We start from the raw sequence: 71,516 nt of genomic DNA, 5'->3' as shown, positions 1-71,516 counted from the left end.
AATTCTGACAACAGCAAGTCAAGAGAGCCAACATATTACAACGCGGCACCACCTGAATCCCGTTCCACCCGCTGAAAGGGTAGGCGGAGGTACAGATGGCAGAATTTTCCCTGGCATTAATTCCAGGTATTGTATTCTTGGGAGAAAAGCAATGACAAACCTAGACAGCATCTTAAAAAGCAGAGACATCACCTTGCCAACAAAGGTCCGTATAGTTAAAGCTATGGTTTTCCCAGTAGGGATGTATGGAAGTGAAAGCTGGACCATAAAGAAGGCTGATCGCCAAAAAATTGACCTGCTGAAAGGGCAGGCGGAAGTACAGATGGCAGGATTTTCCCTGGCATTAATTCCGGGTATTGTATTCTTGGGAGAAAAGCAATGACAAACTTCAACACAGCATTATAATAGGCCAAGAAAACGAACTGTCGTAAGAGGTATTCATCATACCACTTAAGGACTAAAAGCAGTACTTATCTTGGGTTTACTTATAAAATCAACACTCTGCTTGCAGAGGCCTCTTGACCCTGTTGCGGGCCACAACACTCTTTCTCTCACACATTTATTTCTATTGAATGAATGAATGAATGAATGAATGAATGAATCTTTATTTGCATCGGCCATGGCAACAAAACAAAAAGGCGATAAACAAAGAACAGAAATAAAAAGTCGATTATATAAAATACACTTTACGGTCCTGAATCATTTATTTCTGTTTCTTTTGAGTGTGTTCCAGCAATATATAGCCATACTTTTTTAGCCTGCAGTAGGGCAGGCACAAATTTTAATTTTTGTATATTGAATTGTGTTCCTATGAAAACAGCGTACGGAGTGAATCAGTGTTGCTCAAATCTGCCTGGATTTTGTTATAGTGGGACCTCAGTTGTTGAATGTAATCTGTTCCGGAAGACCGTTCGACTTCTGAAACGTTCGACAACCGAGGCGCAATGGGTGGCCGGCAAATTCCATTGAGAAAATGGAGAAAAGCGCCTCAGAAGCCCTTCAACCTCTGAGGCGTGTTCGAAAATGGAAGCATTGACTTCCAGGTTTTGGGGGTTCGGGTTCCAAATCATTCAGCTTCCAAGACGCTCAAAAACCAAGGTTCCACTGTACCAAGAAGCTCAGTGCAGCTTCTCTAAACTATGTGTGTGATTTGGCTGTGCTCTGAGCCATGGTACATTGGTTTAAGCAGATATGCAGTCTCTCATTTAATGTGTCTTTTAAAATATGGAGAAAGGGGGCATTTGGCTTTCCTTAGCATCCCCCTGTTAGACACAGACATTCCTTGTGTGGCTTGAGGTGCAAACAGTTTAATTCCCCCCATCACTTTCTGTTTGGAGCAGTAAGGATGCAATTTTGTTTACTGCCCTCTCCCGTCTTCTTGAGAGGTTCCAGCTATAACCAGTAGAGGGCAGCAGCACAAGGATCCAGCAGCACTATTTGTTGTTGTTTTTATTTATTTTCAAACAAAGTAATAATAATACATATAAAATTGTGTATCCTGCCCCCGAGACCATTATTTATAATAATCATCAAACTTTCCAAAAATTTGACACTTAAAAAAAAAATATTAAAGATTTTCTTGTTTTACAGAAGTAAGTGTAATGTCTCTCATATTTTTTCCATGTAACGTTTTTACAAATCCGTTTCATTTGTTTAGACATTAGGGGGAGAAGAAAAAAAAAAGAAGGGGTGGAGGGAAGGAAGATGAGTGGGGGTGGGGTCCAGTGGCGATGTTTCTGTTATGCTTAATGTATGTAGGGAGATGTGTTACCAGAAAAATCCTAGGGCTCCCTTGGACAAAAAGTAAAGACACCAACCAGAGTAAATTGGAGCAAATCAGCAGCCTGTAGGCTTGGCCTTTATTGAACTGTTGCAACAGGGTGTTCCCCTCACTTGCAAGAGAGAGGAAAGACCCAGAAAGATGGTGTGCCAGACCTTATAAAAACTTTTGAAATTCCCCTCCTCTAGGTCAAGCCCACCCCCAGAAACATCATGCATACATTACAGAAAGGAGGGGTTGAGGGAGGAGTTGTGGTGGTAACCTGAGTGTCCTGTCACCTGGCTGGTTCCTCCTTTCCCCCTCCCCATGAGTCATTTTCTGATGACAAAAGGTAGTCGCAGTTTCCTGCCCCCTGAGGGAAGATCTGATCATTGTCCTTTGTTCCAGTCCATGCTGAATCCACTCCCATATGCAAGTTCTTTGTGATCTTGATTGTCTTCTGTCTGGGATCATCAGGGTTGGCATAGCAACTGGGCAAGGCTCCTGTGGATGTGCTGGTATGGTGAAGGGATTATGGCTGACCAGAACCAAGCCACCCCCCTTTGATAGTCCTTGTCATATGGAGTAAAATAAAAATGGAACAGTGCAAATCCGATGTATGGTTGATTTTTCTATGAATTTATAACAGAAGTGTGGCATATGCAGTGTGTGAGTGTGTGTGAAGTTTGTACAAACTGAATGATGGGGGAGGTGTTTCCTGCTACAGTTGGTTTGACCCCTTTTTGTTTTTACAATACAAAATTCACAAATATCTTCCATATTTTCTCAGTAATTTCCCTTTCATATTCCCTGTCTTGCTTTGATAGCACACATTAATTTGTCGTTAATCGCTATATCCCACACTTCTTTATTCCACTTTTCTATTTGAAATCCACCTTGCTTTTCCCATTTCCTAGCTAGTTTGTGATTAAGTCCTTCACAGCTTGCATACATTTAACCTTATCATACAATCAATGCTATTTCTGGACTTTCATTCAGCATTAACCCTATTATTTCTCTTAGCTCATTAGACACTCTTTGCCAAAAGTTTTACAACCCCACCACATATGAGCGTAAGTCCTGGTTTCCTGACGTGCCCTCCAACATAACACTGAATGTTTTTTGTCTATTTGATTTAGTCTTAGTCATTTTCTTTTATCCTTATAGACATCATTTTCACAGTGTGTTTCTCCCATATTTCCCCCCAGCTTTGACTATTTATTGGAACTGTTAACTCCTTTCCCCACAATTCTTTTAGTTGATCTTGTTGATCCTGAGATTCTACTAATATTTTGTAAACTTCCCTGGTATTCCCTTTCATAACTATATTTTCTTATTTATCTTCCCAGCACTATTTGTTTTAAGAAGGGTTGCCTTATTATTGCCTTAGCAATGGTTTTTGGAGATGGTGTTAACCTGTACCCAGTGGCTGAGGTGTGAAAGAAAAGGGATGCTGCGGATTAAAGACTCAAGATCAGCACTGAGTGTTGCTGAGCTAAGCTCCAATTGTCTGTTAACGTTGTAAGTTTAATGTACATCGTAGAATCAAAGAAGTGCATCGCAGAATCATAGCTTTGGAAAGGACCGATGGATGATCTAGTCGGCATATGTAGCTGGGATCAAACCTGCAACCTTGGCATTATCAGCACCCCACTCTAACCAGCTGAGCTATCCAGGCTGTGTTTTAATGCAATGTGTTGTTGGGAGTTTGGTGATGTCTGAGTCCCTTCTAATTCCTGGAACCTGCACGGGTTAATATCTAATGGAGGATCCCACGCTGAATTATCCATACATCGATCATAACGGTCCCTAAATCTGGGTCCTTAGTATAAATTTTAAATACTGTTGCACACCACCCCCAATCTCTAAGCAGCGTGCGATTCCAAGGGTTCCGGGCGTTTACCCAGGGTTTGATCTCCTTGGAATGATGGTGATTTTAAACATACATCCAACTCGTGCCTACGATGGAGGGGCTCACAGCATCAACACCCCAGGAGGTATTGCTTCTCTCATACCCGATGCCTTGGATTCTAGCAGTAATCAAGTATGATACTGGCTATTGCAATTCTCACTACCAGCCAGGTGTGCGTGAGAGACAGAGAGAGAAAGTCAGTCTTCCAAAGCGCACCGGCGCTGCTTCCTCCTTGCAAAACACAGCCTGATCCCGTGCGTTTTTACGCAGCAGCAGCTGATCCCTGCGCCTAAAAGCGATGCTCGTTCCTAAAGAGTTACGCATGGAGATTTTCGCTCTGGGTGGCCGTTCCCCGTTCCTTTCAGGGCACGATCCGCATCCCGCTTGCCCTTAGTACAGTATACGGAATGAAACAGCAGCAGGCGCGTGACAGCCTTGGCGTGTCCACTCCCCCCGCCTCTCCACCAAGCACTCAAATATCTTAGGCAGGTGCTTCTCCGGCGTCACCTTCAGGCCCGGCTGGCTGGCGCTGCAAGCAAAGGCTCCAGACGTCCTCTTTGCACCCGCCCCGGGCGCGCAACGCTGCAGCCGGGAGTAGCGCCACGGTGCAAAGAGCCATGCCGTGCAAACGAAGCTCTACAGTCTAATGTTGCATAAGGGAAAAATGAATAAATATGCCATTTCCTGCTGAGCTCATGCTCACGCTTGCTTTCTCACCCACCTCGCCGGATATATTTTTATGCTTTGTTTTCCTCCTCTCCCCCCGTCCAGCTAGCCTAATCCGCTCGTACCATTTGCAAGGCAGAAGTGGGGGGAGCAGCAGCGACGGCGGCAGCAGCTGTAACTGAGGAAGCCTCCTGCTCCACTAAGGAGCCAGCAGGTCCCATGGTGTAATGGTTAGCACTCTGGACTTTGAATCCAGCGATCCGAGTTCAAATCTCGGTGGGACCTCGTGGGGGACATTTTTGCCCTAAGTGAAATTTGGGGACCTCTTACCTAGGGCGACCAGGAGTTGCTCCGTCAAACCAGGAGGAGGGGGGAAAGAAAGGGGGCTGTATTTTGTGCTTGCAACAGGCATTGGTTAGCAGTGCGCATGCGCGCGGCTCTCGGGAGAAAGTGGAGGCTGGAAGGAGGAGAGGAGGCGAAGTGGATCCGGCGCTGCCCTTCATTGGGGGCGCTTTAACGGAGCGCTCGGCTCCGAGGGTGTCTTGGCAGCCAAGAAAGGCAAACGAGGTTTGCAGCAGCTCGGCTGGAGATGGGCAATGCTATGCACGTCGAGCAAGCGCGCTCTTACTTCGTGCATGCGCCTGCTTATGTTTTTGCGCTGCCTTTTTGCAGGCGGGCAATGCTTTTGCAATTCGATCACTGGATAGAGACCTGCGCCCCCGCCCGCTCTCTTTATTATGCAACTGCCCGGGAGCATCATTCCATAATTTAGCGTGCGTTCATGGTGTTGCAAAAGGGAGATTTCAATAGCTTGGGGGCAAGGCAGAATCCGTGCATATAAGGCTCTGCCAATGGCTACTGGCCACGAGGGAGGTCCGAATGCCAGTAGCGTTGCGGGCGGGGAGAGGGTACGAATTGTTGGGAGTTCGATCTTCGTAGCATCAGAAGTGCAGAACTAGTCTGATTAGACTTGCCGGTTGAAAGAATGGAGAAACATAAGGGTTATTCATTTCGTCCATGGTATGATTATCTTCCATCTAGTCATTTTGACACTTTGGCGCCCTGTTTGCAAAATATAATAATTCCCAAATACAGACGTGCTTTCACTTTCGGAAGACTGAATATATACGGAAAAACGTAAAAGGCGGATCTACACGGATCCTCGTGAATTCATATGATTTTTTCATTCAAATTAAATAAAACCACCATGATACTGTAGACCATGTCTTACTCTGTAGAAAGCATCAAAAAAATCACGCATCCACTGTTTCGGGGCGGCGCAGGGGCGCAAAAACATGGTTAAAAAACACGGATCCTCATGGATCCTCATGATTTTTCCACTAGATCAGCCCAAACTCACCATCAGATCAAAGATCATGGCCATGGGCACAGCATCCACCACAAAAATCACGGATCCACGGCTTCCTGGCGAAACCGTGGCCCAAAAATGTGGTTTTGAAGCACGGATCTTCATGGATCCACACGCTTTTTGCATCGGGCCAACCCAAACTCACCATCAAATCACACATCATTCCCAGTGGCACAACCTGCACCACAAAAATTATGGATCCTCGGCTTCCTGGCCACTCCATGGCTCAAAAACGTGGTTTTCAAGCACGGATCCTCATGGATCCTCACACTTTTTGCATTGGGCCAACCCAAACTCACCGTCAAATCACACATGATGTCCGGAGGCACAGCCTGCACCACAAAAAACACGGATCCACGGCTTCCTGGCCACTCCATGGCCCAAAAACGTGGTTTTCAAGCACGGATCCTCATGGATCCTCACACTTTTTGCATTGGGCCAACCCAAACTCACTGGCAAATCACACATCATGGCCAGGGGCACAGCTTACACCACAAAAAACTCAGATCCACGGCTTCCTGGACACTCCATGGCCCAAAAACGTGGTTTTCAAGCACGGATCCTCATGGATCCTCACGCTTTTTGCATTGGGCCAACCCAAACTCACTGTCAAATCACACATCATGGCCAGGGGCACAGCTTACACCACAAAAAACTCGGATCCACGGCTTCCTGGCCACTCCATGGCCCAAAAACGTGGTTTTCAAGCACGGATCCTCATGGATCCTCACGCTTTTTGCATTGGGACAACCCAAACTCACTGTCAAATCACACATCATGTCCAGGGGCACAGCCTGCACCACAAAAAACTCGGATCCACGGCTTCCTGGCCACTCCATGGCCAAAAACGTGGTTTTCAAGCACGGTTCTTCCTGGATCATCACGCTTTTTGCACTATATCAGCCCAAAGTCACCGTCAAATCACACATGATTTGCAGGGGCACAGCTTGCACCACAAAAATCACGGATCCACGGCTTCCTGGCCACTCCATGGCTCAAAAATGTGGTTTTCAAGCACGGATCCTCATGGATCCTCACGCTTTTTGCATTGGGCCAACCCAAACTCACCGTCAAATCACACATCATGTCCAGGGGCACAGCATCCACCACAAAAAACTGAGATCCACAGTTATCTGGCAGTGGCATGGCCCAAAAACGTGGTTTTCAAGCACGGATCCTCATGGATCCTCACGCTTTTTGCATTGGGCCAACCCAAACCCACTGTCAAATCACATATCATAGCCAGGGGCACAGCCTACACCACAAAAAAACTCGGATCCACGCCTGCCGGGCCATACCGTGGCTCAAAAACGTGGTACCGAAGCATGGATCCTCATGGATCCTCATGATTTTTGCACAAGACCAGCCCAAAGTCACCATCAGATCAAACATCATGGCCATGGGCACAGCATCCACCACAAAAATAACGGATCCACGGCTTCCTGGCGATACCGTGGCTCAAAAACGTGGTTTTGAAGCACGGATCCTCATGGATCCTCATGATTTTTGCATTGGGCCAACCCAAACCCACTGTCAAATCACATATCATAGCCAGGGGCACAGCCTACACCACAAAAAACTCGGATCCACGCCTGCCGGGCCATACCGTGGCTCAAAAACGTGGTACCGAAGCATGGATCCTCATGGATCCTCATGATTTTTGCACAAGACCAGCCCAAAGTCACCATCAGATCAAACATCATGGCCATGGGCACAGCATCCACCACAAAAATAACGGATCCACGGCTTCCTGGCGATACCGTGGCTCAAAAACGTGGTTTTGAAGCACGGATCCTCATGGATCCTCATGATTTTTGCACTAGATCAGCCCAAAGTCACCATCAGATCAAACATCATGGCCAGGGGCACCACATCCACCACAAAAATCACGGATCCACGGCTTCCTGGCCACACCGTGGCCCAAAAACGTGGTTTTGAAGCACGGATCCTCATGGATCCTCACGCTTTTTGCTTTGGGCCAACCCAAACTCACTGTCAAATCACACATCATGTCCAGGGGCACAGCCTGCACAACAAAAAACTCAGATCCACGGCTTCCTGGCCATATCGTGGACCAAAAAAGGTGGTTTTGAAGCACGGATCCTCATGGATCCTCACGCTTTTTGCACTAGATCAGCCCAAACTCACCATCAAATCACACATCATGGCCAGGGGCACAGCCTGCACCACAAAAATCACGGATCCATGGCTTCCTGGCCACTCCATGGCTCAAAAACATGGTTTTGAAGCACGGATCCTCACGGATCATCACACTTTTTGCATTGGGGAACCCCAAATTCACCCTTTATTCACATATCTTGTACATAACCACAGATCTGACCACAAACATCATGGATCTACTGCTTCATGGCCCTGGCCAGATGCTACCCTGGATATATTGGCCAATTTTTAGGTGGGTGTGCTGGGATGGAGGAAACGTAGTCGGCTGAATCTCTATCCTTTAAAGATGGGCGTCCAATGGCTGGGCCAGAATAATTTCAGTTTGGTTTGCCAGCTCCCAGCTCTTCATGGGGCACAATAGTCACCTGTAGCTGCCATCAGGAGTCCCTGTGTGATCCTGGATGCTTCTGTCTCTATGGAGGCATTGGTCACAAATGTAGCCAAACTGGAATTTTTGAATCTATGTCAGGTTAGGCAATCGGTACCGTACCTGTCCCTTTCAAACCTAGCCATGGTGATCCATGCAGTAGTCACCTGCATACAGTGGTACCTCGCAAGACGAATGCCTCGCAAGACGGAAAACTCGGAAGACAAAAGGGTTTTTGGTTTTTTGAGCTGCTTCGCAAGACAATTTTCCCTATGGGCTTGCTTCGCAAGACGGAAACGTCTTGCAAGTTTGTTTCCTTTTTCTTAACACCGTTAATACAGTTGCGACTTGACTTCGAGGAGCAACTCGTAGCACGCGGTGTGGTAGCCTTTTTTGAGGTTTTTGAAGACTTTGGTGATTTTTGAAGCTTTTCCAAACCTTTCCGACACCGTGCTTCGCAGGACGAAAAAAATCGCAAGACGACAAAACTCGCGGAACAAATTAATTTCATCTTGTGAGGCACCACTCTACTAGACTACTTTAACTTGCTGTACACCTGAGCCGGGGAGTGCAGGGTATAAATGTGATAGAGAGAGAGAGAGTGAGTGTGTGTGAGAGAGAGATGCAGGGCTACCCTTGAGACTGCTCCAGAAACTCCAAATGGTCTAAAATGCAGATGCATGAGTTCTTACTTGGACTTTGTGGAGAGCCCACATTCAGTTGGTTGTTCATCAGCTGGATTGGCTCCAGGTGGAGTATCAAATCAGGTTCAATGTTTTGGTGCTAATCTTTAAAGCCCTAAACAGTCTGTGACCTTTCTTATCTGTGGGAATTATCTTCCAATACACCCCCATGAGTGTGACGCTCATCTAACAACAACCTACTGGTGGTCCCTGGCCCAAAACATATCCAGCTGTCCTCAACCAGAGCCAGAGCCTTTTTGGTGGAACACTTTGTCTAATGAGACCAGGGCTCAGTGCAATCTATCTCAGTTCTCTCACTTGTCATGGTGAGTGGGCTTGCACATTCCTATGACCCTTGTGAGCGAAGCCGTTCGGAATCTCGTACTCCCAGCAGGGTCACCCAAGGTGGTAAGGTCAAAGAAAATTAAATATGCTCAGAGTCCTGTAGTGATTTCATGCTCTTTATTGCAGCTTGTAAAACAGTGACTGAATTTTCCCCAAAACCTCAGGCTTTTATATACATTATTTACACAATGAGTCCCGTCTGACTGGCTGATTCTGCTTCCCTCCTGGAGCCTGATTGGTCTTTTCCTGCAAGCCAATCAGTTCTTGCATTCTAGGATCCTACTTGCCTATTGTTCTAGGATCCAAGCTTAGTACATAACAGGGAAGGAGCTAGACAAAGAATGATCCAAGAAGTCCTCAACAGCAGAACAGAAGGGTGATAACAAGCAGTGTGTTACAACGGCTGTGAAGGCAGATGAAGGCTGCAGCAGATAGGATCCACCAGTTTGTCGTGACTACTCATGCCATCAGAACAGAGCCCTACTGCGAAGACTGTGCGTAGGTCAGTGTGCACTGATCTACATACATAAAACAAATTCACGCACAGGCATCTTCCAAAAACCCAACCCAACCCCCCCAAACCCTCCCCCCATGGCGATCACTAAATGGCTACGGGGGCAGGAATGTGAAGCCCCTAGTCATGAACCGACACATGGGCGTTCAGTCGTTCTGACTCAAGGAATGAGGCAGTTGAGCAGCTCAGCAGCTGTATCCATGACTGAGCAGCCCCTTTTAGGATCCACTATGCTCACCCCGAAAAGGGGAAGGGGCTGGAAACAGTGCCCTAAACATAGTATGCCTCCCTTTTTCCCTGACTGGATTACCGCGCCCAGGTGGAATCTCTTTTCCCATAGTTTGAATCCATTATTCTGCATCCTAGTCTCTAGAACAGCAGAAAACAAGCTTGCTCCCTCTTCAACATGACATCCCTTCAAATATTTAAACATGGCTATCATGTCACTCCTTAATCTTCTCTTCTCTAGATTAAACAAATCCAGCTCCCTAATTCTCTCCTCATAGGGCTTGGATTCCAGACCTTTTACATTTTGGTCACCCTCCTCTGGACATGTTCCAGCTTGACAATATCCTTCTTCAACTGGACACAGTATTTCAGGTGTGGTCTGACCAACCAGAATAGTGTGGTAGCATTCCTTCACTTGATCTAGACACTATACTCCTATTGATGCAGCCCAGAATTGCATTGGCGTTCTTAGCTGCCACATCACACTGTTGACTCATATTCAGCTTGTGGTCGACTAAGACTCCCAGATCCCTTTCAGTCTGGACACACGAAAACCTCTGGAAGATCTTTTGAATCAATGCCTATGCGAAAGCAGTGGTACCAGTCCTTGCAGTTTCCTTCACAGTAAACCATAGTTAGGTCACCACTGGGCCTCCTGCACCCTTCCTTCAAGAAACATGGTGACCAGCAGCCTTCAAACAAGGAAGGTAAAATATCTGAGCAATAGGTTAGTGTATCCTTCCATCCCTCTGGGCATGATCGAGACACAGTAATGTAACTCTCGTTCAAGATTTGTCTCTTTGGGAGGAACAGCATCAATTTCCACTTGAAAATATTTGTCTTGTCTTTCGAAATAGGTTTTCCCACAGGAACGGGGTGTCAGAGACAGAAATAATCGGAGAGGTTCATTGACTGTGAATGGAATATTTTGACAGATAACTAAAGAAGAGAAATAAACTGATTCCAATGTTGCCTTTTGCATTCTAATGAAACAAAATATCTGAAAAATGAAAGTAATTTTCCTTTGCTGGACTTGCCTTAAAGAAATGGATACAAATAGAAATTGCTTCCTCTAGAGGGAGCCTGTTAAATTGTTGCTACAGTCTACTTGAGGACTCAACAACTGTCAGATTAAGATCGTGGGACCAGACTTGTTTGACCTTGATTAAGTATGAGCAGGAAGGAAGTTTGGGTGCTTGCTTTATGCAAGACAAATGCCTTGCTGGAACAGATGCATGAAAAGATGGATTTGATGAATGAGAAAATGGACTTGGTGACTGTTGTGGTTAATAACTGTGGACAATCAGGGAATATTGAGACAGAAACCATTCAAGGACCAACCTATGAACCTCTATTGACTGGGCAAGTGCAGAAGATAATGGAAGAGGATGTGGCCGCATCTCAAACATTACAAATGGAGAGACCCGAGGCCCTACAGGAGCATAAACCGCTGTCATTGAAGATTGAAGTTGGAGTGGGCCAGGGGGAGTCTGGAGCTGAGGAGGTTCTTAACTTTGGAGAGACTTTGAAATATGCTTTTAAATATCTTTTGGAGTACACTGATGACTGTGGAGAGTGGAACTGTGGGGAATGGGTGGCTTTGATGAAGGGAGATGGAGACAATTTTGGATTTGAATCCCCCAGAGATCTGCTCCCCAATGAGAAAGGGAAGAAATTAAGAAAGAGACCAACAATCGACAAGGAAAAGGGCAAGTATAAACAAAAAGAAGAAGATTTGCAGAAGGGGCATGGAAGAGACTTAAGAGCCTCGGACATAAGACTTCCAGGTTGATGGACTAGATGGAATGGACAGTAAGGACTGACACGACCCGGGACCAGGAAGAAGAGACGCTGGATGAAGATTGGAAGAAAATTTATAAAGAAAACTTTTTATTGGGGGAATTAGCCTAAAATGAATGAATATTAGGGAAAATGTTGGAAGGAAACTATATGACTCTAGCAGAATATATCAGGAGTTATGGATAACTGAGCATTAAGTTTTAAGCCTTAAGGCGTTTTATGGTAAGACAAGGTTAAATAAATTAAGGTAATTTGAATAACAGAATATGGGGAAAGATGGAAAGGATCTGTTGAGTTAAATAATAGGTTAAATTGATAAGATAAATTATTTAACAAAAATTGAGAAAGATGGAAAGAATTTGCTGAAATAATTAACTAAACTAGAATACAAAAAGGGAGGTGTGAGGAGGTCAATGAAACAAGCAAATGGAAGTTGGAGATATGTAACCCGGGATTTGTGTTTTTTGTTTTATTTCCTTTTTTGCCGTATTGTTGTATTGGTTTTTATGTTTTTGCGTTTTTCTCTCTTTTTTTCTCTTTTCATGTACTGTAGTTGTTCTCTATTTTCTTTTTTTTTGTAATTTTGAAATTATTAATAAATATTACTTTTTTTAAAAAAAAGGTTTCCCCACAGTACTGTATTATTTCTTTTGCAATCCAGGGTCTAATGGCAGCCATATCCTTTTGTATGAACTGTAATTGGATGTTATTGCATCAATCACAGAGTGGTTCAATCCATGTTTGGAATCTAGATAGAACACGGTCTTCCTTTTAAAAATGATTACTATCAGTATCCAGTGGACTTCTCTGTCATTTACTGGAATAATCAAAACATCTTTCTTTAGCACTCCAAATCTCAAACAGTTCTTCAGAGCTTACACTGGCAATCTTTGACATATCTGCATGAAGTGGCAAGTATGGTAAGTGGGAAAATTGTTCCATCATGACCTAGCTCTTTGGCCATGATCACCCTGGAGGCAAGAAAGGCATCTATTATGCAATCATTTATCCAGTTTGATCCTTTCAGTGTGGTTATGTCATAGTCATACACACGGATGTTGCCAACTGAACCCACAAGTCCCATGGTTTGTAGACTGAGTGTGGGGAAGGTACAGTTGTGCCATGGGGAAACTGATGTACAAATCAGTGATTTGTCCAAACACTTCTCACTTTGTGTTGAGAATATGGGGCTGCTATCAAAAGAATCAATATTGGTCACTGTTAAATCCTCTTTCCCACTTTTTGGAGTGGAGGTCATCTGAGGCTGAGTGCTTTCCAGGTGTCTCATAGTCAGTTGGTGATCTTAAGGAGTCAAACCCCTCAGCAGCCTGCACTGAGTCAGCTGCTGGAGCTACTGTTATCTTTTCCTGCAGCCTGGGGAACTTTCTTCCCGATCTACTCTTCTGTCTTTTATTTCACTTCAACTGTGTGAGCTGCAACTGGCAAGGCTTCCCTGGTTCTGGTGGCATGCTGATAGATTTTGTGGCAGCTATAATATGGTAACAAGTCCTGGCTGATGGGTGCGCACACAATGTCCTGTACGGACTGTGCATGCATGGCAGCCCGTATGGCTGCTGTGCGTGTGGCAGCCCGTATGGTCGCCAGGAGAGCGGCTGCCCATACAGCCTGTACGACCGCCGTGAGAGGGGCTGCCTGTATGGACGCTACGCGAGCAGCAGCCTGTACAGTCACCGCGAGAGCAGCTGCCCATATGGCCCATACGGTCGCTGCGAGAGGGGCTGCCTGTACAGTTGCTGCAAGAGCGGCAGCCCACATGGACGCCGCACAAGCGGCAGCCGGTACAGCGACCGTACTGTCACTCTCCCCCCAGCATGGCACCCCGGGGCACCATCACCCCGCTGCCCCTTCATATGTCCCTGCAGTCAATCAAATGTACTATGAACAATCTGAAGTCATGCTGGGCACAATTCACCACTAATCCTGTTCTTTTTCTAAAAACACGTGGTGGACTCCAGGAAAGCTGTCAGCAGGCACCATGATGCCCATGGGCACCATGTTGGAAACCCCCTATTTCAAAGTTTGCACTGACAAAATCTGTTGGCAAGAAAACTTGCAGTTAAACCTCCATTTATAATTACCACCCCCGCAAAGCAACCAACTTTTGTCCCAGAACCATTTGTAGCTGAATTGACGCAAGACAGGTGATTGTTTTTCATGGTTACTTTGGTGGTCTCCATCTAGTTGGTTTGATAATTTACATTCACAGGTAAGATCATCACAATCTCTGCCTTGGATATTCTTGAGGTTTAGCAGCGTCAAAAATTTCCAGGTGCTGTTCTTCACAGTGGAAGCTATGAATATGAATGTCATTTTAATTCAATGTTCTTGCTAATGCAGAACCATTTCAGATAGTGTTTGTATTTCGGTCATTCCATGGACATTGGTGTGATCTTACAATATAATTTGGTGGAGTCCATTTAACAATCATGCCAATCCATGAGGATTAAAGTATTTAATATAGTGTTTGTTCCTTGGCTGTGCTCTGTGGTTTTTGTGGTTCATTCTGTGGTCATATACATCATGTGTGATTTGATAGTGATTTCAGGGTGACCAAACATAAAAAACCTAAGGATCCATGGGGATCTGTGCTTCATGAGAATCTTTTTACAGCATGGCAGTGCCCCAAAGTGATCTGGCCATGAGCAGCATAGGTGGTCGGGTAATGAATATGGGGCGACCAAGAAAACTGTGGAGCCGTAAATTTTAAAAATATATATATATATTCAATTTTATAAGGATAGGGAAGTACAGAAAGGGAAAAGGGGGAGGGGATAGATATATAGATAGATTAGAAATTTAAAAGACCTATAAAGATTATCAAATCCTACAAAGTACTACTACTACTACTACTACTAATATATTTGTACCCTGCCCATCTGGCTGGGTTTCCCCAGCCACTCTGGGTGGCTTCCCCCAAAAAAAATGAAATAAAAATACATTAAAAAGTCACACATTAAAAACGTCCCTAAACAGGGCTGCTATCAGATGTCTTCTAAATGTCAGGTAGTTGTTTATCTCTTTGACATCTAATGGGAGGACATTCCACAGGGCAGGCGGCACTACCAAGAAGGCCCTCTGCCTGGTTCCTTGTCGCTTTGCTTCTCACAGTGAGGGAACCACCAAAAGGCCCTTGGTGCTGGACATCAGTGTCTGGGCAGAACAATGGGCGTGGAGATGCTCCAAAAGCATGAGGATCCATGAGGATGCGTGCTTCAAAACCATGTTTTTGGGCTATGGAGTTGCCAGGAAGCCGTGGATCCGAGTTTTTTGTGGTGCAGGCTGTGCCCCTGGACATAATGTGTGATTTGACAGTGAGTTTGGCCTGGCCCAATGCGAAAAGCGTAAGGATCCATGAGGATCCGTGCTTCAAAACAACGTTTTTGGGCCACGGTATGGCCAGGAAGCCGTGGATGTCAGTTGTTGTGGTCCGGGCTGTGCCCCTGGGAATGATGTGTGATTTGACGGTGAATTTGGGCTGATCTAGTGCAAAAAGCGTGAGGGTCCATGAGGATCCGTGCTTGAAAACCACGTTTTTGGGCCACGGTATGACCAGGAAGCCGTGGATCCGTGATTTTTGTGGTGCAGGCTGTGCCCCTGGACATGATGTGTGATTTGACGCTGAGTTTGGGTTGGCCCAATGCAAAAAATGTGAGGATCCATGAGGATCCATGCTTGAAAACCACGTTTTTGGGCCACGGAGTGGCCAGGAAGCCGTGGATGTCAGTTGTTGTGGTCCGGGCTGTGCCCCTGGCCATGATGTGTGATTTGACGGTGAATTTGGGCTGATCTAGTGCAAAAAGCGTGAGGATCCGTGAGGATCCGTGCTTCAAAACCACGTTTTTGGTCCATGCCGTTGCCAGATAACCGTGGATCCGAGTTTTTTGTTGTGTAGGCTGTGCCCCTGGATATGATGTGTGATATGACAGTGAATTTGGGGTGGCCCAATGCAAAAAGCGTTAGGATCCGTGCGGATCCAACCTTCAAAACGAGGTTTTTGGGCCATGCCGTTGCCAGATGACCGTGGATCTCAGTTTTTTGTGGTGGATGCTGTGGCCCTGGACATGATGTGTGATCTGATGGTGACTTTGGGCTGGTCTTGTGCAAAAATCATGAGGATCCATGAGGATCCGTGGTTCGGAACCACGTTTTTGGGCCACGGTATGGCCAGGAAGCCGTGGATCTGTTATTTTTGTGGTGGATGCTGTGCCTATAGCCATGATGTTTGATCTGATGATGACTTTGGGCTGATCTTGTGCAAAAATCATGAGGATCCATGAGGATCCATGCTTCAAAACCATGTTTTTGGGCCACGGTATGGTCAGGAAGCCATGGATCCATGATTTTTGTGGTGGATGCTGTGTCCCTGGCCATGATGTTTGATCTGATGGTGACTTTGGGCTGGTCTTGTGCAAAAATCATGAGGATCCATGAGGATCCGTTCTTCAAAACCACGTTTTTGGGCCACGGAGTGGCCAGGAAGCCATGGATCCGTGATTTTCATGGTGCAGGCTGTGCCCCTGGACATGATGTGTGATTTGACAGTGATTTTGGGTTGGCCCAATGCAAAAAGCGTTAGGATCCATGAGGATCCGTGGTTTGGAACCACATTTTTGGGCCACGGTATGGCCAGGAAGCCGTGGATCTGTGATTTTTGTGGTGGATGCTGTGCCCCTGGCCATGCTGTTTGATCTGATGATGACTTTGGGCTGATCTTGTGCAAAAATCATGAGGATCCATGCTTCAAAACCACGTTTTTGGGCCACGGTATGGCCAGGCAGGCGTGGATCCGAGTTTTTTGTGGTGCAGGCTGTGCCCGTGGCTATGATATGTGATTTGATATTGAGTTTGTGTTGGCCCAATGCAAAAGCGTGAGGATCCATGAGGATCCGTTCTTCAAAACCACGTTTTTGGGCCACGGAGTGGTCAGGAAGCCATGGATCCGTGATTTTTGTGGTGCAGGCTGTGCCCCTGGACATGATGTGTGATTTGACAGTGAGTTTGGGTTGGCCCAATGCAAAAAGCGTGAGGATCCATGAGGATCTGTGCTTGAAAACCACGTTTTTGGGCCATGGAGTGGCCAGGAAGCCGTGGATCCTTGATTTTTGTGGTGCAGGGTGTGCCCCTGGAAATCATGTGTGATTTGACGGTGAGTTTGGGTTGGCCCAATGCAAAAATCATGAGGATCCATGCTTCGAAACCACGTTTTTGGGCCATGCCGTTGCCAGATAACCGTGGATCTCAGTTTTTTGTGGTGGATGCTGTGGCCCTGGACATGATGTGTGATTTGACAGTGAGTTTGGGTTGTCCCAATGCAAAAAGTGTGAGGATCCATGAGGATCCGTGCTTGAAAACCACGTTTTTGGGCCATGGAGTGGCCAGGAAGCCGTGGATCCGAGTTTTTTGTGGTGTAAGCTGTGCCCCTGGAAATCATGTGTGATTTGACAGTGACTTTGCACTGATCTAGTGCAAAAAGCGTGAGGATCCATGAGGATCCATCCTTGAAAACCACGTTTTTGGGGCATGGAGTGGCCAGATAACCGTGAATCCGTGATTTTTGTGGTGGATGCTGTGCCCCTGGACATGATGTGTGATTTGACGGTGAGTTTGGGTTGGCCCAATGCAAAAATCATGAGGATCCATGAGGATCCGTGCTTGAAAACCACGTTTTTGGGCCACGGAGTGGCCAGATAACCATGGATCCGTGATTTTTGTGGTGGATGCTGTGCTCCTGGCCATGATGTTTGATCTGATGGTGAGTTTGGGCTGATCTAGTGGAAAAATCATGAGGATCCATTAGGATCTGTGCTTCGGAACCACGTTTTTGGGCCACAGTATGGCCAGGCAGGAGTGGATCCGAGTTTTCTGTGGTGTAGGCTGTGCCCCTGGCTATGATGTGTGATTTGACAGTGACTTTGGGTTGGCCCAATGCAAAAAGTTTGAGGATCCATGAGGATCCGTGCTTGAAAACCACGTTTTTGGGCCACGGTATGGCCAGGAAGCCATGGACCTGTGATTTCTGTGGTGGATGCTGTGCCCCTGGCCATGATGTGTAATTTGACAGTGAGTTTGGGCTGATCTAGTGCAAAAATCATTAGGATTCATGAGGATCCGTGTTTTTTAACCATGTTTTTGCGCCATTGCGGCACCACGAAACAGTGGATGCGTGATTTCTTTGGTTCCTTCTACAGATTAAGATGTGGTCTACAGTAGCATGGTGTTTTCATTTTGTTTCAATATAAAAATCATATGAATTCATGAGGATCCGTGCCTCGGATCCATGTTTTTGTGGTGCTGCAGCGCGGCAAAGTGTTGGATCCACGTTTTTTATAGTCCAGTTTGTAGGCGTGCCTTCTAGGTGTGATTTGACACTGCATTTATTGGAATTATTTTTTAAAAAGTGGAGGATCCATGAGGATCCGTGTAGATCCGCCTTTTATGGAGACCCAATATATACTGTACTCGAGGGTCGATTTCAAAAAATTCCACTGGAAAAACGGTTAGGTCCCTGTGGAGATGGCAGTATTGAGTCAGTGGCTCATGTGCTTCTGGCTTGCACTCTATAAAGATTTGAGGAGTGAGGTTATTACCCCATACAGTGGTACCTCGGGTTAAGAACTTAATTCATTCTGGAGGTCTGTTTATAACCTGAAGCACCACTTTAGCTAATGGGGCCTCCTGCTGCTGCCGCACCGCCGGAGCACGATTTCTGTTCTCATCCTGAAGCAAAGTTCTTAACCCGAGTTACTATTTCTGGGTTAGCGGAGTCTGTAACCTGAAGTGTCTGCAACCTGAAGCATATGTAACCTGAGGTACCACTGTATTATTGTCCATGCCAGGTCGCTCAACCATTGCTACTGTGTTCTTTCTTTTAGCAGATCAAGGTGACAGCAAAAACTGCAAGGTGTTTAGTGGGGGCAATTGGAATAAGATCTATTATTTAACTATTGAAGTCAACCCCCAAAATGTATTTTCTATAGTTAAGTTTTTACCTCTATCTTCAGTACATTTTATTTTATTTCTATGGCTGGTGGCTAATGCAACTAAGGATTCTCTCTCTCTCTAAACTATGGTTTATTACTCCTGAGTAAGCAAAGCCATCCTCAGGTGGAGCTTACATGTGTCCATCACGGTGCCATGAAGTTAACAGAAGGGAAGGGCGAATCCATACCAGACACTTAAAAACACATCCAGCACACATTTGAAGCGAATCTTGGGATCTGTAGTTTGTGAAAGGGTGCTGGGAATTGTAGCTGCGTGGAGAGTTCGCCACAGCTTGCATGCTTCTGAATATCATGAGACCACAGGTCCGGATCCTGCTTGATGTTTTCCCACAGGCATCCTGTTCGCCACTGTGAGAACAGGATGCTTGACCACACGAGCCACTGGCCTGATCCAGCACTGTTCTTCTGTTGTCTTGTTTTATATTAAACTATGTAATTCATTAGGGACGCGGGTGGCGCTGTGGGTTAAACCACAGAGCCTAGGACTTGCTGATCAGAAGGCCTGCGGTTCGAATTCCCGCGACGGGGTGAGCTCCCGTTGCTCAGTCCCATCTCCTGCCAACCTAGCAGTTCGAAAGCATGTCAAAGTGCAAGTAGATAAATAGGTACCGCTCTGGCAGGAAGGTAAACGGTGTTTCCGTGTGCAGCTCTGGTTTGCCAGAAGCGGCATAATTATGCTGGCCACATGACCTGGAAGCTGTCTGTGGACAAACGCCGGCTCCCTCGGCCTATAGAGCGATATGAGTGCTGCAACCCCAGAGTTGGTCATGACTGGACCTAATGGTCAGGGGTCCCTTTACCTTTACCTTTTATGTAATTCATTAAGGAAGGTGACGTGGGGCAAAATAGTGTTGAAAATGGGTTGTTTTTCTACATTGCTGGATGATAGGTTTTACTCCTTAAATAAAGAGCAAGTTGCTCAAAAACAGCTGTTTGTGAGTGTGTGAACACTTCATGGGGGGTTGCAAACGAAGGGCCTTTAATTATGGACTCTGGCCACATGGGGGCACACCTCTCTGTTCTAAAAGGTTCACCGAAGGAGAATAAGATAGACTTGCAGAGGTGGCCAGACTTGGCCCTCCAGCTGTTTTTGGACTACAACTTCCATCATCCCTATCTAACAGGACCAGTGGTCAGGGATGATGGGAATTGTAGTCCCTAAACAGCTGAAGGGCCAAGTTTGGCCACCACTGTAGAGTGACATAACGGTAAAAAAAGAAAAATATGGAAATAAACTGGGCTACTAAAAAAAAAAAAATTGCCAAAGGCAAAATACAGTAAGCTGATATTAAAAGACTACGAGGAAATAAGGCATCACTTAACAGGGTGGATTCAGTATCGCCAACTAAATGAAGTGTTCAAGGCAGATAAGAAAAGAGGCTTTACAAATGAAATCTCATTACTAGACAAAGAGTTATTACAAAATAAGACCTGAGCAGAAGATGGAGGTGCTCACATATTAAGCCCCCCCTCAAATTTTGTTTGTCTCTTCCCCAGCCCTTGCAGCATAGATGCCAACTCGCTGGGTGCCTGAACACCCACAACATTCCCCATGAAGGGGCTAGGTAAAGGGACCCCTGACCATTAGGTCCAGTCGTGACCAACTCTGGGGTTGTGGCGCTCATCTCGCTTTATTGGCCAAGGGAGCTTCTGGGTCATGTGGCCGGCATGACTAAGCCGCTTCTGGCGAACCAGAGCAGCGCACGGAAACGCCGTTTACCTTCCCGCCGGAGCGGTACCTGTTTATCTACTTGCACTTTGACGTGCTTTCGAACTGCTAGGTTGGCAGGAGCTGGGACCGAGCAACGGGAGCTCACCCCATCGCTGGGATTTGAACCGCCGACTTTCTTTCCTAGGCTCTGTGGTTTAGACCACAGCACCACCCGTGTCCCATGAAGGGGCTAGGCACCCACAAATTTCAGTGCCAAGGCTGTACATGCTGCATGGCACCCACGGCCCCAGGTACCCACAGTTGCAGGGTAAAGTTGACACCCCTTTTTTTGCAGGACCTTTCCAGTTTCCAGCTCACTCACACAGCAAATCTCCATCTCAGCTGGCTGTTTTTGTTGTTTCTCACATAGATGCAGTTGTTACAACCCATCTCACTCCTTGGAAATGCTCCTCAGGGCACTTGAAGTAGCCAGCTGGCCTTTGTCCTAAAAGAAACTTGCCTGGCCAGTCCTCCATCCTCCCCCAAACTCATAACAATATCGGGTATTAGATGTCCCATCACCTCCTGGCAAATAGAAGGGGAAGAAATGGAAGCAGTGAGAGATTTTACTTTCTTGGGCTCCATGATCACTACAGATGGTGACAGCAGTCATGAATTTAAAAGACGCCTGCTTCTTGGGAGAAAAGCAGTGACAAACCTAGACAGCATCTTAAAAAGCAGAGACATCACCTTGCCAACAAAGGTCTGTATAGTTAAAGCTATGGTTTTCCCAGTAGTGATGTATGGAAGTGAGAGCTGGACCATAAAGAAGGCTGATTGCCGAAAAATTGATGCTTTTGAATTATGGTGCTGGAGGAGACTCTTGAGAGTCCCATGGACTGCAAGAAGATCAGACCTATCCATTCTGAAGGAAATCAGCCCTGAGTGCTCACTGGAAGGACAGATCCTGAAGCTGAGGCTCCAATACTTTGGCTACCTCATGAGAAAAGAAGACTCCCTGGAAAAGACCCTGATATTGGGAAAGATGGAGGGCACAAGGAGAAGGGGACGACAGAGGATGAGATGGTTGGAAAGTGTTCTCGAAGCTACCAACATGAGTTTGACCAAACTGTGGGAGGCAGTGGAAGACAGGAGTGCCTGGCATGGCAGTCCATGGGGTCATGAAGAGTCGGAAACGACTAAACAACAACAACAACAAGGCAATTCAGCAAAAATATTTGAGGATTCAGGAAATTATCTTAAAAACGTGGGACATCAACATTTGCAAGAGAGCATTTTTGAGAGCAAATTAGTTCTCGCTGCATCATGGATTCTTTTGACCCTTGGGTTGACCTGAAGGTCTGTGGTTAGGCAGCCAAAGAAAGGGGTGTCTGTTGGCCTCCCTGCTAGTTTGGTCGCACCAAGACAGCTGGGAGCCCCTGCAAAGTTCTGGAGAAGGAATCAAATTGTGAAGGCCCCAGACTTCTGACCGTGACCTCGGTGCTTCCTGCATTACAGGAAATCTTCGGGGAAGAATCCAAAGGCAAACAGGAAAGGCCTAGAAGCCTAAATCCCTTTAAAAGAGATTATGTCATTCTGAAATAGGCTATAAAGTACATAGCTTGGTTTAAGTAGGTCACCTGTTTTACAGAAGGAGAAGAGCCTTCGACCTCACAACGTGTAGCTGACTCTTCAGATATTTTTTTATTAACATTCCTCAATGGATGGACACACTCAGATTTTATGGAAAACCATATCACTGATCTAGAGACTCAGGCAAAACAGATTGCCGACATATTGCACTGCCTGTGGAGACTGAGGGTGCTTCCAGGTGGCCTGTTTATTGAGCGGTCATCCTGATTTAGTTTTCAGGGAGCTTAGACAGTGTTGGCTATTTAATGAGCATTCATACTGATTTGTTTGTGAGGAGGTTAGATGACCATTAAGTCAACAACAAGGGTTGCCCTGCACTTTCTGCTTCATTTCCCTGTTACTTTCCTTATCGGAAGAAGTCTGATCTTTGGGAGAAGTGGATTTGTTGTACAACACCTCCCAATCAAGTGTAATTGTGCAGCCTTTGGGATAATCAGCCTCATAGCTAACGTGTAAGTCTTTCTTAATGCATGAAGGGGTTAAGATCATAGAGCAGGCTTCCTCAACCTTGGCCCTCCAGATGTTTTGAGACTACAATTCCCATCATCCCTGACCACTGGTCCTGCTAGCTAGGGATCATGGGAGTTGTAGGCCAAAAAATATCTGGAGGGCCGAAGTTGAGGAAGCCTGTCAGAGTAAGCTGTCCTGCCAGGCTTCCTCAAACTTCGCCTTCCAGATGTTTTTTGGCCTACAACGCCCATGATCCCTAGCTAGTAGGGCCAGTGGTCAGGGATGATGGGAATTGTAGCCTCAAAACATCTGGAGGGCCAAGGTTGAGGAAGCCTGAACTAGGTAATGAGGCCTATTCTCTCCCAGCCTACCAGAGAAGCTCAATGTGTAAACAGGTCTGAGCTTGTTGCTCCAAGTTCAGACCGCATGGCTTTAACAAGCCTTTATTGCGCTCCTGTACCAATAAATTAGGAAATTTCACTATTGTAACCAAGGCAAGTTTTACATCCTGTGCAACTTTTTCTGAATGCTGTATGGAAAAGCACATGAATCTGACCTTTGGAGGATTTGTAAGTAAACCATGTTTAACTTGCCAAACATGCACTGCAGTCATTTTCTGTGCTAGGAGAAGAGGAGAACTTTGGGAGGAACTTCGAAGGGTATATTTTAAAGGTATAACAGTCTATATTTCCATGCTTTGCTTTACCATGCTGCATATTTTGTTACTTTAAATCTCTGCGGGGGTTCTCTCACCAAATAGTACTTGCCCCAAACATGGGATCTATGAATTCTTCCTTTCTGTGTTGTTTTTTCCTTGAACCAACACAACCTGAATTTGTTGGGATGTGCTTGAATTCCACCCAAAAATAGAACAACCTGGCAGCATTGCCTGAGGTACTTCTGAGGTATTTATGGCGGGGCACCAGCAGCAATGGGAACAGGCCTAAATTGCATTCAGTGGATCAGGGCGTAGATAATTAAATGGTGAGAGCCTTTTTCTTACATCCCCTCCATACATTTAAAAGAACATTTAAGCCACATTCCCCTGCAAAGAATTATGGGAATTGTAGTTTGCCCTTTACAGAATTGTGTGTACAATTCCCAGCACCCTTAACAGTTCCCAAGTTTCTTTGAGGGGGAAATATGCTTTAAATGTACAATGTGTATGCACATTTCTGAGGTGAAATAAGTGTATTTGACAGTGACAATTTCCCCCCACGGAACCCACATTTGTCTCCTTGGAATTTCTCCTCACCGCCCTCCACTTTTCCTGCCTTAGAGATGTTTCTCCAATAAATGCTTGATTTGAGCTTCAAAATAAATAAACGAATCAAGAAATTCAAAGCAGGCCACATCTAATGCTGCACACAAAGATCTGCGTTTTTAATTACAAACAATTAGGTTATTGTATTTTGCACTCCACAATACAACTGACAATTCAAAACCTGACTTGTAACGCTATCGTTATTTTACAAGACAATTATATATGGTGATGCTGTGTAAAGAATAAGCCTCATTACTTTTAGAAAAAGCGATGGCAATTATTAATCTTCGACGATAATTATGGACAATAGGCGGGGGCTGTGTTGTTTCATCTCTTGGTTAATGTGCTCAGTGTTAATATTCATTTGTCTCACTCCATATATGACATCCCACCTGAAGCAAGGGTAGGAAAGTAAGAATAAAAGCTGGCCAACTGTTCAGCGTTAGACTCCTACAGCTGTTATAAAAGCTCTATAGCCAGGAGGCTCTGAAAACTCAAGAACGGGAAAAAGCTTCTGTGGGGTGGTTTGGAAGAAAGAAATGGCCGGAGGGGAAAGGATTAGGCAAACACACCTTGGAGCATTTTTCTTTTTCAAATTGCCCCCTCCTGAAGCTGGTTCGAGCTCGTACTGTGCAGATGTCATAAAGACAGTGAAACTCAAGAAACTCATGAAGAGAAAAAAGGAGGTGTGTGTATGACTTGACACAGAAAAGTGTTCGGAGGGGGAAGGACTAAGCACACAACTGCTGAAACTCTTCTCTTTGGGTTTTGAAAGTGCTTTAAACGTACGGTGTGCACAGAACCCCTTATGTCACAGATGTGGGTTATAAAATCTGTAAATGTGTGGAGGACCCTCCCCCCCCCCCCAGAAAGGGCAATTGACCCACAGGAAAAAAGTCACTGGGAGGGTGCAGCCAATGGTGGGGGGAGTCATGGCCAGAAGTGGGCGGAGTTTGAAGCACTACAGGATTTCATTGCTCTCTCTGTCTCTCTCTGCTATCCCATCTCTGCAAGTTACATGAAGTTAGGCCAAGGGCTTCAGATCCCCCACCCCAGCTGTAAAAGACACTCGCTTCTTAAGAAGAAGCATCCTACACGAAGAATACTTTCCTTTGCCTACATTTTTCTCTTGGGAAGCTAGTAAAAAACAACAACGAAACACATACAAAATAATATCCCAATCGAACTCAAAAAACTAAACCAGCAATTAAAACCAGGCTTCTCTGGGAAACTGGTGATGTATTTACAAAATGGGAATTTATTTTATTTATTCAATTTATATCCCATCCTTCCTCTCGAAGCAACCCAAGGAATTGAACGTGAGGTCCTAAAAGAGAGATTGTCGTCTTCCTTTTTTCTTTTGGAGGAGACCACTTTCCAATTCTTTTGTTCTATGTGAAACTCCAACAAAGGAGTCCTACCCCCGCCCCCCCGGCAGAAGATCATTTACACTCAGTTACTCTAGACAGATTCTTACAGTCCTGGTATTTCTCGTACAAGGACACAACAATGATCTTCTTTCGGCAGGGCCGGGGTCAGCTTATTATACAGCCTCCCTTCTCCTTGAATGGGTTTTTGTCTTCTGGAACACCTTTTAAGAGAGGGTCTTCTCCAGCCATGGATTCTATATAATCCTTGAGTTCTTTTGCTGTCTTCGAGACCTGTGTGAGGAAGGGGGGAAATTAGCATCATCACTGTGGTTCTGTAAGGTAAAGGTAAAGGGACCCCTGACCATTAGGTCCAGTCATGACCAACTCTGAGGTTGCGGCGCTCATCTCGCTTTATTGGCCAAGGGAGCCGGCGTACAGCTTCCGGGTCATGTGGCCAGCATGACTAAGTTGCTTCTGGTGTACCAGAGCAGCGCACAGAAATGCCGTTTACCTTCCTGCCGGAGTGGTACCTATTTATATACTTGCACTTTGACGTGTTTTTGAACTGCTAGGTTGGCAGGAGCAGGGACAGAGCAACAGGAGCTCACCCCGTCGCAGGGATTCGAATTGCCGACCTTCTGATCGGCAAGTCCTAGGCTCTGTGGTTTAACCCACAGTGCCACCCGCATCCCTGTGGTTCTGTGGACCAGCCCAAAACTTCTTGGTACCTGATCTCTCCTGGAGCGATTCCTAGACATGTGTGGGAAAACCTGGACAAATGTATCCCTACCCATAACAGATTTAGGGGGACATGGGGGGGAGAGGGAGGGCAAGTGCTACTGTGCAGCCAAAAGTCTTTGCACCAGTGGATCTACTTTGTTGACTACCACCCCTCAATGGGACCAATTTCTGAATAAAGCTGTCGTGTGAAAGCATGCAAATTGGTGGGGGCCGGCTCTACCATTGGACAGAGTGAGGTGGTGAATGGTTAGTTATTTACTTTACCACTTTGCTTTTTTTAACTGTTGGAGAGGGAAGTGGGGCACTTGTGGGATTTTCTGCCCAGGATACCAAAAATAATGTGACTATGGTTTGGTGCTCTGTACCTTGACTTTAGGAAGGGGGTGAAGCCTCTTTCTGCTCCTCCTAATTTTGGCAGCGAAATGTCCTGGGCCAACACAATAAAGTAATAACTAACAGACTCATCCCACTGGAGAAAGTCGGAAATCTCAATTTCAAACTCTTTCAGGGATTTTTGTATAGCCAAGTACTAAACTCTGGTGTGTGTGTGTGTGTGTGTGTCTCTGTGTGTACAAATATTCAGCAAATCCCCCTGGCTGGAAGCAAAATCCTCACTGATGTTGTCTTCATGGGTGGTATTCAATGCAAGGCCTACTCAGAGGAGACCCATTCAAGTTAATGGACACAACCAACTTAGGTTTGTTAGTTTCAATAGGCCTAGTCTGAGTAAGAGTTAATTAATTGAATACCACCCCATGTGTCTTGCTACTTGAATGTTTGAAATACTCAAGTAGCTGTCTTTGCACTATTACATAATACAGGGCTCTGTTCAACAGGAACACCTGCTGCACAAGACACATTAAATGTTTGGGAGCTGTGCAATACTGTTGTATCCTCGCATAAAGTAAAGGTAAAGGGACCCCTGACCATTAGGTCCAGTCGTGGCCGACTCTGGGGTTGCGGCGCTCATCTCGCTTTATTGGCCGAGGGAGCCGGTGTACAGCTTCCAGGTCATGTGGCCAGCATGACTAAGCTGCTTCTGGCGAACCAGAGCAGAGCACGGAAACGCCGTTTACCTTCCTATTTATCTACTTGCACTTTGACGTGCTTTTGAACTGCTAGGTGGGCAGGAGCAGGGACTGAGCAACGGGAGCTCACCCCGTCGTGGGGATTCGAACCGCCAACCTTCTGATCAGCAAGTCCCAGGCTCTGTGGTTTAACCCACAGCGCCACCCGGTATCCTCGCATAGCTCCCATTTATTTCAGCGGACCTTGTGCAGGAGAACTTCTCAGTGGCTTATGCTTGCTTCATTTGATCATAGCCAGACCTGAACAACCTCCTCTTTCCACCTGACAATTTGTGCTGTGTAACTTAAAAGAACGTGCGCACGTTAGGGCTGTATATACACCATACCTTTAAAACACACGACATCCTAAAAAGAACCCTGGGAATGGTAGTTCCGCCCCCCTCCCAAGGAGTTACAATTCCCAGCCCCTTTAAACTGCATTTCCCATAATTCTTTGTATTTAAATGCACGTTGTCTGTGCAGCCTGGCACCAATTGGCTGGCCAGCATAAATATTTTGTCTCGGAGCATTTGGGAATCGTTACCATTTGTCTTTCAAGCTTCACTTCCTTTTTCAGCTGGTCTATTTCCATCTTTAGGAGCTCTTTCTCAGTCATATCCTGGGCCATCTTGCCCTGAAATCCAAAGACAAATCCACATTAGCCAATCTCACACAGCCCCTCTGGCAGAGACAAATAAGCACTCATTTTCAGGTAGTGACAACAGCGAAAGCTCCATTCTGCGGCAACTGACAACTTGTAGCGGTGTGTGTGTGTGTGTGTGATTTTCGCTGCGTCCTTAGCAGTGGGGAGGGTTAAACTCCTCCTCCTGCACAGCGGCCCCAGGTCAGTTTCCCTCCCCTTGTGGTATCTCTTTAAAAACTGTGCCCATCAACAGATTGTAGGATTGACCACTGTTTGGTGTGTCTGCTTATGCCATAGATATTGCTTGCTCCCTACACGAAGTCATGGCAGTGAAGATTTGCAAAGAACCTCAGTCAATTAGTTAAGCAGCTTATTCAACCAGCCACCATATGCCCTTCACTTTGTTTGTTGCAAAAGTTGGGTGAATTAGACAAGGGACTAAGAAGGTATGCATCTGTGAAGGAGAAAGAAATAGGGAGAAATTATGGACAACCCCACTGAAACTCTCCACGCGTCGTCTTGGCTGTGTCAAGATGCTCAGAACATCCCTTTGTTGGGATGTTCTCAAGAGGAGAATCTTCTGTTTTGAAGAATCTGCTTGGTCCAAGTCTGGGACGAAAAGTGAACTCCACAAAAGAGATAGCAAAAAAACATGAAAATGCCTGTCAATACTTAGCGGCTCTGGGACAGTAGACTGATGATGGAAGTTGGCAGTCCAACACAAACAGGAGGGCTGCTAGTTCCCCATCTCTGAAATGTGTGACTCTCCCTCTGTAGTCTGGATGGTACAGGCCAGGATGGTACAAGCCAGGAACAGTTAGGCCGATCCATTGCTTGTACAGGTAAAGCTGAGTGAGCAGTTGAGTTCTGGGATCTCCCTAGTCGCTGTAACTGCTACACTGCATTGGCAAAATCCTATTTTTAATAGGATCATAGAATTGTAGAGTTGGAAGGAAACCTGAGAGTCATCTTGTCCAACTCCCTACCATTCAGGAATCTCAGCTAAATTATGCATCCATGACAGATGGTCATCCAGCCTCTGCTTAAAACCTCCAAGGGATTGTTTTATTGTGTTTTAATTAGAGTGTATTTTTAATTATTGTATAATTATATTACTGTTGTGCGAATGGTTTTTAAAAATATTTTGTAGACAGCTCAGAAGCTTGCTTTGGCATTAAGCAGTATAATGAAGAAGAAAATAATTTATATTGGTGAAAATTCCCCCACGCTATTGTTAATATAATAAGGGAGCAGTAAGTGGCAAAAACTATTGTAGATGCCCGTTTGAAATTCCAAATTAAGGTAGACCAATAAAGGCTTCAGTATCAGGCAGAGGCAAGTATTCGGCTTTAAGGCAGAATCAGTGCAGCGTCCAACCAGCTCCAAGCTTCTGAGCACAAGAGGTCAATTCCTTTCTCAACTCTCCAGAAAAATTTCAGCCAGAACCAAACAAACTATCTTGCTGTGATTTCCATTAGGACAGGCAGACCCAAGCAGGGTAAGAATCCCATTTCTCTGCTAAGGGCTGTTTAAACAGTTTGAATCACCCTGTCCTGAATTAAAGAGGCACTGCAAAGTTGTTGTTGTTGCCAGTTTAAGGAGTTGGTAATGTTAGGGGTTGGGGTTAGGTAGTGAAATAATTGCCAGTCCTGTATCCTAACTTCCAGAGTTGAAATGACTGACCCGCTTCTTCTAAATGGAGCAAAACAACATTTTGCTGACCTTGCTGCTATTTCCATGCAAAAGTTAAGAAGTTGCCCTTTGCTAGAGTTTTCTTTTTTCCACCCATAAGCCCCAAAGCACTTTATTATCGCTAATGAAATAAGCCTCTCCAACCCACAGCGAGGAAGGCAAGCCTGATCTGTATTTTAGAGACCCGTAGCCTGGCAAGCGGATTGTTATTGTGGCTTCTCCAAGGTCATGAAACAAAAAGAAGTCAAGGTTTTGGGACCTGTTTACTCCCAAATTTCTCCCATCGTAACAGCTGCAGAAAAACACCAGCCTCTGATGATAGCTCTGGTCTGCTTTGGCCCCTTCTGAGCTGCATATGTGAATAAGTGATGGATAAAGAATAATACACAATGCTGGATTCAGATTTTGTGGAACGGCTAAAGTTGGAACTAGGCTGAAATCAGTGCCATGAATATATTGTTATAGGATTTTTTTTGAGGGGGTGTGTCAGTTTGGATGATATATTTACATAACCTCCAAACCTGTGGTTTTGTATTTGCAAGATGAGAACCTATTGTAAAGGTCTAAACAGTCGCTTTGTTCTGTTAATGGTCCTGGCCGAGCCTTATTCAGGATCTTTTTTACTTGTCTAAAGAGTTGATCAAATAGAGATGTGTTGCAATAGAAACAACTAGCTAGTGGAGGAGTTAGGCCTTCCCCCGCTCACCTGGCTGGACACTCCTTCATGCTAGGTGTGGGAGAATAGATCACGGGGAATCTGGGCTAGTCTCATATGGAGCTGTGAAGACGCAGAGACTTGGCTTGCTCTCTGTGCTGCAACCAAAACTATGGTTTGGGGAGGGCTCCTTAGAAACGGAATGGTCAAGTCCAGGTTCAGGAGCACTCCCAAAATACATGTTTGTGATTTCCAGAGGAATATACTACTCCATCCAGAACAACTTGAATCTCAGTTCCCAGATTGGCTGTTCTACTGATCCAGGCACCTCTGTCTTGCCAGAATCCAGTCCACTGCCAGCTCCATTCTGCACTCAGAAGCAGGTTTCTGGAGAAGGGCCTCCCGTGGTTATGAGGTACACATGCACAGGTTGATAGGAGAGCCCCATGTTTCTTATGTTTATTCACATGGTGCTTCGCTCATGCTTTGCTCTGATGTTCCTGTGATTCACTGACTTTGGACCACACTTTTGAAGCTCGGGCCTCTTCCGCTCACCAGGCTGGCACAAGTGTACTCGGTTAACACAATGAGGACAATTTAGGCGGTAGAGATAGAGGAGCTCCTAGGTCATGACACTATGCGGCGATACTCTTAAGATCGCCACCTGATCCACATGATACAGCCTTCTCCAATTTGGTTCCCTCCAGATGCTGTTGGATGTGATTTTAAGTTGTCCTAGATGTTGGGGACATGTTTTGCTACTGCCAGACAGCACTGGCTCTCTGTTTTCTTTCGGGGTCCAATTCATGGTCTGGTTATGAAGTTTAAAGCCCTGTACAGTTTGGAACCAGGATACGTGATGGTCCATCTGCTCCCATATGAACTTGCCCTAGTACTAAGATCATCGACAATTCCCTGCCCATATGGGTCTACCATCCTTGGTTGTCTTCTGCTGCAGTGTGAAGATCTTACTACTTCTTTTAGGAAGGCCTTCATTTTTCTGTTCTCTTTGATTGGTTTTACTGCTGCTGCTTTGTTTCATCTTAACTAATGATGATTTTACTGTTTCTATTGCATTTCACATTTAAAATATTTCTAATTGTGTTCATCCCCTTCATGGATCACTGCCTTGCTGTGACGAAGGGGCTTGAATAACTCAGTGGAAGAACAGATCCTGAAGCTGAGGCTCCAATACTTTGGCCACCTCATGAGAAGAGAAGACTCCCTGGAAAAGACCCTGATGTTGGGAAAGATGGAGGGCACAAGGAAAAGGGGACAACAGAGGACCAGATGGTTGGACAGTGTTCTCGAAGCTACCAGCATGAGTTTGACCAAACTGCAGGAGGCAGTGGAAGACAGGAGTGCCTGGCGTGCTCTGGTCCATGGGGTCACAAAGAGTCAGACACGACTAAACGACTAAACAACAACAACAGTGTTCATGTTTCCTTTTCTGACAGTCCCCTCGAACTTCCAGGCTCTTTGGTTGGGGTATTGCTTAGAGAATTTTGTTGCTGCTGTTGATATTATTTTGTGTATCTTTGGATGTGTACTTTTTGATGTGTTTTATTTATTATTTAGGACTACTTTTGTTATGTTTGTAATTGTGTAACTCTTTTTATGTTGTAAGCCGCTTTGAGCATAGTTATGGAAAGAAGGAATACCAATAAAATGATGATGATGATGATGATATAAATGTTTTAAATGAATTTCAGCACTGTCCTTTGCCCGTTTACTCAGACATCAGTCCCACAGCTTTCAGTGGGGTCTGCTTCTAGTAAACGTGTGTTCCCGCCTGAATGATTGAATGAATCCTGAATCACTGCATAGGCTGGTTGTAGATTTCATGACTGAATTAGGGATTCAGTAAATTTTACTGGACGCGGGTGGCGCTGTGGGTTATACCACAGAGCCTAGGACTTGCCGATCAGAAGGTCGGCGGTTCGAATCCCCGTGATGGGGTGAGCTCCCATTGCTCGGTCCCTGCTCCTGCCAACCTAGCAGTTCGAAAGCACATCAAAGTGCAAGTAGATAAATAGGTACCACTCTGGCGGGAAGGTAAACGGCGTTTCCGTGTGCTGCTCTGGTTTGCCAGAAGCGGCTTAGTCATGCTGGCCACATGACCCGGAAGCTGTACGCCGGCTCCCTCGGCCAATTAAGCGAGATGAGCGCTGCAACCCCAGAGTCGGCCACGACTGGACCTAATGGTCAGGAGTCCCTTTACCTTTATTTTTTTTTGCCCTTCAATAGCATTAGATGGTTTTGCCAAAAAAACCATCAGATTTCATATGAGGGTGTGTTCAGCGAGGATGTGAAGGAAGATTGTTGAAATGAGCTTGTCTCCTCTTTAAGGCAAACCATTGTATTGGTGAATGAACCAAATGCTTGTGATACAATCTCAGAGGAAAGAATAAGGCGTTGCCTTATTCTCAAAGTGGTTTAACAACCAATCCCTCTTCCCAGAGGACTCGGGAAATTGTAGCTCTGTGAGAGGAATAGGAGACTCCTAGCAACTCTCAGGATCCTTAACAAACTACAGTTCCCAGGATTCTCTTGGGGAAGCTATGACTCTTTAAAGTGGCATGATACTGCTTTAATTGTGCAATGCAGATGGGATCTTAGTTACCGTAAGTCGCTAAAATTTACACTAGAGCATTTACATTGGAACACAAGCTCAGAACACTGACTTTCAAGTTGTGTTACAGCAAACTCTTGAGTTTCTCAGAAGTTTAACAGGGCTCCCCACCAATCTTTGAACTTACCCTTCTAACCACTGTCTCATATGGCTTTCTGATTTGAAGATCAGTAATGGCTGACCAAGTCTACTTCCTCAGCATTTGAATTATACTCTATTTTTAAAAAATAATTATTTATGATTTTAGTTATATACATTTCAATAGTTTTAGAATCATTCTAACATTTCAGAACTCGACTTCCTTCCTCCTCTTTCTGTGGGTCTTTACATTTATTTATTTTTTACATTTCCTCCGTATTCTAAATTAACTTATTCTTTTATTCATCTACTTTAAATATATGCTCTTATGAAAGTGCAGGTTTTTACAATAATCCTGTCAATGAACTTATCCGATTACAGTTTGTTTGTAAATATTCAATAAACCATTTCCATTCTTTTATTAAAAGTTTGTTATCTTGATTTCTTATTTTTCTGGTAGGATTCGCCATTTCTGCATATTCCACAAGTTTTTATATCCGTTCTTTTGGATACTGTTGGGACCTTCTTATTCCTTCCATTTTTAGGCAAATAACATTTTTGCCATTGTAGTCACAAACATGTATAAATTTTTAGACTGCTTGGGTAGTTCTACCCCTATAATTCCCCAAAGGAAAGCTTCTGGGTTGTTTTTTTAAAAAAAACAAATATTATTTTAAACATCTTTTTCAATTCATTATATATCATTTCCCAGTAAGCTGTAATCTTACTACAAGACCACCACATATGATAAAAAATACTTTTTCTCTTTGCATTTCCAACACATTTGATTTTGATTTATACATTTTCCCCAATTTACTGGGTATTAGATACCATCTATATAACATTTTCATGTAGTTTTCTTTTAAACCATATCATGCTGTAAATTTTATATCCAGTCGTTCCCATGCTTCCATAGCTATATTATAACCAGTATCTATTGTCCAATGTATTATTGAAGATTTTACTTCCTCATCCTTTGTCTCCCATTCCAATAATGTCTTATACATTTTTGACAGCACTTTACATTCCAACAGATCTCTCTCCAATTGTGATATTTGTTCCCCAAACCCTTGTATCCTATCTTTCTTAAATACTTAATTCAAGTTATGATATTGTATCCCTGTTGTTAGCTTTCCTGATAAATCCTTAAATTCTTTTAATTTATACTCTCCTCCCTCTTGTTTTAATAAAGTTCTATAAGTTGTTCAACCTTCTATCATGTTCTTTTTCTTTACTGCTATTGCTTTCAATGGTGAGAGCCAAAGTGATGTTTTCGTCTCCAATAATTTTTTGCATTTATCCCATACTCTATACAAATATTTCCTAATTATATGATTTGTAAATCATTTATGTACTTTTACCTTTTCATACTACAAATAAGCGTGCCAAACAAAAATATTATCATGACCTTCTAGATCTAAGATATGTGGATTCTCCAATGTCATCCATTCCTTCAACCAACAAAGGCAAGATGCTTCATAATATAATCTCATATCCGGCAGGGAGAAACCTCCTCTCTCTTTTGCATCTGTCAGTATTTTATATTTTATTCTTGGTGTTTTTTTCCTTGCCAGATATATTTAGAAATATCTTTTTGTCATACATTGAAATAACCTGTCTTGCTGATCACCGGAATTGTTTGAAACAAAAATAACATTTTTGGTAATACATTCATTTTCATAGTTGACACGGTATTATATTTTAAGACAACCAACAGGGATGAATGGGTGGAGGAATGTCCATCCATTGGTTAAAAGCTGCAGAAAGGAATCTTTTTAGTTGTCTTCTTCTGTAGACATTGTAAGAACCAATCCCAACTCTCCTGCCCCATAGGCTTTTCCCTTTCCCTACAATTTGTCATGGACACCATGCCTCCTTTCCTCTACTCTTGTACTGTTTTGCCATTGGGCCAAAATACTTAATCCAATCTGCACAGCTCTGTTCAGATAAACCAGCACTGCTTGTGCCAATGCCAATACAGTTCCCATCTAATGCATTAGATGGAACTGATTTGGAAAGATCATATTAATTGTACTTGACATGTTGGTCCAATGTGTGTCTTTCCAAAGCTGTTCAAAACCAGTTTGCAGAACATGATTTCCTAAGTTGTATGGCGTTTTTTGACCGTAAGCGCCCCACCCTAAAAGCATTTCGAGGTCAAAACAATTCCTCGTTTTCTCTTTCCCCTTCGCTCAACTAGAGCTTTGTCGTGAACCCAGCCACTGACAGCATCAAGGCAGAACTACAGAGCTATAATACAAGGCCTCAGTCAGCAGAATGTTCAGGAAGGACCAAGATTTTGCTGTAAATTAAGCAAGACACTTGCTATTTAAAGAGAGGCCCCAGCAAGACCGCCAAGTCCAGAGTCTAAAATTGCACAGCCAGACCCTCCAAGTGTCCCTATTTTCCAGGGACAGTTGCGGATTTACAGACACTCTCCCGGTTTCTGATTTGATCCCGGAATGTCCTGCTTTCCCCATTTTCATCGGAGAAATGTTGGAGGGTAGGAGTTATACAACCCCCTGAGCCAAGGAGATAAGTCACTAGACAACCTTTAGAAGACGTCCAAAGACAGCCCTGTATAGGGAAGTCTAGTTTAGAATGTTTTATGATGTTTTTATATATATTGGAAGCTGCCCAGAGTGGCTGGGGCAACCCAGCCAGATGGGTGAGGTATAAATAATAAAATTGTTGTTGCTGCTGAATAGGACACCCCTACTTTCATTGGAGAAATGTTGGAGGGTATGCAGCTGGACCTATTGACAGGAGAACTTCTTATGCTGCCTAGTGCAGAGCGTTTTTAGCCTTACCCTGGGAGTGACATCCACACAATAAATTTAAAGCACTCATGTACTGCTTCGCCCAGAGAATCCTGGAAGCTGTAGTTGGCTAAGGACATTGGGAATTGTAACTCTGTGAGCATGGTCTCCTAAGAACTTTCAGCAACCTTAATAAGTGACAGTTCCCAGAATCCTTTGCAGGTAGCCATGACTGCTGAAGTACTGCTTTAAATGTATGATGTAGATTTGCCAGAAAAGAAGTGCCTGAAGGAAAGCGTTCATATATATATATACAAGAAGAAGGGGACGACAGAGGACAAGATGGTTGGACAGTGTTCTCGAAGCTACAAACATGAGTTTGACCAAACTGCGGGAGGCAGTGGAAGACAGGAGTGCCCGGCGTGCTCTGGTCCATGGGGTCATGAAGAGTCGGACACGACTAAACGACTAAACAACAACAACAACATATATATTTGTTGTTTAGTCATGTCCGACTCTTCATCAGGACCTTGTTGGGTACTTAAAGGTCTCAGGGCAGAATCCCACCACAGGAATGTGCATAAACATATAAAATGCCTCTGAGAATATTAAGATGGGAGGACGACTAGGATCGCACCAGCCTCACATTTTGCAGCAGGTGGGGTTGAGGGCAAGGGCTGAACTTCCAATCCCAGGCACGTTTTATACTTCCATGAATTTACAGGGGCTTGTGGAAACATTTCTGTCAAATCGGCTCTCTGCCTCACTCAGCCACCCCTAATCCCAAAGCATAGCTATGGCTAGAGAAGTGAAGGCCTGGAAAAACTTCAGAAATTTAGGGAGGAGAAACACAGGTCTCTGGCCAATTTTTTTGGTAACAAATAAGACGTAGGGATAACAAGAAAAAACCTCCAATTTTCCCCCCACCACCCCACAAGGCCTTCATATGCCTAGCTATGGCAAGGATGTGGAACACAAGATTTCATAGGCTTGCCTGGCACCACATTAATGTCTTTTCTACATGACAAAGATTTGTGCGTTTTTTTGCTTCGTTTTAAAATAACTTTTAAAAAGCTACCCTTTCTAGGTATCACCTACCATCATTTTTTAGTCTTGCCCCTGCCATTTTAGTGGCTGCTTGTTTTCTAACTTTTCAAACAGTTTACGAAGCTTCTCTGATGTATGAATTGAGTGGTCGATTATTTTGTGTTGCCTTGGTTTCTGGTGTGCCTTGGTATCACTGTTAAATATTTTACAGGGGTTTTTTTCTTTTTCTTTTTAAGAAATCAAGCTGTTATTTGTTGCCTGGGGAATCTATATTCCAGGGCAATAAGTACATAAATAAAGAAAATGGAAATAACTCAGTTTCAACCCCATCTACAGCACTGATGTACATTACTGAATGTAATGCATATTGTTGTATGTTCTGTGCCATGTTGGGAAGGCTTTTTACTTTACAAAGAAAAGTCAGATAGGCTGCATATAAATAATAAAATCATCATCATCATCACTGCATTGTGGCTTTTTAAATAGGCACTCCTCCCATCAATGCGTGTGTGCATGTGCGTCTGTGGGCATGCATACCAGTGGCACTAATCTTTCTGTCACACTGCTTCCATATCTCTTTAAAACCATCATGCCATTGTCTTTCTCCACATCCAAAATCAGACTGTAGGAACCTGTATATGCATGCAGGTTGCAGCAGGTGGATTTGACGTATAAAACTGCTACCCCAAATACCCTTAATGCAAACTCCTTCAAACTCCTCCCCCCCCCCCGTAAAATGTGCATAGGTAAGGTCAGTGCTTTTTTTCTTTAAAAAAAAATGCTTAGGAGTACTCTCATTTTGACTCAAGAAAATCACCATTTTATAGTTCAAATCAGGAAAAATAAATACAGTAAATGGACAAGTGGACAAAGATTCACAAAATGTTTACGGGTATGCGTCCCCCCAGGAAAAAAAGCACTGGGTAAGGTGACCTACAGCAATTTTGTTTTCCCATCACAAAACAATCCTGGTCCGTTCAAGGAGAGAACACCTACCTCTTTTGATGTGTTCCCCCCTCCAAAGCTCCACTGTGTTTTAGAGATACATTTGCCTGCGCTGGTGAGATGATGTCCTCTGCCGTGTCCACTTGTCGGCTCGAAGACGTCTTCGGTATTAGGTGGTGACTTGCTTTGGAACTGATTGTCTCCTGTCCTTAATCTGATAATAGACTCAGCAAGTTAAAACTGGTCAGGTGTTTTGACTTAACCTCAAACTCGGGGTAAGGGGGAAGTGGGGGGGGGAGGAGACAACAGATGGCACATTTTGGGGGGGGGGGAAGCAGATCAATAGATCTATCTGCAGACAAACATTAAAATATTGCAAAATCAGACCTTGGGAATCCCTAACTCTGAATCCCCAACGTCTCTATAACCATTCATGGACCACTATGTTTTGGCTGCCACGCATTTAATGTAGAGCAGAGTTTCCCAAACCTGGATTCCATCTGTTTTTTGGACTACAATTACCATCATCCCTGACCACTGCTCCTGCTAGCTAGGGATGATGGGAGCTGTAGTCAAAAAGCAACTGGAGACCCAAGTTTGGGAAACCCTGCTTTAGAGAGTCAGAGGTACGACAACATTGTTGACTCAATCCCCAAACCTGTTTCCATTGCCAGGACCAACTCCACCTGGGAGAGACTAAGCCAGCCTCACCAACCTGGTGTCTTCCAGATGCTTTGAACAGGAACACTCATCAGCCCCAGCCAGAACAAGTGTGCTGGCTAGATGGGAGGAGAGTTGTCCAAAACTTCTGAAGGGCCAAGCCTGCAATACATAATGATGGAGCAAAACGAGACTGCATGCCCATCACCAGGCATAGGCAAACTTGGCCCTCCAGATGTTTTGAGACTACAATTTCCATCATCCCTGACCACTGGTCCTGTTAGCTAGGGATGATGGAAGTTGTAGTCCTAAAACATCTGGAGGGCTGAGTTTGCCCATGCCTGCCCATCACCAATAAATAACTACGGCACATTGCCATGCAGCTGGGATCAAGAGGTAATAATAATAATAATAATAATAATAATAATAATAATAATAATAATAATTTATTATTTATACCCCGCCCATCTGGCTGGGTTCCCCAAAAACTCTGGCCGGCTTCCAACAAAATATTAAAAACACAATAAAACATCAGACATTAAAAGCTTCCGTAAATCTAAACCACAGAGCCTCCTGGGTTTGCCACTCAGAAGTACAGCGGTTTGAATCCCCGCGACAGGGTGAGCTCCCGTTGCTTGGTCCCTGCTCCTGCCAACCTAGCAGTTCGAAAGCATATCGAAGTGCAAGTAGAGAAATAGATACCCCTCCGGTGGGAAGGTAAACGGCGTTTCCGTGCGCTGTTCTGATTTGCCAGAAGCAGCTTAGTCATGCTGGCCACATGACCCAGAAGCTGTCTGCAGACAAACACCGGCTCCCTCAGCCAGTAAAGTGAGATGAGCGCCACAACCCCAGAGTCGTCCACGACTGGACCTAATGGTCAGGGGTCCCTTTACCTTTACCTAAATAGGGCTGCCTTCAGATGTCTTCTAAAAGTCAGATAGTTGTTTATTTCCTTGACATATGGTGGGAGGGTGGGCGCCACTACCAAGAAGGCCCTCTGTCTGGTTCCCTGTAACCTCACTTCTTGCAGTGAGGGAACCACCAGAAGGCCCTCGGAGCTGGACCTCAGTGTCTGGGCTGAACGATGGGGGTGGAGACGCTCCTTCAGGTGTACTGGGCCGAGGCCGTTTAGGGCTTGAAAGGTCAGCACCAACACTTTGAATTATACTGGGAACCAATGTAGGTCTTTCAGGACCAGTGTTATGTGGCCAGTCTAGCTGCTACATTCTGGATTAGTTGTAGTTTCCAGGTCAACTTCATAGGTAGAGCGAATTGCAGTAGTCCAAGCGGGAGATAACCAGAGCATGCACCACTCTGGCAAGACAGTCCGCGGGCAGGTAGGGTCTCAGCCTGCGTACCAGATGGAGCTGGTAGACAGCTGCCCTGGACACAGAGGACATGGACAGCTATGAGTCCAAAGTGACTCCCAGGCTGCGCACCTGGTCCTTCAGGGGCACAGTTATCCCATTCAGGACCAGGGAGTCCCCCATACCTGCCTGTCCCCTCAAAACGGTACTTATGTCTGTAGCACCTGCAGGTGCAGAGGAATAGCTTTCAGGTAGGGATCAGCCCCAGACTTCTCTCAGAAAGAGAGGGGAGAAATTAACTTCAGAGACTGGCTCATGAACACCCAAGGTCAAATTCAAGTTGTTTTTGTGGGCACAGCATCCCTGTATGAGTTATCCTCCAGAGTTACTTAGAGGCTTAACGCAAGCAGAGCTGGATAGATGTCAAGAGGGCAGTGTGCGCTCTCTCTCTCTCTCTCTCTCTCTCTCTCTCCCCATGCCCTGGCCCAGCTGCAGCAATCTTCTGTTTCATTTGGTCTACTGATTAGGAATTTAACATCCGGAATATCTCAGCTCCCCCCCACTCGGAACATAAATTCCTATTTGAGCACTGATTTCTTCCTCAGTGGAAACTGTAAGTGTACAAATCTCTGGGCAATAGGTTCTGTCTGGACCTCAGGGTCCAGCTACCTGTTGCTTTCACTGTGTGGTCAGCAAACAGACAGGATGATGATGATGATGATGATTTACTAGGGGCCAGCTCTGCTTATTTTCATCCAGACCACAGTATATGGGAAAGGGAGGCACCAAGACAGCCATGCCACAACCTGGGGCTCTCCAAATGGTTTGTACTCCAACTCCCATCAGCCCCAGCCAGCATGGTCAATGGTCAGGAATGATGGGACTTGGAGTCCAGAAACATCTGAAGGGTACTATGCCAGGGAAAGCTGCACTAGGGGTTGCTTTAGAAGTGCTCAGCAAAAATCAGACAAGGAACCTAGCAGATTTACCCTGGGTGGATGTTTCATAATTTTGGCACCACTACAGAAAAGGCCCTGGTGTTTGTTGAAAGAGAAGTGGACCTCAGATGTGGATCTGATTCATTGTAGTACTGAATCAAATGTGTGAATCCAGAGGTCTTCTCAACCAAGAGTCCTGAAGGACCAATCATTTACCCCACTCCCTCTTTCCTTCACCCAAGCCCTCTGACTCCCTTTACTAGCAGTGGGCTTGATATATGTTCATTAGGACTAGAAACATGTGCTCTTAAGTGACTTGGGAAGAGGCAATATCTCAGGTGCCATGAAAACTGTTATGTACTGAAGTTCTCACCCTGGGCCAGCAGGGGGATACTGTAGATAGTTTTCACTCAGGTCCACATATGCAAATAAGGGATTGAAAGTGATGTTCAGTGATTGGATAGTTACAGAAAGTGGTTACAGTTGCGTTGTAGTGGAACTCCATATAAGCAGGCTGGCTGAACCCTTCAGTTCAGTTCTGTTCTGGCCTGTGAATAAGCAAGAGCTGTCTGAAGAATCGCTGTGTCGTCTGATATGTTCACCTACAACTTAACAAAAACAGAAGCTCAGTCCCTGCCAAAGCTAATCTAGACATTATTATTATTATTAGTGCTATTTTTCTAGAAAAAGAGATGCCTGAACCCATCATGAACACCTCCTTCGTTCTCTTAGAATGGCAATGGCACCCACCTGAGAGGTGCCAAAACATTTCCAGCGAGTTCTAGCTGGAAAAAAGCCTTATTATTATTACTACTACAACTACTACTACAGTGGTACCTTGGTTCTCAAATGCCTTGGTACTCAAATGCCTTGGTTCTCAAACGCTGAAAACCCGGAAGTAAGTATTCCGGTTTTTGAACATTTTTCAGAAGCTGAACACCCCATGTGGCTGCCGGCGATTGTTTCCAGGGTGCCTGCACCAATCAGAACCTGCGCCTTGGTTTTCGAATATTTCTGAAGTCAAACGGACTTCCGGAACGGATTAACTTGGGCACTTTTGTTTTTGCTATTTATTTTGTGGTGGTTTTTTTGAGGCTTTTCCAGTTAATTTGTTTTTGTGACTGTGTGGAAGCTAGTTCACTTACTGATTGATTGATTGATTGATTGATTGATTGATTGATTGTGTGACTGCGGAAATGGATAAAAGCCCCCCATCCAAACAATGACTATCATCAGTGCTGGTAAGAATCTACAATACTGTCTTATTTATTTTATAGTATTGCTTTCATTTTATGGATCAATGGTCTCGTTAGATAGTAAAATTCATGTTAAATTGCTGTTTTGGGGGTTGTTTTTAAAAGTGTGGAACGGATTAATCCGTTTTGCATTACTTTCTATACTTTCTATGGGAAAGCGTGCCTTGGTTTTGGAACGCTTTGGTTTTGGAATGGTCTTCCGGAACGGATTAAGTTTGAGAACCAAGGTACCACTGTTGTTGTTGTTGTTGTTGTTGTTGTTGTTGTTGTTTAATTCCACCCTCAGTAGATTCCAGGGCATTTCACCACAGCTTGATTAGTAATAAAAGCCAACCCTCTGCTCCCAAGATCTCTGCAATCAGCCAAGCAAAATGGTTCTAAAAATAATGGTTTCCTCTCTTCACAGGTCCTCCGCCTCTGCTACTCCCCAGATTTCCTCTGTTAATTCTCATGACCCTTGTTCTGGGCATGCGAGCGGTTTTTCAAGACTCTTGTGCAGAATGGAGGTGTCTGCGCTTACAGAGGCGGAGGCCAGAGAGGGTGTCGTACAGGAATCCACACACACGCTTTCTGGGCGAGGGCAGCAATAAATTTCAGGGTGTCAGCAAGACGACATCTGGGACAGAAGGCTGAGGGGGAGGGATCAGCTCTGCCCATGGGAGGCAACTCAAGTACAAAAAGAGTCCACCAGCCGAGCTGCGAGGTTCAAAACCTGTCTGCTGCTGAGACCGTGCGCTCAGAGAAGGAAGTGGGGAGCCGCGATATGTCTGAGTTGCAGCAGCTGATGCAGAACGCCATCCCCAGCGCCAGGGGAACCCTGAAGGACAACTACAGCAACCTTCTCAAAGTGGCAGATTACTGCGAGAGCAACTATGAAGAGGTGAGTGGCAAGAGGGCATTGCCTCAGGGGCTGGCCCTGCCAGGCGGGCAGACTTGGCACTGGCTCCCGGTGGAGTATAGGGTCAGGTTCAAGGTGCTGGTCTTGAACTTTATAGCCCTTTGTGGCTTAGGTCCCTCGTATCTACAGGACCGCCTCTCCTGCTATGCCCCGCAGAGGACCTTAAGGTCCATGAACAACCATAGTTTAGAGGTCCTGGGCCCTAAGGAAGTCAGGCTACCCTCCTCCAGGGCCTTTTCAGTGATGGCTCCGACCTGGTGGAATGCTCTGTCCCATGAGACTAGGGCCCTTCAGGATTTAACCTCCTTCCGTGGGGCCTGTAAGACAGAGCTATTCCTCCTGGAATTCAGCCTGATCTTTTATTTCCCTTCCCTTCCCTTCTCTCCCCCTCTCCTTTTATGAAGATCACCCGCTCTGAGACCCCACAGCTAATTCTTCCCTGGTCTCCTCGCTGGCCCAAGTAGGACCAATTCAGCCAGCTAGCCCTGGGGATTATCTAATGCTTATTTCCCCTAAATTGATTTTTTAATTTTATTGTTGTTCATGTTTTTATACTGTATTTTATGCTGCTTTTATAATTAAGTCTTTTAAATTTGTTGTTAGCCGCCCTGAGCCCGGTTTTTGAACCGGGAAGGGCGGGGTATAAATAAATAATAATAATAATAATAATAATAATAATAATAATAATAATAATTAGCAAGCTGCCCAGGGCAGCAAAGTTTCAGGAGTTGCTTGGCATGCTGGCACTGCAGTGTTAAGAGCCACGCACAGTGTGGTCACTGGAGTTCCTGGCAATGTTGCAGAGGATGGATGTTGAAGAACACCCTTTAGGGGAGTTGGCTGCTGGAAGAATTGGGGTTCTCTCACACTGCCCTGCCCTCCCAGAAGTCTCTGTGAAGATCCTGCGAGGTTGTTGTTGTTGTTTAGTCATTTAGTCGTGTCCGACTCTTCGTGACCCCATGGACCAGAGCATGCCAGGCCCTCCTGTCTTCCACTGCCTCCCGCAGTTTGGTCAAACTCAGGCTTGTAGCTTCGAGAACACTGTCCAACCATCTCATCCTCTGTCATCCCCTTCTCCTTGTGCCCTCCATCTTTCCCAACATCAGGGTCTTTTCCAGGGAGTCTTCTCTTCTCATGAGGTGGCCAAAGTATTGGAGCCTCAGCTTCAGGATCTGTCCTTCCAGTGAGCACTCAGGGCTGATTTCCTTCAGAATGGATAGGTTTGATCATCTTGCAGTCCATGGGACTCTCAAGAGTCTCCTCCAGCACCATAATTCAAAAACATAAATTCTTCGGCGATCAGCCTTCTTTATGGTCCAGCTTTCACTTCCATACATCACTGCTGGGAAAACCATAGCTTTTACTATACAGACCTTTGTTGGCAAGGTGATGTCTCTACTTTTTAAGAGACATCTTAAATGCTGTCTACCTCCTGCGAGGTAGGAGCGCCTTATCCCTGAGAGAGACCATTTGGCTCGGAGAACTCTTGAGTTTACGCAGAGATGCCACCATCCTGCTCTGCCTTTAGAGGCAATGAATGTTGACCTAGCCTCGCTGGAATTAGCCACAAGTAGTGCTGGATTTACATATAAGCTATACAAGCTATAGCTTAGCACCCTACTCTGTTGGCCCCCCAAAAAAAATAATTAAAGGAAAAAACAAACCTGGATGTACATTTCCAAAATATAAGATAAGAAACAAATAAAACCTACATACAGCAACAATTTTTGTGTGTTGTGTAGGCTCCTGTGATGTAAGTAATGGGCCCCGCCTGCTAGCCTGCTCCCTAAAATATCACTGGTTTGCCCATTTCTATATACAGTGGTACCTTGGTTCTCAAACGTAATCTGTTCCGGAAGTCCGTTCCAAAACCAAAGCGTTCCAAAACCAAGGCACGCCTTCCCACTGAAAGTAATGCAAAATGGATTAATCCGTTCCAGACTTTTAAAAACAACCCCTACAACATTGTATTTCATTATTAATATACTTCTTCTTAATTGTATTTCAGTTCAACAATTACTTTGATAAAATACATATTTTGTTATGTGCAAATGGCTTTAGATACCTATTAGGTCTGTAAATTACCACATAGCATATGTTCAACACAAAAAACAGCGGCAATTTGTTGTTGACAAAGGACAGCTAGACATATAAAGGGCCCCATTACCTTCAGTGGCTTAGGGGCCTCATCAAACCTAAATCCGGCTCTGGCCAGAAGATTATTATATCCAGACAGTTTCTCAAACATCAAGGCCTACTCACCCGGATTTGTTCCCCCATGACATTCAGACCACTGTCCGTACAGAAAGCAGTAATGTGATGGCATTGAAAATAGGTCCATATTGTTCTTATTACTGGGGTGGAGGTTCCTTGCAGCTCGTTTTCACTTTCAGTTCACTTTTGATTTGCATATCGCCTTTCAATATTGCTAAACACAAGGGGTTGCCATGTGTTCTCTTTTTCCAGGACGCGTCCTCCTTTTCGGGGGTGAAATTGGGGACAAATTGCATTTACCGTATTGGCCTGAATATGAAGCTTCGCTCCCACCCCCCACCCCCCAATTCTGACCATGAAAAGTTAAAGTGTGGTTTAAATTCGCGACCTTACAAAAATTGGGTTTTGCGATATCGCTGCTGAAACAGACACACGATAAAACGGAATGGGTGTGAGTGCCCGCAGAATTTTAAGGGAGCGCCTTATATTCAGGTATTTTCTCTCTCTCCCCCCCAATGAATTTTAAAAGTGTGGCTTATATACGGGTGCGGCTTATATTCGGGCCAATACGGTATTTGCTTTGAATGGCCGTCAAAGCGTCCTCTTTTTTGCTTTTCAGAATACGGCAACCTTGCACAAGGCAGTTTGCAAGCTAAAGAAACAACAAATCAGACAGTAAAGATGACATCTGCATCTGCAGATGACACAACCTTGATGGCAGAAAGTGAGGAGGAATTAAAGAACCTTTTAATGAGGGTGAAAGAGGAGAGCGCAAAATATGGTCTGAGGCTCAACATCAAAAAAACGAAGATCATGGCCACTGGTCCCATCACCTCCTGGCAAATAGAAGGGGAAGAAATGGAGGCAGTGAGAGATTTTACTTTCTTGGGCTCCATGATCACTGCAGATGGTGACAGCAGCCACGAAATTAAAAGACGCCTGCTTCTTGGGAGAAGGGCAATGACAGGCCTAGACAGCATCTTGAGAAGTAGAGACGTCACCTTGCCAACTAAGGTCCGTATAGTTAAAGCCATGGTTTTCCCAGTAGTGATGTATGGAAGTGAGAGCTGGACCATAAAGAAGGCTGATCGCCGAAGAATTGATGCTTTTGAATTATGGTGCTGGAGAAGACTCTTGAGAGTCCCATGGACTGCAAGAAGATCAAACGCATCCATTCTGAAGGAAATCAGCCCTGAGTGCTCACTGGAAGGACAGATCGTGAAGCTGAGGCTCCAGTACTTTGGCCACCTCATGAGAAGAGAAGACTCCCTGGAGAAGACACTGATGCTGGGAAAGATGGAGGGCACAAGGAGAAGGGGGCGACAGAGGATGAGATGGTTGGATAGTGTTCTCGAAGCCACAAACATGAGTCTGACCAAACTGCGGGAGGTAGTGGAGGACAGAGGTGCCTGGCGTGCTCTGGTCCATGGGGTCACGAAGAGTCGGACACGACTAAACGACTAAACAACAAAAGATGACATGCGTAGTCATCTGATCCAATACAAAAAATCACAATAACTTTAAAATAAACAACTTATATCAAATAAAGCAATATTCAATAATCCCTTAGAATATAAATAGTAAGCAGTAAAATTTGTTGTTGTTGTTGTTTAGTCATTTAGTCATGGCCGACTCTTCGTCACCCCATAGACCAGAGCACGCCAGGCACTCCTGTCTTCCACTGCCTGCCGCAGTGCAGTTTGGTCAAACTCAAACTGATAGCTTCGAGAACACTGTCCAACCATCTCGTCCTCTGTCGTCCCCTTCTCCTTGTGCCCTCCATCTTTCCCAACATCAGGGTCTTTTCCAGGGAGTCTACTCTTCTCATGAGGTGGCCAAAGTATTGGAGCCTCAGCTTCAGGATCTGTCCTTCCAGTGAGCACTCAGGGCTGATTTCCTTCAGAATGGAGAGGTTTGATCTTCTTGCAGTCCATGGGACTCTCAAGAGTCTCCTCCAGCACCATAATTCAAAAGCATCAATTCTTCGGCGATCAGCCTTCTTTATGGTCCAGCTCTCACTTCCATACATCACTACTGGGAAAACCATAGCTTTAACTATATGGACAGTAAAATTAAATATCAGCAAATAATAATTTAAACAGTTTACACTTATCAATTGCAATAAAGAATTACTAAACCAGGGGTCAGCAAACCTTTTCAGCAGGGGGCCAGTCCACTGTCCCTCAGACCTTGTGGAGGACCGGACTATATTTTTTTGGGGGGGGAGGAGGAAATGAATTCCTATGCCCCACAAATAACCCAGAGATGCATTTTAAATAAAAGGACACATTCTACTCATGTAAAAGCACGCTGATTCCTGAACCGTCCGTGGGCCAGATTTAGGAGTTGATTGGGCCAGATCCAGACCCGGGTCTTAGTTTGCCTACCCATGTACTAAACTATAATAAAAAAACCCCAGCAAGTCCCAATGCATAAAATGTCACAAAACGTACAAAGCCACGTAAAAGGATCAAATTGAGAAGCAAGGACACACAACTTATAAACATCCCTGAATTTCTCTTCTTTCTTCCCAGCTTCAGTTCCTGGCATCTGGCAGGGGTGGGAAAGAACCTTGGCTGAAACCCTGGAGAAACTGCTGTCCATATTATAGTAATAGAATCATAGACTTAGAAGGGACCCTGAGGATCATCTAAGTCCAGCCCCCTGCAATGCAGGAATATGCTGCTGTCCCATACGGGGATTGAACCTGTAACCTTGGCATCATCAGCACCACGCTCTAACCAACTGAGCTATGAGCTCGATGGACCAGGAGTCTCTGTCTTGGCAGCTTCCTGTGTTCGTAGATATATAACAGCACTTCCACGCTGCTGGGAACTGCAGTTTACTCCTCCCAGAGCTACAGTTCCCAGCGCACTTAACAAATGACCGTTTTCAGGATTCTTTGGAAGAGCTTTAAATGCACTTTATGTACATGGGTAGTGTGGCTGTGACTGTGCAGGATGTGATACTGGGTGTAGCAGGTAGAGCTATCGTAGCCACTTATAGCATGATTCAGTTGAATGTTGAATGAATGAAACTTTATTTGCATCAGCCAACGGCCATAGCAACAAAAGCACATTGCAGTATACACAGAACAAAAAATATTAAAAAACCACGATTCAGTTGTTCTGATTTATGGCAGAGTTCTCCCTTCTTCCCCCTCCGTTTTCATAAACCTCTTAGGCAAAGGACAAGCGGAAAGCCCTCGAGGAAACCATGGCTTTTGCAACCCAGTCATTAGCCAGCGTGGCTTACCAAATCAGCAACCTGGCGAGCGACATCCTCAAAACGATGGACTTGCAGCTGGCTGAAGTCCGGCAGGTGGAAGCCAAAGTCTGCTCCATTGCGCAGGTGAGAAGACAACATGAAGAGGTGCACTGGGAGGGCTTTATTTGCCCCAGAACCTGTTTTTCTAGTTGGTAGCCCTCTGTGATTGGAATCGGGACCCTGGCTGCTTTGTTTTGCCTTTGTTTTGGCTGCTTAAACTTCTTCCTGGGGGATGAGATTCATTTTTTTGTTTAAATCAGTTTTAGTTGGGGGACCATACACACAGTGGCGTAGCGTGGGTTGTCAGCACCCGGGGCAAGGCAAGTAATTTGCGCCCCCTAACCCATGGATTTTAGCACTCGAGTGCGAGCGCGCCCCCCCAGATGTTGCGGCCGGTGCGGCCGGCCCCCCCTGCACCCCCCACGCTACGCCACTGGGGCTGGGGGCGAGCGAAGGAGCCAAGGACCCCCCCAAAGGCTCAGAAGGAATTTATTAAATTTATTATTTGCGGAGCCCCCGCGGGCCGAGGCAGCCGAAGCCCCCTCCCCTCGGGCGCCTCCCCGCCCCCTCCTCTCCTTGGGCTGTAGGTGGAGCCCGCGCTCCGAGGTGCTCCAGATCCGGGCTTGGCGAGTGCCTCTCCTCCTCCCGGCTGGGTCCAGGGGCTTCCAGCCGCGCTCCGTCCTCGCCCCCCCCCCCCCGCGGCTGAGACTTGTGCTGAGAGCCGGAGCCAGCGGCGCCCCCTTCCACCGGGAGACCCTCGCCCGCCCGCCGGCTTCCTCTCGGAGGGTTTTGGGGAGGGCAGGGCGCGTCAAGGCCCCTCGGAGCTCTCCTCCCTTCCAGTCGGCAGAAGCAGCCGCCGCCTGTGGCTGGGCCAAGGGGATGGCGGCGGGGTGCGGAGGCTGCCCGTGCCCGGCCAGGCGTCGGTGGCGGCGTTGGCGCTGCTGCAGCAACTGCTCCTCCTGTGAGCAGTGAGTGGAGCGCAGCCGCAGTGGCGGCGGGGGGCGCGCACGCGCTAGGGCGCAAGGCTGGCGGTGGCGGCGGGGAGCCTGGCGGAGGAAGGAACTTGTCCCTTCCCTCTGGACTCGCGCCCCCCCAGATGTTGCGCCCGGTGCGGCCGGCACCCCTGGCACCCCCCACGCTACGCCACTGCATACACACGCTGCTCCACTAAGCGCATGCGAAACAAATTCTTTCCACCATAGAATTGAAGAACTGGAAGGGACCACGAGGGTCATCCAGTCCAGCCCTCTGCAATGGGGGAATATTTTGTAACCTGTTTTGTAACAGGGGAGTTGCTCCAGCCCCTTGACCATGCAGAGTTGCTCTGTGTTTCCCAGTCTTTTGGGTGTGTTCCTTTGCAGTGTCACTGTTTAAAAGCCCCAAAGCAGACAGACCCGCCTTGTCCCCTGAGCCCTGACTACAAACCAGATTCCCCCTCCCTGTGCCTTCCCTTCATACTGGAATATAGGGAGGCATACACAATGTTCTTGGACATCGGATTCCTCTTCCTGTTGCTTGACGGCTTTCCTGTTTCCCAGAGAATAAAAACATAATGGATCAGGAAACATCCGTGGAATGGATTAATCACCTCTGTCGTGTCACCAGTTTGGTATCTCCAAACACTTTGATGAAGTCCACTTTTAGCTCAGCACAAGAGGGAGGTGTGGAGGGGAATGGTAAGGGATAACTGTTTGCCTTCTGCTTAATAATCTGCACTTCCTGCTGCTGGATCCTAGAACACAAATCGTGCCACAATCATGCATTTACCACCTCTGCGCCTGCAGGTCTCTCTTGTCCAGAGGGGGAGCTTCTTCTGAGCATATGCACCATTATGTGCTGATGAACAAGAGGTGCATAGGCTCCCCAAATACTGTGTAACAGTGCAAGGAAAGGGAGGGTGAGCTTTTTGAGAGGCAGAGTGTGTTGGCATAGCACAGAGAATAAGAGGGATGAGCTGTGAGCTGTGAGCTGGTTAACCCTGGTTCAAATCTCATCGTTGACAGAGGAACATCAGGAGATGACTTAGACCAGTGGTGGACCTACATTTTTGGGTTCTTGAAGCTTGAACCATTATAGGGTGGGGGGTCCTTTGCTACCAGCAACTAGGTCTGGGTAACCATGGTGAGGCAAGTGCCTCGGGTGACAGGATCCACAGGGAACAATTCCACTGAAGAAGATAACCATGGTTACCTGCTATATCTGCTATCAGGGCCAGCCCTGAGGGAAGGGCTGTAGCTCAGTGGTAGATCATCTGCTTGGTATGAGGAAGGTCTCGGATTCAACCCTGGCAGGGTTGGGAGAAAACCGTGTCTGAGACTGATGGGCCAATGGTCTGATTCAATGGCAGCTTCCAATGTTCACAATTAAAGAACCAGGTCCCTTGGAACTGTGTGAAGTTAGGAGACTATTTTTAGCACCCGAATTCAACTGGGCTCACAAGCCTTTCACACAAAAGTCTACCGCTGGTTAGCTTTCTTCATTTATCATTTCTTCATTTCATTAAGGTGGGGAAAGTAACCTTCTTGTTGAATAACTGGGAGTCAGAAATCTTTGCTGATCTACCGAAGATAATCCAGAGATCTACTGGTAGATTCCAATCTGCATTCTGCCCCTCACTTGCCTTAAAGGCCTCTGGGTGCTTCCAGGCTGTTGCTGTTTTCAGACGGGATTCAATCACATCCCAACAAATTGCATGTTGTGCAATTGACCACAACAAACCTGCTCTCCCCAAATATCTGACTTCCGGCAATAAGGAAAGGTAAAGGTAAAGGGACCCCTGACTATTAGGTCCAGTCGTGACCAACTCTGGGGTTGCGGCGCTCATCTCGCTTTATTGGCCAAGGGAGCCGGCGTACAGCTTCCGGGTCATGTGGCCAGCATGACTAAGCCGCTTCTGGCGAACCAGAGCAGTGCACGGAAACGCCATTTACCTTCCCTCCATAGCAGTACCTATTTATCTACTTGCACTACGACGTGCTTTCGAACTGCTAGGTTGGCAGGAGCTGGGACCGAGCAATGGGAGCTCACCACCTTCTGATTGGCAAGTCCTAGGCTCTGTGGTTTAACCCACAGCGCCACCTGCATCCCGGCAATAAGGATAGGGATGGTGAAATGCAGTGGAAAGTTTGGCACAACCCACTCTTTGACTTCATGATCATCCAAACTTCCCGCAAACAAATAGGAATGAAGGCTCATCAAATAGCCAATGTCGTCAGATTTCCCTGCAAATAAGGACAGGTGCTCCATAAACAGGTCTTCTGCAAGAGCCCTGTCTGCTGTTGTCTTCTGCAACAGACTCATGAATAGCTCTCTGGATGTTGTTGTAAGAGGTTAGTGAGTTTTTCCCCATCGCTTTATGCCAAGAAGAGATTAACGGGCAACAGCCACCCTTGCTTTAGATCGGATGTCCTGCTTCACTAGGGCAAAAGGTTAATCTGAACCAAGGCTCAGCCCCTGAACTAGTTTGAAGCCTCACCTTAAGTCCCCTGAAATGTCACTGGAAATCAAGCATGGAGACACAGCCATTCTGCAAAAGGGGCTTTTAGGAAGGAATGCATGCTGTGCCCACTTATAACTGCTGTGTAGTTTTATCGCGGCTTTCCCTCGCGCAGTATATTTTGACGCAAACACCTTGGGAATTGCCTGTTAAACAACATCTCCATCTGCTTGCCTTGCCTGGTGCATTTCTTCACAGCAAGGCACGCTGTCCATCTTCACATTGCCAAGTGCCACACGCTGTTTGGGGAAGAGCGGAGGCCAAGACAGCAAGAGAGTTTATGTCTGAGGTCCAGTTTGAAGTGGAAGCACCCTCGTTTACAGCTTGCACCCGTGGTCGCAAGCTAACAATTCTAATCAAACTCAGTGGGAATGAACTTCCAACTGAACCTGACCAAGGGCTGGGAGATGCAAACTGAATTTATTTGCCGCTCTTTATGAATGAATAAATGTGCCATTGAGGTGGGGGTACTTCCTTACCACCAGCAGCCCTGGTGGTATGCTGCAGACATACACCCCATACATTTAAAGTGCATGGCTATCCCCTAAGAATCTTGGGAGCTGTAGTTTGGTGTAAACTACAGTTTCCAGAATTCTTTGGGGGGGAGGGGAGTAGAATTGTAGAGTTTGAAGGGTCATATAACCCAATACCCTGCAATGCAGGAATCTCAGCTAAAGCAGCCAACCTTGGCTTATAAACCTCCAAGGAAGGCCGATGTTTAGTCGGAATCTGTGAACCGCCCTGAGACCTGTGGGCATATGGCGGTATACAAACTAAATTAACAAATAATAATAAAGGAATAATAATTTCTTGCAAACTTGAATCCATTGGTTCGAACCCTACCTTCCAGAGCAGGAGAAAACAAGCTTGCTCCATCTTCCATGTGAGAGCCCTTGAGATATTTGAAGATGGCTGTCACACACCCCTCTCAGTCTCCTCCCTCGCTTTAAGTATATGGCCACGTACACAGCTGTGCAGTCATGCAACTGCAGTATTTACAAAGCTCTGGCCAGGACAAGTCCCTCGTTCAGTTTTCCCCTCATTATGGCTTTGGCTTCCTCTTCTGAATCTTTCCCCATATCTTCTTGGGGCCATCATGCAGAGAATTCAGTGCCGTACTTCCAGTGCGGCATTACCAGCAAACAGTCTCCAAATGTCCTTTTTCTTATGCATCCATAAGATTTGTGCTCCTGAAGCCATTGGGGTGGTCATACGCGATCCTGCTTTCAAGATGGCCTGCACCTACAAAGGTTTTTTTTGGGGGGGGGAAGGATATACTGCTTTGTATCCATTTGGTGCATGCCCTCTGGCTTCCTGCGGTAATCCTGCATTTTTTTAATATCACAAATATTCATGGTTGTATTTGTTTCTTTGTTGCCCGAGAGTGTCCCTCCAGACGGCCATAATGCAATAACGTTGGCGAACCTTCGTAGAACAGCTAATAAAGCAGAATGAAGTGTGGATGGCTCATTATTAATACACCACAATGCATTACTTCTGCCTCAGTGACATGTTGGGGAATATACCTGCAAACCCCACACTCCAAGCCCATATTTTGGTGCTTGAGGGTAGAAAACCCAGATGACTGAAGCCGGCTGGACTATTCAACAGAGTGAGGCGGCTGCCTCAGGTGACAGATATTGAAGGGCAGGGATCAGACAGAACTGTGTACACCACAAATATACAGGATACCGTGACCAGCAGAGAGGCCCAATGAGGGGTCAATTGTGGGAGAGGAGGAGCCAAAAATGGCCTCCCTGGGGAGTGGGCTTTGCCACCTGTCCCCCCCCCAAAATGGTAGGGTGCTGCCAGTTTGTGTGTTGACTAGAAATACAATTAAACCAGCTCCTGCAAATGGTTCCTGACCCAGCTATGCCCTTCTTCTTTCACCGTGTCTTTCTGCCTCAGGTGGTGGAGATGCACATGGAGAAAGTGTCCCGCCGAGAGATCGGGGCTCTTTCTGTTTGCAAGAGATTTCCGCACCAACAGAAAATCATCCCCCCAAGCCACGTGGAGCCCCTGGAGGCGTATTACAGGAAACCGCTGAACTTCAACAGTTTGGACGATATTGGGCACGGGATAAAGGTGAGAGATGGGCATGGCTCCTTTGCTCCCCTAGCTGTAGACATCTTCCATGCTGACAAGCCATAAGGTAAAGGGACCCCTAACCATTAGGTCCAGTCATGACTGACTCTGGGGTTGCAGCGCTCATCTCGCTTTATTGGCCGAGGGAGCCGGCGTACGGCTTCCGGGTCATGTGGCCAGCATGACTAAGCCACTTCTGGCGAACCAGAGCAGCACACGGAAACTCCTGCCAGAGAAGTACCTACTTATCTACTTGCACTTTGACGCGCTTTCGAACTGCTAGGTTGGCAGGAGCAGGGACCGAGCAACGGGAGCTCACCCCATCGCGGGGATTTGAACCGCCGACCTTCTGATCGGCAAGTCCTAGACTCTGTGGTTTAACTCACAGTGCCACCCAAAGGGTCCTTATCCAGAGAAGAAAAGGAGTACATGCTGTTGAATCTTCTGGGGGAAATGGTGCTGAATTTTGTACTGCTATGCAATGTTTGAGGGGTGGGGAGAGAGAGCCACACGTATTGAATTTCTGCCTGTTATCATAGGAGCACTGGGCAGGCTAGATCCTGTCTTGACAGAGAGAATATAAATGGCTCCTTTGAGATGAAGGGCAGGATGTAAATTCAACAAACAACCAAATCCTTTTGCATACTTCAGGTCATACATCTGATAAAGACAGTTGTTGCTGTATTGTTATTACACTTCTATCCTGCCTTTATTCCAGGGAACTCATGTGTGTGGTTCCACCCACTCATCATTTTATTCTCACAACAACCCTGTGAGGTGGGCTAGCCCGACAGGCAGTGACTGGCTCTTCCAGTCAGTGAGGATTGGACCCTGGTTTCCCAGGTCCCAGACCAACACACAAGCTACCACACCACACTGGCTTTAACACCCTGTGTGTGTGTATTTAGAATAACTAAACACCAGAGTATCTAAATACCTTGAGAATTAAAATAATGAACTACCAAAATCCAGGGCTGGTTCTAAATTGTGGATAGAAACTATCCCAAGCCATTGTCTTGCTTCACATCTTGCTGACTACCATAAAGGTAAAGGGAAAGGACCCCTGAACGGTTAAGTCCAGTCAAAGGCGACTATGGGGTTGTGGTGCTCGTCTTGCTTTCAGGCCAAGGGAGCCGGCGCTTGTCCACAGAAAGCTTTCCGGGTCATGTGGCCAGCATGACTAAGCCGCTTCTGGCACAACAGAACACTGTGACGGAAACCAGAGCGCACGAAAAGGCCATTTACCTTCCCACCGTAGCGGTACCTGTTTATGTACTTGCACTGGTGTGCTTTCAAACTGCTAGGTTGGCAGGAGCTGGGACAGAGCAACGGGAGCTCACTCCGTTGTGGGGATTCGAACCGCCAGCCTTCTGATCGGCAAGCTCAAGAGAGGCTCAGTGGTTTAGACCACAGTGCCACTCGTATCTGCATACCAGCCATATAAGTCAGTTGGTATATCCTGAGGCAAAATGTGGAGAAAATATATGTGCCATCACTCCTGTTAACATAATGGAAAAAACCCTAAAACTAAAAGGAAAAAAATAATGCTGTTGTTCTCTGGACTTATCACAGAGTCAGGGAATTTCTGAGCAACAGAGATGGGCATCCTGGGAGATCACATCGCCACTAGAATTACTGAGCAGCATCAATGGCAGAAGGAAGCAAACAAGCAAATTAATATATCATTAGTTTTATTCATATGTCTGGCTGTGGTAATACTTGCTGCACAGTGTGTGGTTTGCTTCGGACTCAAAACGAGAGGTGCTGTGGCCTAACCCAGAAGATTTGATGACTTATCTAGAGACCGAAACTCAGTAACAGACAGTGAGTCTCCAAGCACTTCCTCTGTGGAAAATGTACGTCTTTTGATGAACCACCAAGCAATTGCTTTCTTCCTTAAAAAAAAAAAAAAAAAAGATTAGAAAGAGAGCACTCAGACAGCAATATCTTTAGTAGTCAAAAAACAAAACAAAACAAAACAAAGCAACGTCCGAAATCCAAAGAAATTTAATCACAAAAGGTTATATCGAAATTAATGGCAGATAGAATAGTCGCAAGTAACTAGTATCACTTTCAGTGAGACTTAATTAATGTAACTGTACTCACGGCTCATGTGAGTTTTGCATGACGTCGACTTCCTGAACACAAGTTTCTAACCCTCATGATGGCTGAGAAAATATTGAAAAATGTGGTAGAATTGGATATAACTGCTGAGTGACAAAACGTGACTTTTAAGCTCAAAATAAAATATTAAATTTTTTTTAAGAGAAAATATATATATGCAGATGGCAGCTTCTGAAGGAGGAGAAACCAAGTCTTAGAATGGAGTTTCCACCTGCTATTTATTTTAAGAAAGGGATCCCTTTTTTAAAAGAGGATTACAGGTCACATCCACAGCACACATTCAAAGTACTCTTATCCTACTTGAAGAGCTATGGCTTAATAATAATAATAATAATAATAATACCCCGCCCATCTGGCTGGGTTTCCCCACCTACTCTGGGCAGCTTCCAACAAAACACAGTGGTGCCCCACAAGACGAATGCCTCACAAGACGAAAAACTCGCTAGACGAAAGGGTTTTCCGTTTTTTGAGTCATTCCGCAAGACGAATTTCCCTATGGGCTTGCTTCGCAAGACGAAACGTCTTGCGAGTTCTTGCGAGTTTCTTTCCTTTTTCTTAAAGCCGTTAACAGCCGCTAATAGCCGCTAAGCCGTTAACAGCCGCTAAGCCGCTAATAGCTGTGCTTCGCAAGACGAAAAAACTGCAAGACGAAGAGACTCGCGGAACGGATTAATTTCGTCTTGCGAGGCACCACAGTATTAAAATACAATAGTGCGTCAAATGTTAAAAGTTTCCTGAAACAGAATGCTGGGAATTGTGGAGGGTCTCCTAAAAACTCCCAGCATCCTTAATGAACTGTCTTTCCCAGAATCCTTTGGGGGAAGCCATGACGGTTTCAAGTGGTACGCTACTGCTTTAACCGTATGGTGTGGGGATATGACCCAAATGCCGTATTGCCAAATAACGGACCTTTCTTTAATTTAAGAAAGGTGATGACAAAGCACCCACACACTTTCACGTGTCTCAAACACTTCTCTCCACACCACCCCGGAGCAATAATACCATTCTGAATTCAGCCTGCAGCAAACGGAGAAGTTGCAGCTACATAAGGACGCCTGCAAGTTAAATTTAAGCGCTTCTCTCTTCCTTCCCCGCTGGGCACTCTCTCGTGAAGAGAAAAAGGAGAATTGTGCTGTCAGCTGCGGCCAGCCATCGAGACCGATCTCAACCACAAGGGCCTGAAACTGATGAGGCAAAGATTTGCCGGGCTCTCGGTTCCCACACTGGCGTCTGCTTCCCCAGCGGCGTTCTCTCCGCAGCTGGGGCTGCTGCCACAGCAGGGGCCTTGCGCCACTTTGGCTGCTGCCCTTTGTTGGCACGCAGATTTGGCTCAGTGACTGAGGGGCCCCCCAAGACGCATGACCCAGTTTCACGAAAAGGTGCGCTCCTGTGGAAGGGAGGCTTTCAAGCTTGGCCTTTTGATGCTAAGTCTGGAAGACTGGGAAGGAAAAGCCCTCCCTCCCTCTAAAAACAGGTGCAGAAGCCCGGTAGAAACATGTGTAATAAACAAAATCTGCCCTTATTCCCTTATGGGGGACACAAGAGCCCTTATAGAGTCCGTTGTAGGTTCTCCATCGGTAGGAGAAAATAACAGAGGCCAACCTGTAACAGTCCAGCTGTTCCAAATGGCTTAATTAAGTATAAAATAAAGACGCAGAAAAGCAACAATATTTCCTTGGACTGAGGACAGCTCAATTCCACATCCTCTCCCTCTCCAGTCCGTTTTTATTACCCTTTGTTCTCACCAGCCGCATGGCTGCTTGCCAGGGTCTCATGTTACCTCATCTGGCCAAGGCTTAAGCCCACCCACACCATATAGGGTCATCACTGCCCAGAGGAAACACAACTCCTTTTAAGGTCAATACAATCCCAATACACTGTAAGACACAGACATGCTGGTCACTGGGTCAGCAAGACACCAGGTGGCACTACAAACCTCGGCCAGGGCTTTCTGGCTCCCACCCTGGCTCCCACATGCCCTCTTTCTTTATATTTTAAGCATAATCATATATATCAGTACCAATGGCTTTGTCGAGCGTGATAAGCGACTCTTTTGACACCGGAAGCGGGCCGTGGACTGGAGAACCATGCAGTACATACAGAAATTAAAGAATGAATACATTGTATATAGCAACACAAAATAATGCAAATAACTACTATAATAATCACTATAATCAATAAATGTCGAAGCCAACTTCCATCTGGAAGCCAAGAATATAAGAATTCTGATTCCATGCTGCATGGTAGGCTTCCTTTCTAGTTTATTAGCCATGCACTGGTGTCACTTCTATAGCACTGAGATTGGTCACTGTATGTTCCTGTAAGAGAACAAGAGCTATTAAACATGAATTTCAATGTATATTGACAGTTTGGATATATGCCCCATGATTCTTTCCCCTCCTTAATTTGAAAACAAATGGGGGCAGGCTCATGGAGGGTCAATTGTACTGGAGGCCAAAAAGTTTGCTTAGGGGATATGATATTAGTAAATTGAAAAGATCCATTAACAGGCACACCATGAAGCATTATGCCTGAATGACTGGCAAAGGGCGGCATGTGCATACATAACCAACATTTAGAAGCATGCAATAAACTAGTAAACTTAATCATATCTTGTACAAAAATATTATTCCTCCATATCTTATGATAATTTTCACCCCTAAAAGTCTTATTCAACAACACTGTTCTTCTAGTTCGAGAGTGGCTGAGCCGTGAATACTGCCAGCCAGTGTAGGATTCAGGTGACTGCTGCTCGCCAGCCAATAAGGTGAAATATGGTGGTTTCAACTGGACCGTGTCGTCTGCTTCTCTTCCTTGTATAACGGTGCAGCAAAGGATGGCAAGGCAAATGGTTAGGAAGGCACTTCCACAGTTGAAGGGACTCGCCATGGCCGCACACATCGAGCTGGAACCCACAAAGGCTTGTCCTCGACGTCCACTGCCGCGTACCCTCGTCCCCACGTGATCAGCGGGACAGGTCCATGCCAAGCGGGATCAGGCAAGCGTCGGTACACCACCAAGGGGCGGGGGAGTGCCTCCTCCTTCCTAAAATGCAATTCCGCGGGAGTATGGGTCCTATTATGTGGATATAAAAGATGGTTAAGCACAAAAAGAACCTGGTGAACTGCCGAAGGGATGTCTGCTGTTGGTATGCTTCGGCCGCCAAGTTGTTTAAGCAATAGTGTTTTGAACGTCAGGTGCGCCCTTTCCACTATCGCTTGCCCTGTGGAGTTAAAGGGTATACCATGAGTTAATTTCACATTCCACAACATACAAAATTCTGAAAATGTTTTAGAAATATATGCTGGACCATTATCAGTTTTGATGCGCGCAGGTTTACCCATGACTGAGAAACAGCGGATAGTGTGCTGAATGACATGCCGAGCTGTTTCCCCCCTCATGGGCGTAGCCCATATGAATCCAGAGTGGGTGTCCACCGTGAGGTGAACCTTGGAGAGTGGAGCCAACACAGGTGTGTGTGTGACATCCATCTGCCAACACGCCAATGCAGACGTGCCCCTAGGATTGACAGCATCAAAGGGGATGGCCAGCTGAGATTTAGAACAAGAAGCACATTGGGACACAATATCCCTAGCTTGGGCCAAAGGAATAGAAAACTGCTTAGCCAATGCTTTCGCAGGGAGATGAAAGGTGTTATGACATAGTATAGGATCAGAAAAGAGAGAAAAGGCAGAAATGTTCTTCAGAGCTGAATCTGCTCTTGAATTTCCCTCTGCTAAATACCCTGGGTGTGATGTGTGGGAGCGAAGATGTGCAACATAATAAGGGAACTCTCTGTGCTGAAGTAAGGCCTGCAGGGCGAGAAACAAGGAAAACAAGTCAGAATCCAAGGAAGGAGTTATATAAGATATTGGTAAAATAGCAAAAAGGCGATATACATACTGAGTATCCACAATAAGATTGAAAGGTTGAGTAGGAAAGGATTGAAAGGCAAGAATCACAGCCGCTAGCTCTGCTCGCTGGGCAGAAGTCTGTGGAGAGGTAAATAACCTTTTCCATTTTCCTCCCTCTTCCCATGTCACCCCCCCCCCTATTTTTCGTTCCATCCATGAAAAGGGTTAGTGCAGAGGGGAGAGGTGTGAGAAATAAAGGGTTTGTCAAAACATAAGTGACCTGTGTCAGAAATTGTCAAACGGTCATCCTTTAGAGGATTAAAAATGATGACCTATAAAATCAGCCAAAACAATTTGCATGGCAGCATTTGTGATCAATAAATGCTGCTGTTCAGTCTGTGAAAAAGGCAAATAAATTGATGCAACATCAAAACCGCTCAAAGCTATAGCACGTGAACGTCCTTTGATAACAATGTCTGATGTGGATTCAATTACGGAATAAATGTTCTTCGGAGGGGTATGAGGTAAATGTAACCATTCTATAATGCAGATAGTCTTCTTCTTGTCCGTCTGAGCATATAAATTTCCTGTTGGCAACAATGGTGTAGCAAATATTGCCAGATGCAGCTTGTGTTCAGCACCTCTAGGTGGCGCATGCGGAAAGGTTTCAATGCTTCATTCACAAAATTTTGGCAAAGTGTAGGGGAGTTCCACATGCTGTTGTGGCAGAACAACCCACTGATATCGCTGGGTGGATTGCAATTTGTTATATACTGGCAATGTAAAAGCAAACTGTTCCTGTCTGCTGGATCCAGTGGGATAAAGATGTTTCAATGTAGCCAAAAGTTAATTGTTCAGAAATAAGCTGTTCAGAAACGAGATGGTGCCATTGCTGCGGTTTTTTCTTTTGGTGGAGGCCACTGTTCTACCCACACTGAAGTATCAGTGATCTTGGTTTGCCATGCTGGAAACGCTGTATTGATAGCTACAGGCTGGTTTTTATTTAGTGCTGCTGCCAGCAAATGAGCCTTGTGGGTGGCTGTACCTACAGACTGACCAATGCGTAGCATTGTAGCTGTATCAATGGCAGGAAGGTGTATTATCGGGCGCAACGCAACCTTACAATCCTCAGTGGCATTTTCAAAGGCCAATTGTTTGATAATTATTTGTTTGGCTTCAGGATTTTCAATTTGGCTACTCACTGCTGTAATCAGCCTGTCCATAAAGGAAGAATATGATTCTCTAGGTTCCTGTCTGATAGAACCCCACCTTGATTGAATACTGGTGGGTTCCGGGATTTTTCTCATTGCTTGTTGAGCAGCAAGAGCAGTATCCCTCAATAAGATCTGCAGCAGTGTGGCTTGTACCGAAGCCTGAGCAAAAGGGCCACGCCCCATCATAGCATCTATGACATCTGCGAGGGTAAGATTAGGATTATTTCCTCTGATTTGTTGCAGTAAAGCAGAAGCATAAACACGGCAGGCAGTTTCCCATTCATGAGCAAATAATACACCAGCTGATGGGGGTAAAACTGTACGTGCCAAAAGCTTGATGTCATCTGGAACCAAAAGCTGGGCTAATGTGGCTTCCAAAAGAGCTTGTGTAAAAGGAGCTTGCAGTCCATTTGTCCTAACTGACAATTGGAGCTCTTTCAAGATTTTAAAGTCAAAAGGTTGGTGCTGAGCTTGTGTTCCTGCTGCAGCACCAGCAGGGGGCACAATGACAGGGAATGCCATAGTATCCTGAGATAAGGAACAAGCAAGGACTGCACGTTGGAAAGGGGTAGCTGGTTCTGCTGCTGCTGCTGCAAGAGCAGGGTCATTTCCAGCCAGACCATGGTATTTTTGCAGGATTGGGTCCTCTAGTGAGGAACTGCAGTCTGGAGGTTTGGGATCTGGGGCTGCAGGCAAAGCAAGGGCTGGAACACATGGCAGGACAGCAGGCTGAATTAAAGAAGCTGAAGGTTGTATTGGCAATGCAGCCATGGAGATATTTTTTGGTGATAAAGAACCCATAGCATATCGAACCTTGCACCATGCATTTAAAATCCTAACATCAATGCTGGGATGTCCATGAAAATGTGTTCCAATCTTGTCCCAATGTTTTAATTCCCATGTCCCATCTGCAGGAAACCAGGGACAATGCTCCTCAATTGCCAGAATGAGCTGTATCAAATCACCCTCAGGGACTTCCAATTTGTTGGAGGAGAGGAGAAATTTTAAGTCTTTAAAAAATTTTTGTTGGGGAGTAGTCAAAGAGCTGCCCATTTTTCTAAAATCAATATAAAAAGAAAGAGAAAAGGGATCGGTCTCACCTGGATCTTTTTAAAAGATGAATTCAGCGCTGTGAAACCCTTGCCGGGCGCGATGAGCCGATGATATCCACTGCTTGGATCGAAAATCCTCTCACAGTGTCTTTTAAAATCCTCTCAGTCTGTCTGAGACTGCTTGCTTCAAGTTGCTTGTTTTTTTCTCTTTTAAAACCCTCAGCCGTATTCTTTTATTCAGCCTCACACGGGGCACCACTTGTAACAGTCCAGCTGTTCCAAATGGCTTAATTAAGTATAAAATAAAGACGCAGAAAAGCAACAATATTTCCTTGGACTGAGGACAGCTCAATTCCACATCCTCTCCCTCTCCAGTCCGTTTTTATTACCCTTTGTTCTCACCAGCCGCATGGGTCTCATGTTACCTCATCTGGCCAAGGCTTAAGCCCACCCACACCATATAGGGTCATCACTGCCCAGAGGAAACACAACTCCTTTTAAGGTCAATACAATCCCAATACACTGTAAGACACAGACATGCTGGTCACTGGGTCAGCAAGACACCAGGTGGCACTACAAACCTCGGCCAGGGCTTTCTGGCTCCCACCCTGGCTCCCACACCAACCAGAGAATATTGAGAAGCAAAGCAACTAGTAAGCCTGATCTTTATTGAACTGTTGCAACAGGGTGCTCCCCTCACATGCAGAAAAGGCGAAGGACCCAGAACCCAGGTGTGCCTGCCCTTATATAGAGATTTTAAATTCCCTGCACTGGAGCTCAAGACCACCCCTCCATACATCATACATACATCACAGAAAAGGTGGTCTACAACAGAAATTTGAATGTTGTTGTTTTTCCTGTCTGCCAGGTTATCTGATAATGCCTTATGTGGTAGTCTAGCCATTTCTTTGAGATGGTGATTACCCAATTCCTGAGACAATAGGAAGGTTCCCTCACCCCCTCCCTCCTTGCAGAGAAAACATTTGGTCAGTTTGGGAGTCAAAATGGTTCCAGGGCGGTCTTCCTGTGCTGCTCCAGACATGTGGTCCACATATCTATGTACGTGCTTGGTTGGTACATTTTATGAACATTTATTAAAATATAAGACCTTAACATTTTTATTTCACATGTCAGATGACAGCGAGAGGCCTAAGTAGGCCTGGAACGTGAGCTTCGGTTGCAGGATGGGGCAAGCGAGGGCTGTAGCTCAGGGGGACAGCCTCTGCTTCCCAGGCACAAGGTATTGGGTTCAATCCCCAGCATCCCCAGACATGGGTGGGAGCATCCCTGTTTGACAATCTGGAGACTGACTGCTGGCAGTCGGTGCACAATACTGAGGAGAAGGTGCTGTGGTCTACGCCACTGAGCCTCTTGTGCTTGCCGATCAGAAGGTTGGCGGTTCAAATCCCTGCAACAGAGTGAGCTCCTGTTGCTCAGTCCTAGCTCCTGCCAACCTAGCAGTTCGAAAGCACACCAGTGCAAGTAGATAAATAGATACCGCTGCAGTGGGAAGGTAAATGGTGTTTCCGTGCGCTCTGGTTTCCGTCACAGTGTCCCGTTGCACCAGAAGCGGTTTAGCCATGCTGGCCACATGACCCGGAAAGCTGTCAGTGGACAAACGCTGGCTCCCTCGGCCTGAAAGTGAGATGAGCACCGCAACCCCATAGTCGCCTTTGACTGGACTTAACTGTCCAGGTGTCATTTTCCTTTACCTTTATGGCGGGCAGCAAGATGTGAAGCAAGACAACAGCTTGGGATAGTTTCTAGCCATGATTTATAACCAGCGCTAGATTTATAACCAGTGCAAGAAGATAAATAGGTACTGCTGCGGCAGGAAGGTAAATGGTGTTTCCGTGCGCTCTGGTTTCCGTCACGGTGTCCCATTGCGCCAGAAGCAGTTTAGTCATGCTGGCCACATGACCTGGAAAACTGTCTGTGGACAAACGCCGGCTCCCTCAGCCTGAAAGTGAGATGAGCGCCGCAACCCTATAGTTGCCTTTGACTGGACTCAACTGTCCAGGAGTCCTTTACTGAGCTAGATGGATCAACGGTTTGACTAAGTATAATTCAACTTCCTATGTACACCAACAGAGCAAAGTTCACACACAGGCAGCGAACTGAGGCTGCTTCCACACCTGAGGAACTTTTGCTACAGCGAGAGCACTTTTCAAATTCAGTGGAGAGACGCTTTTAGAACGGACGTAAATCTTTAGCTCTGTTGATTAGAACGTTGCAGCAGCGCTCGAGCATCAGCTGTCAAATTGTTACGCCTTTGCATGCGTTGGTAACCTAAAGCGGCCTTGACTACTGTTAACATGCCTTATGTGGGACTGTCCTTGTAAGTGGTTCAGAATCTGCAGCTACCGCCGAAGTTAGTGGCCAAGGAGAAGGTGACTGACAACAGGTTAATCCTCTGCTGAAAAAGCAGCACTGCCTTGTTTTCTCTCTTTCACATACCTCTTTCCCTTATGGTCTCTCTCTCTCTTAGGATCATGGCACACAGTTGGCCAAAACAGGGACTCTCTGCCGGCGAGGAAATGCGACATCATCAGGGCAGTCATCTGGGAGCCTTAGGTGAGATTGCATCAAGCAGAGGCATCAAGTCCTAGTTTGCCTTCTAGCGCAGCCAAGATTTCTTCTCAAAGATTGCCCTTCTGAAATATACTCAGAGTCCTGTAGTGATTTCATGCTCTTTATTGCAGCTTGTAAAACAGTGATTGAATTGCTCCCCCAAACCTCAGTCTTTTATATACATTATTTACACAATGAGTCCCGTCTCATTGGCTGATTCTGCTTCCCTCCTGGAGCCTGATTAGTCTTTTCCTGCAGGCCAATCAGTTGTTGCATTCTACGATCCTACCAGCCTAATAGGGACGCGGGTTGCGCTGTGGGTAAAACCTCAGCGCCTAGGGCTTGCCGATCGCATGGTCGGCAGTTCGAATCCCCGCGGCGGGGTGAGCTCCCGTCTTTCGGTCCCAGCTCCTGCCCACCTAGCAGTTCGAAAGCACCCTTAAGTGCAAGTAGATAAATAGGTACCACTTTATAGCGGGAAGGTAAACGGCATTTCCGTGTGCTGCGCTGGTGCTGGCTTGCCAGAGCAGCTTCGTCACGCTGGCCACGTGACCTGGAAGTGTCTCCGGACATCGCTGGCCCCCGGCCTCTTAAGCACAACCCTAGAGTCGGACACGACTGGCCCGTACGGGCAGGGGTACCTTTTACCAGCCTAATAGGCTGATTAATTTCCTCCTGGAGCCTGATTGGTCTTTTCCTGCAGGCCAATCAGTTGTAGCATTCTAGGATCCTACTTGCCTATTGTTCTAGGGTCCAAGCTTAGTACATAACACCTTCGCTATTGCCTTCCTCCTCTTCCCAACACAACTGGAACCGAAACTCTTTCCATTAGGTGTTTTGCAGTCCAGCTGTTTTGGATTACAACTCCCATCAACCCCAATCAGTCGGCTGGGGCTGATGGGACTTGTAGTCCAAAACATCTAAAGCAGGCTTCCTCGACCTCAGCCCTCTAGATGTTTTTGGCCTACAACTCCCATGACCCCTAGCTAGCAGGACCAGTGGTCAGGGATCATGGGAACTGTAGTCTCAAAACATCTGGAGGGCCAAGGTTGAGGAAGCCTGATCTAAAGTGTGCCAGGTTTTGTCTGCAATCCTAACCTGTCTGCTGGCAGAGAAGGAGGTCCACTGATTGGACAACATGCTTCATAAGCCAAAGCAAAGTAGATAAGAGAGGAAGATCAAGATAAACATTCAACTCAAACTTTTTTTTGTTTTTTTAGGAGAAGTCAACGGATTCCAGAGCCAATACGGCCACCAGTTGTCCCAGAAGGCAAACCCTCCTCATCTGCTTCATCTTTGTCATCACTGAGGTACCGTTTGTGAGATTATATTTCAGCACAAAAGGAGACAGGGTGTGGGTGGCAAAGACAAACTCAGGGAGAAAACTGGTGGCTACTTTTCTATGGAAAATGAAGATAAGTTCCTGTTCCAAGGGGTCTTCGGCGAGATCTGTTGCCTTTCTACAGTGGTACCTCAGGTTACATACGCTTCAGGTTACAGACGCTTCAGGTTACAGACTCCGCTAACCCATAAATAGTGCTTCAGGTTAAGAACTTTGCTTCAGGATGAGAACAGAAACCACGCAGCAGCGGCGCAGCAGCAGCTGGAGGCCCCATTAGCTAAAGTGGTGCTTCAGGTTAAGAACAGTTTCAGGTTAAGAACGGACCTCCGGAATGAAGTAAGTACTTAACCCGAGGTACCACAGTATTTTAAACGAACTGTTTCTCTAAAAGCATATAAATTAGCAAATGTTATGCTCTCTCTCTTTTTGGGTGATGCCCAAGTGAGCACCCTAACCCTGGTCGGTGTGTGGCTGTGAACTAGAAGGTTGGGGTTTGAGCCCACACAGGGACGGGAGTGGGCAGGATTCCTGCATTTCAGGGGGTTGGACTAGATGGCCCTTGGTGTCCCTTCCATCTCTACAGGTTCTACGGAGTTCAGAGCTGGGAACTTGGAACCTAGCTCCTGTTCCAACCTGCTCCTCTCAGCTCAGGGGAGGACAGCTGCAGATTTGGGCTTCTCACCAGCTTGTTTCCTTCCAAGGCAAGCAAGCTGTCTTATACTTAACTGCATCACTGGTCCACCGAGCTTAGTATTTGTCTACACTGGCTGGTTGCAGCTTTCTAGGTTTTTAAACTGGGAGTCCTGCCTGGGGATTGAACCAGGGACCTTTGGTGTGCAAAGCACGATGCTCTACCGCTCAGCCATGGCTCCAGACAACAGATGGTGAAATGACTTGCATCTCAGACCTTCTTAGCTTTGTTTGGGCTCCACAAAATGACGCTTTTAATCCTGCTCCACAACATAAGGCAATGGAAGCCTGCAGCTGAACCATCTGAGACTGCTGGGATGGGGGTGCCATTTTGAAACATCCCCCATTGCAACATCTACAGTGCAGCGACGAAAGTAAAAATCCACCTGAGCCCAGCAGGGTGAAAGCATCTAGCTCAGCCTCCCCTCTCTAGCATCAAGAAATGGTCTTTCCTTCTTGTATCATCAGCTCAGGCTTCTTCTGTGCCGACCCTCCACTAGGAAAGGACCTGGGGCTTCCAGATGTTGTTGGACTACAACTCCCATCAGCCCCAGCCAGCATGGGCAATGATCAGTGATGATGGGAGCTGTAGTCCGACAGCATCCACAAGGCCAAAAGGTTCCCAATCCCTGCCCAGGGGCAGTGTACCTTAAATTCACCTAAATCTTCCTCCTTTTAATGTCACTGCAGCCCCACAGAAGCTATGGAGAAGACTGGTATGATCGCATCTACTGAACCACCTCCACCGCCTACGCTCTCGCCTTTTCCTCCACCGGCAGAGGCAAGTGATGTTCTTCCTCCTCCTCTTCCAGAAGATCTGTTGCCACCGCCACCACCTTTTGCAGTCAGCGATGTCACCCCAGGTAAGGCTGCCTCCTCCTTCTTTTTCAAAGCCAGAACAAAACTGAACTCAAAATTAGCTGGGGTAGTTGCACGCCTGGCTTTATATACCCCACAAGTGCAGGCCTGTGGAATTGGCTTCAGAACCCACATAGCTGAGTACACTTTCCAGGACACCCTGAGTTCAGGCAGAGGCAGTAGTTGCCGGGGGAAATGAATAGAGGAGTCCGATTGCATCCCTCTTCTGCTTCCCAGAGTCCTTTGGTTGGTCACGGTGTGACCTGAAATGCTAAATGTTATGTATTCAGTGGTCTATGTTTGCCTGAGCTTGAGCCTGGACTAAGGATTCTGAGCTCCTGTGTTCTGATTGGATACACGATGTCCAGTCAAAGAACATTTCAGGATTTGGGCCTCTGCCATTGGCCCTTGAACTCTTGAGTCGTGATTCGCGGCTTCAAAGTTTAGGCAGCCAATCGCGCTGGGAGTGGGAGTGGCCCAGGCTTTCAGGAATGTATATAAGCAGTTGCTTTGCCCCTGTTTCCCAGTTATGTAGTTCAAGAAAAGGTTCTTCCCATTATCGCTATGTCTTGCCTCGTGGGAACCCACCTAAACTTCACTAAGCATATTTCTCCAAGTGAGCATGATGCCGTTTCAATGCACTTCTCTTCCCATTATGGCAAACAGGCATGGAAGGCCAAGCGCACAGGAACACATTTTTAAGTTTTCTTTGTTTGTGAAAGAGTCAGTAGCGTGTGTGTGTGTTTCCTTGCAGACCTTGATTTTCCAATGACTTCTCCACCGCTGGACGCCTCTAATTTGGAGCAGCTGGTGCCTCCGCTCCTTCCCCCTCCGCCACCCCCAGAGAAATTGCCATGGGCCCCTGACACCTATCTGGAAAAAGGTACCTTGCTAAAGATAAGACAACTCCTGGAGTCGGCTACCAGTGCATTCGGTTTGCATTCTGACAATGAGCACTGATATGCTTGGGGGTCTAAACCACCTGAAACCATCTGCTGTGCACACACTTACCTGTAATCCCAGGTGTTTGACTAGCCTTTGACCTAGTCAGCAGTAGGGCTGGGCAATATCTGGTTGTGATATATCGCCAGCTAAACATTGTGATATACTGATATATCACAATGTCTGAAATAAGGATGGAACTGTGTAGAGGCATTGACTGGCTTCAGGGTTTCCCCCGCATTGTGATTTTTTTACATAGCACAGACATCATGATTCGTAATATATTGCCAGGTCAAAAACTATGAAACTGATATCTTAATATGGATTTCAAACCAGTTTTGGACCATGTATTGATATATCGCCCAGCCCTGTTCCGCAATGAGGACTATGCAATTCTGCAAGACTCTTTATTTGCCTGCATTTTCTCGGTTCTGCACAACTGTTGTGCTTCTCTGCTTACCACTGCAGTGGATTTCTCCTCTGTTCCTTTTCAATCTGCATTTCTGTTTAGAAAGCCCTATATTGGGGCTTTCTAAATAGGGGACGTGGGTGGCGCTGTGGTCTAAGCCATTGAGCCTAGGGCTTGCCGATCGGAAGGTCGGCGGTTCGAATCCCTGCGACAGGGTGAGCTCCTGTTGCTCGGTCCTAGCTCCTGCCAACCTAGCAGTTCGAAAGCACGTCAAAGTGCAAGTAGATAAATAGGTACCACTCTGGCGGGAAGGTGAACGGACAATAAAGCAAGATGAGTGCTGCAACCCCAGAGTTGTTTGTGACTGGACTTAACTGTCAGGGGTCCTTTACCTTTACCTTTATATTGGGGCTGTACAAAGACATTTGAGTCCCTGAGGTTTAAAATCCAACTTGTATATACTGTCGTACCTCGGCTCCTGAATGCCTTGGGAGTCTAACATTCCAGCTCCTAAACAATCGTAAAGCGGAAGTCAGTGTTCCGGTTTTCGAATGTTCTTTTGGAAGCCGAACGTCTGATGGGGCTTCTGCGGTTTCCAATCAGAAGCTGCGCTTTGGTTTCCAAATGTTTCGGAAGTCGAACAGACTTCCAGAATGGATTCTGTTTGACTTCCGAGGTACGACTGTACTAACAGGTCTGCTGGGAAGCTCTAATGCGTGAGCCCCATTGAGAAACACCTATCCATCTATCTGATTAGTTTTCTCGTGGAGCTCCTGTTAATTTGCACAGGGCCACGGCAGAACTTCCCAGTGGACTGGCCTTTTGCTTTCCACCCGCCATCCTCAACAGCACCTAGCCTCTGCTGTTTATGCCATTCAGTGAATGCCATGGGTGACATGTATCCTATTGACCGGATGATCCCCAAATTGCCATTCCCAGGTTCCCTTCCTTCCGTAAATGCGTTTCGGGATTGGTGATCTTTTTTGCTTTTCATTGCTGACCTCCTTTCCCCCTTCTCTTCCCCTTTGCCTTCAGTGGTGACCCTCTACCCTTATACTCAGCAGCAGGAACAAGAACTCTCCTTCGCAGAGGGGACTGTTATTTACGTGACACGAAGATACTCAGATGGCTGGTGTGAGGGGGTGACAAGTGATGCAAAGGGATTGTTCCCAGGGAACTATGCGGAGCCTTTGCCATGAAGGAAGCAGAACGGATGCTGGAGATTATTTTTTTTTTTTTAAATGCAGATACTTAAAATGTGAGATCTGGTGAAGACTGACTACTCTGTTCTTGGTCTCATAGAAGGAAACTTGGGTGGAAGTTGGTGTGTTGGCATATCAACAGCCATATTTCCCTCCCACCCCACTTCATGCTAGCCAGGCTGAAGTAATAGCTAGGAGGGGGGCATTAAGAATATCAGAGCATCCTCATCACCTCAATTGATTGGAATGCAGAGATGTCGGGTTAAATATCTGCTGTGGTTCCTCTCTCTTCTCCTCCTCTACAAAGTCTGTGCAACAGCTGTGCTAAGTGTGTGCAATCCTATACACACTTAGGCAGGAGATTGTCCTGTTGAACGCCAAGGGGCCGAGTTCCGATTTGACACGTACAGGATTGCAACCCGCAGCAGCTGTTTCCGAAGCAACGATTGCCTCATCGTCATCAACACCATCACTTAACACTGTCTCAGTTTTAGTGTAACACTGTGATGCATCCACTCTGCCTGCCCTGAGTATCCCATGTGTGGATACTCTTATATTTCCATAGCGTCATTGTTATACTGCTGTTATTTTAATTGATTTTAAAGCCAGTTCTGTAATATACGTTCAACGGAAAGGTTGGGCATGGCGGGGGGGGGAATACAGCATAAATGAATGAAAGCTTAGCTCCCTGAATTGAGAAAAGCATCTGCAAAGTGCTTTGGAGGAGGCTAGGTATGTTGCGCTGCCCTGCTCCTGATAGCTGGTGGCGCTCTTTGGATTTCATGGTCTAGACCAGGGGTCGGCAGGGTTTACCTTGCCTGGGCCGGTTCACTCCAGCGGAGACCCCTCTGTGGGCCAGATTGCACGATTTCCAGTGTCTGTGTCTGCGCAGATGCTATTTCCGGCGCCATGAAAGCAAGTCCCTGCACTGTGCTGTGCCAGTTTAGTGCAGTGCGCAGGGACTCACTGAGTGGGCGGCTTGGTTTGGGAGTGGCTCGTGGGCCGGTTAAACGACCCTGTGGGTCGCTTGTGGCTGACTCCTGGTTTAGATTCTAGAGCAGCCTTTCTCAACCTGTGGGTCCCCAGATGTTGTTGAACTACAACTCCCATCACCCCTAGCTAGCAAGGCCAGAGCTCAGGGATGATGGGAGTTGTAGTCCAACAACATCTGGGGACCCACAGGTTGAGAAAGGCTGCTCTAGAGGGAAGGTAGAAGCTACTTGACTAGATACTCGCAAAAGAAACATTCTCTTCCAGTAGTGAACATTGAATTTCTGTCATTCCCATTTGAGATGTTGGGTGGCATTTGTGCACCCAAATGTCTGTCAGGGACTGGTTGGATGAGGAAGAATGGTGGAATCTGCCCAATCAAGAGCTCCCCAGGGAAGGCGCAGAGGAAGAGGATTTTGAACCTGGGCCTGGTAGTGGGACACGGGACACACCTGAGGAGGGGACAAGTTGGGAAGTGCTAGAAACAGGGTGCTTGAGGGATAGCGAAGAGGCTGGAAAGAGCGAGGAGTTTTCCATTTTGGATGTAGGCACCAACAGCGATGACAGAGGGGAGGCAGACCTTGCAGTACTCTCTTGGGGCCATTCTGACAGCTTCTTTGCTGAAAGCTTTCAACCCCCCCCCCCCCCAATCCT

The 71,516-nt window shown here is 46.1% G+C and overlaps 2 protein-coding genes and 1 non-coding gene across 3 annotated transcripts; 2 read left to right on the top strand and 1 right to left on the bottom strand.

Annotated features, from left to right (window-relative positions):
* The first annotated feature begins 4,550 nt into the window (after positions 1–4,550).
* Positions 4,551–4,622, top strand: TRNAQ-UUG (transfer RNA glutamine (anticodon UUG)). Its single transcript has one exon. It is a non-coding gene; the product is annotated as a tRNA-Gln (tRNA).
* Positions 4,623–23,966: 19,344 nt separating this feature from the next.
* Positions 23,967–37,712, bottom strand: GNGT2 (G protein subunit gamma transducin 2). The gene is made up of 3 exons (XM_053363444.1): positions 37,545–37,712; positions 27,587–27,676; positions 23,967–25,525 (listed from the first exon to the last, which is right to left on the bottom strand). The coding sequence occupies exons 2-3, from the start codon at positions 27,668–27,670 to the stop codon at positions 25,400–25,402; spliced, it is 210 nt and encodes a 69-aa protein (XP_053219419.1). The 5' UTR covers positions 27,671–27,676; positions 37,545–37,712; the 3' UTR covers positions 23,967–25,399.
* A 4,303-nt stretch (positions 37,713–42,015) lies between these two features.
* ABI3 (ABI family member 3) lies at positions 42,016–69,905 on the top strand. Its single transcript, XM_053363435.1, has 8 exons — positions 42,016–42,534; positions 47,950–48,117; positions 53,438–53,614; positions 64,347–64,432; positions 65,650–65,739; positions 67,152–67,324; positions 68,074–68,202; positions 69,706–69,905. The coding sequence occupies exons 1-8, from the start codon at positions 42,310–42,312 to the stop codon at positions 69,867–69,869; spliced, it is 1,212 nt and encodes a 403-aa protein (XP_053219410.1). The 5' UTR covers positions 42,016–42,309; the 3' UTR covers positions 69,870–69,905.
* The last annotated feature ends 1,611 nt before the right edge of the window (positions 69,906–71,516 follow it).

This window comes from Podarcis raffonei, chromosome 13 (assembly GCF_027172205.1).
Source record: "Podarcis raffonei isolate rPodRaf1 chromosome 13, rPodRaf1.pri, whole genome shotgun sequence".
Classification (NCBI taxonomy): Eukaryota; Metazoa; Chordata; class Lepidosauria; order Squamata; family Lacertidae; genus Podarcis; species Podarcis raffonei.
The sequence above is the reverse complement of the archived record's forward strand: the minus strand, read 5'-3'. Positions and strand labels throughout refer to the sequence as shown.

What these genes read in the sequence shown, in the direction of transcription:
- GNGT2 (XM_053363444.1), bottom strand. Translation starts at nt 27,670, where the DNA reads ATGGCCCAGGATATGACTGAGAAAGAGCTCCTAAAGATGGAAATAGAC. An exon ending in TGAAGCTTGAAAGACAAATG is followed by an intron (nt 25,526 to 27,586) that starts GTAACGATTCCC and finishes TTCCTCACACAG; the next exon opens with GTCTCGAAGACAGCAAAAGA.
- ABI3 (XM_053363435.1), top strand. Translation starts at nt 42,310, where the DNA reads ATGGGAGGCAACTCAAGTACAAAAAGAGTCCACCAGCCGAGCTGCGAG. An exon ending in CAGTCATCTGGGAGCCTTAG is followed by an intron (nt 64,433 to 65,649) that starts GTGAGATTGCAT and finishes TTGTTTTTTTAG; the next exon opens with GAGAAGTCAACGGATTCCAG. An exon ending in AGTCAGCGATGTCACCCCAG is followed by an intron (nt 67,325 to 68,073) that starts GTAAGGCTGCCT and finishes GTTTCCTTGCAG; the next exon opens with ACCTTGATTTTCCAATGACT.